The 52320-nt window shown below is 39.9% G+C and overlaps 2 protein-coding genes across 2 annotated transcripts; one reads left to right on the top strand and one right to left on the bottom strand.

Annotated features, from left to right (window-relative positions):
* The first annotated feature begins 14923 nt into the window (after nucleotides 1–14923).
* Nucleotides 14924–26820, top strand: zbtb34 (zinc finger and BTB domain containing 34). The gene is made up of 2 exons (XM_061037674.1): nucleotides 14924–15083; nucleotides 20135–26820. The coding sequence occupies exons 1-2, from the start codon at nucleotides 15066–15068 to the stop codon at nucleotides 21695–21697; spliced, it is 1581 nt and encodes a 526-aa protein (XP_060893657.1). The 5' UTR covers nucleotides 14924–15065; the 3' UTR covers nucleotides 21698–26820.
* A 14209-nt stretch (nucleotides 26821–41029) lies between these two features.
* angptl2b (angiopoietin-like 2b) lies at nucleotides 41030–51611 on the bottom strand. Its single transcript, XM_061037673.1, has 5 exons — nucleotides 51081–51611; nucleotides 45886–46800; nucleotides 43550–43743; nucleotides 42343–42613; nucleotides 41030–42230 (listed from the first exon to the last, which is right to left on the bottom strand). Exons 2-5 carry the CDS (start codon nucleotides 46763–46765, stop codon nucleotides 42031–42033), a joined length of 1545 nt encoding a protein of 514 aa, XP_060893656.1. The 5' UTR covers nucleotides 46766–46800; nucleotides 51081–51611; the 3' UTR covers nucleotides 41030–42030.
* Between the last annotated feature and the right edge of the window lie 709 nt (nucleotides 51612–52320).

Genomic DNA, 52320 nt, shown 5'->3' with positions numbered 1-52320 from the left:
TTCTCCTCCCAGCTGTAGACCTTGTCGGATCTCTATCCCGAATTCCTGAGCTGTCTGGAGGAGCCCTCGGGGCTGGCAGAATGGCAGGGTGCGTAGTGGGAGTCTGTCCTGTTTCTGTAAGCCCAGGCAGGGGGTCGGAGGAGGGGACGGGTGGTGGACTGTTTGATAACGCTGCATTTTTGACCCCCTCATGCTCCTGCTGTCTCTGCTGCAGCGTCTGATTCACGTGGAGGCATCGGCAGCCCTTTAGACCTGTCTCCTAGATTCATGCCAGGACTAATTCACAGGCTTGTTGTGGGCGACAGGGTTTGACACCCTGCATCAGCTTCCAAGGTGGACTAATGGGAGAGTTCACAGAAGGTTAAAGGGTTAGTGTGCTTTACTACTGCGCTAACCTTGATCACTAAAGTAATTATAGGAGAGGGAGGGACGGAGAACATGCTCGAGGCTATGGTTGAGGCAGAGTAGACAAGCACAATATGTGTGCCCAAATATTTAAAAGTGTGGATTTGCTGGGTGTGTGCACATATTTGCAGTTGGAACACAAGTGACACCTGAACACACAACTTACAACTCTTTTTTTACACAGTAACACATAGACCTTGTATCTATATTATTCATAGTCGTCCATTTCCTCTGAAGTCGTGCTCATTTTGAAAGCTCTAACACTGGTTTATTGTTGTGCTGCTGTTTTAAGTTTGTTTGTTTTACCTCACATTTGTTTTCATTCACTGTTTCTCGATTGCAACAACGATGAGAAACTTCAAATGCAATTGGTACAAAAAATCAGAAGGGATACAGAGCAAGTTTTACCAAATCCAACCCCTTATCTTGAGACAACAGTTAACAGAAACATTCAACCGCTCCCTTGCTAACGTTAGTTGTGGGTTCCCCATTTTTTTGTGGTATTGTCTCACTACAAAATATTGGCCTCTAAATACTTCCTAGCTAACAAAACATTGGTTTGAACATAAACTTCTAGCTTACATTACATTACATTACTTGGAATTTATACCTTTTCTTATGGTCTTGTGTAACAAGGTTTTATTAGCTTTCATCAACTTCCCAATACTGTATATAAGGTAGAAAGTAAGTTCCTATCTAAAAATATATTAGCCATAAGTATTCCTAGCTTACATTACTTTGGCTTAGAATTAACACCAAGTACTGTTTAATACTAGAAATTGGTCATATTAGCTTTTTAGCAACTTCTAAGCAAATAGTGAGGTGCTGCTTGCTAACATTAGCTATTAGTCGGACTATAGTTTGCTATCATACCGTATACTAGAAGCCTATGCTGTTTTTCCTTGAAATATAGTGGTATTTTCATCATGATGTTCACTATCAGGTTTTGTTAGTTGCTGATCAATCAGGAAGCTGTGAAATGATAATGATTTGTCAGACACTTTGAGGGTGCCCCCAGATGAGATGGCCGCTGTGTGACTATGGTCAATAAGTTCTATAAGCCATTATATATCCAGGTGCAACCAGGACTAGTTAGATGAAAAAAATACTGTGAGACTACTTTTTGCTTTGGAAGTAACTAAATGAAATCAAGCACTGAGCAGGCACAGATGTGTGGAGATTTTCTTGCAAGTGAAAGAAAAAGCTCAGATGGAAACTAAATCCTGTGCATTGCTGCTTCAGCAGAAATATCAAACAAGTGCAAGACACTGGCCAACACTTGGCAATCGGTCTGTACCTTTGAAGTTCCACACACTACTGTAGTACAATACATAAAGAGCAGTAAGAAAAGAGTGATCAGAATTCATCTTGAAGGTATAATACATGTAAAGAATTGAAATAACACACATGGAGGTCACACTCTTGATGGGAGACGCTGAAGTGAAAGAAAACCCTCACAGTTTGTTTGAGGCTGTCAAACTACATGAAAGTTGACATGTCATATCATGTGTGTTCATCAACATGCCAGAGCTCTGCACAGAGCGCAGACCACAGCTCCGCGTGCAGGACCAGTACGGGCTCAGAGGGGGCGGTTCTGGAGGCGATCCATTATCAGTAATGGGTCAGGGTCACACAATGGGGGCACTTTGTCAGATCTGTTGGGGATGCACTGCGGTAGGCAAAGAGCTCGCTTTGATCTCTGTGCGTATGTTCATCGGAGTGTGCCATGTCTGAAAGCCGATCCGCTCTCTGACATTTCCCTCCCATAACCATCTCAGGATCTGTATCTCGTCTCTGAAAAATCACCATGGAAAAAAAGATGAATATTGCCCAGATTTAACTCTGACTTTAAGGGAGGAATAACACCCTGTTTAACTAACAAGTGATGCAGATAATAGCTTTGTCTTTGCTATTTGTCTCTCCATTGTATCAGAGATAAATGGGCCATTAACAGTTGGTGTGTGTGTGTGCATGTGTGCATGCAAGTGTGCATCTGTGTCTCAGATAGGAGCCTGGACAGCTCAGTGTTTGTAGTTTTTGTAGTCCTCAGGGCCCCTGGTGGGTGTGCTCACTTTAAAGGGCCCAGTGAACTGTGAGGACTTGAGACATGAGACTGTGCCGCCCAACTGGCCCCAGGACACGGGTTCACCCAGAGAATGTGAGCTGGGGAGGGGAACTGGGCCGAGACGGGCTCCCACAAACCTCCGCTCCATTCCTCAAGACAGCGATCCCATTTGAAAGACTTGTTGCTGACTTGCGAGAGGGAAACTCTACCTCTCTTTGGTCACTCATTGGGATCTGATTTACATCTAAATCTGCCATCTTTGTCTCAACTGCTGTGTTTATAAGCTCTCCTCTTTACCCATTCTATTTTAACTCAAAGACATGTCATCAAAGTCAATAAACTTCCTCCTTCTGACATACAACATGTTTTTATTAATGGAGCAGAAAATCATTCCAATAAATGCAGCATTAACTCCTGTTTGGGTTCAGGTCGCTAAACTCTATCGCCAGGAGGTTTAAATGAAGCTACTGGGCATTTAGTAAAAATGGAACTTATATTGATTGTTACATTTGGCCTATATTTGACCTTTTTTGTTTTTCAAGATTTAAATATTTTAATTACCCAAAGGACTTCAGGCTTAGTGCCACAGCTGAGGTAGGGAACTTGGAAAGTTATGAGAAATCGATGATGTCCTTCTTAGTTTTGGTCCTTCAGTTTGATTTGTCAGCTATAACAAAAATGGGAAATATTCTTCAAGTCTAAAAAAAGTCAAGGGAAGTCAAATGTATTTGTTTGTTCAGCACATTTCAGCAACACAATGTGCTTCATGATGAGTGAAAAGCAAAATAAATGAACGCTATCATAAAAGTGCAAATCAGAAAATAAGAACAACACATTAGAAAAAGAGGCAAAGTGGAAAATTCCAAGTTGTAGTTACTTTAAACACGCTGGCCAAAGATATGTTGTCATTGTTATTTAATATTACCTTTTATTAACCATTAAGGATTATTCCATCTGAAGAAGTGACTGAAGTGTTTGCAAATTATAAAGTATGAAAAGATGCTTTTATGTTTAATATTTTGCTTCACAGTAGTACACATCCTTCATTCATCCAGGTTTTTATACCTTAAAAAATGTATATGCAGGGTAGAAAGACAGCTGTTTATCTTTCCTACTTAAAGCAGAATTATGACAACATTTTCACTGGATTTCTTTTTAAACTTTTGACACCAGCTGTACTGTACGGCTGATTTATTTTTAGCCGTGGAGATAGTTTGAGGAAGCCCTTATACATTGCACCCTCCTGGGAGAGAAAAACAGAGACTGCAGAAGTGGAGCGAACCCCCGCTGAGTGTTGATATCAGGTTATGATGTTTGCTGTTTTAACATGAGCCTCTTTTCTCTTTTCTCCTGTTGTTTCTTCTGCTCTTCAAGGGTAGACAGGCAGACAGAGCCCGGGGGCTGTACCTCCCCAGCTGGGATCTTAGGTTAAGCTCCAAGAGAGAAAAATACCAGTGATGTTGACTTTTTTTTTGGTGCATTTCCTTCAGTGCAACTTGATTTGACATTAGACACTTGACAATTCCCATCATATGGTTGTGTTTGTGTAACTTGCAGTGAGGCTTCTTTAATTTAAGCACTTTTTTATTTGACGTCAGTTCATCCTAAGGTCAGAGTTTATGAAAACACTGGCAATACAAGCTGCAAAGCTGTGCTATGAAAGTGTGTTATGTAAAGCTATACTTTACGTTCACTCTGTTTGAACCCCTTTCTCTTCTGTTGAATGATACCATATAAAAGCATTGCATTAAAAGAACAAAGAAACAGTGCAACAAAGCAGACACTGTTCAATTTGCAGTGATGAACTCTTGCTTCAGATATACAATCTATGTTCCTGAAACAAAAATTGAGATCTCCATAATCTAATCTGTAAAACACAAGAAGACACTGATGGCACCAACGTTTTCTTTTATGTCCACAGAGCAGCATTCAGGTAGAGCTCTGGGTGAGGTCTGACAGATGTCAATTAAAGGGCTATTTAAATATTTAAGCAACAAAGTTTGCAAGTTGTCCCTCGGGTGCAGTTACTTTGGGGGGAGGGGTGGTGGGGAGGATAATGCAACCTCAGCTCTCCGAGGAGCAGCTGAATGCCAAGCAGGCTGCATGGATAGTTGGGAGGCATCGCTGGGCCAGCTTGGGTTACAGTGTGAATTAAAGCTGACACTAAGAATCGCTCCTCACAATGACCTGCAGAAAACAGCAGACAAAAGAGCCTATTTTGAAGCGGGACAAAGGGGAGGTTAGTGGAGATACCTGAGCCTGGACGGGGCTAGTCAGCGTGTCTGTGGAAGGACGAATGGTTGGTGCCGCAAGACCACCGCAGCTAGACCTCAGCAGGAGGAGGAACATACTGAAAACACATTCCTGCACAGCCATACCACCAGAAAAGACATGACACACACACACACACACACACACACACACACACACACACACACACAGACACACACAAGGATCATCTCTGCACAAACTGTAATTTGTAAGACATCATCTTTGGAAATATTATCAATGTTGTCAGGGGTGTGACTTGTGATGTGTTGGGTTAGTGGTCACACACACACACACGTACACACACACTCACAAACACATACACACTCGCGCTTCCATGATTTCATAAGAGTTCAAAACAGAGAGAGATTGTCAGCGATCTGTTCTGCTCCCTGGAGGACTTTGTCATCTGAAAAGCATATTTAACCTTTCAGATCTTTTCAGAAATGTAATTTTCCCCGCACCAGAACTTACTCAATCATTACTATTGACATTTTGTGATGAAATTTACATTACCAAAAAATACTTCAGAGAGCGCCCCAGCTCTCTCATAGCAACCCTCACCTCCCTCCTCCTCCCCGAACACCACTCATCTTGTGAATTCCACAAGAGTTTGCGCTATCTCCCTTCATCTGCTGTCACCATGGTCCTCATTCATGCTTTCACCTCCATCCTAATCCCCCACTTCATCTGAAAGTCAGGATGACAGCTCTGGCTCTTTCCCTCTCTCTGTGGGTTTGTGTTCGCTTATTCAATTTTTAACAGCATCCACCTGTTCCTGAATTCAAGGCTGCAGGTATACAACTGATTGAAGGAGTAACTGGAATCTTCATGCTGTGTTCCTCCAATACATTTTTTGTGTGAATGAATATCAATATGACAATACTGTTATCCAACCAGTTTCATTTTGAATTTTTGGTGTACTATGGTTCAGTTTTTTTTCTTCTTCAGAAAATGGATCATTTGCTTCTGGCTGGGCAGACAGCATCCTGGTTGAAGTAATTGCTTTCTGCAGATATCTCCCAGGGTGCAAAGTGTCCGGACGACCGACGCATTCTTAGACAGGCATTCGGAGGGTCGCAGCTTAGTCTGGGACCAAACTGGACCGTTCAGAATACCAGTTGAAATTCAACCTTTGTATTATCCGTGTCACTTTCTCTCGAGAAGTATTCAGATAATCGTCTCGGTAAATTCTGAAACAAACAGGAGGAGGAGTCTGCAGGATTGATTTCACGTTGTGAAATTTAAAATCTCGCCACTATAGATGAGAAATTAGAGGAAATGGGTACAAGTTAACAGAAGCTAGAGGTGCCTCATGCTTTTATTGTGTACATGTGATATAAAACCACAAAAGGCTCACAATTTTAGGTTGGATGAATGTTGCATGAGAGAGATTACCAATGACTGGATGCCTACACACAAAATATGTAACTTGTGAATGTTGTCCAAATGGTACCAGCTTTTGTAAGAGAAAAACTGAAATAAAAACTGTTTGTCACTGCAGACAAAAAACAGGATTCATTGATTTTTATTGGCATTACTCTATGTCATACTGTACATCATTACATCATAAGATGCATGTTGCAAACTATGTTATATTGTACTCAAATGTGTGAAAATAACATTATCACAAATGCATAATGTATTTTTGAACATGGTAACATGTGATGGTTCATAATATATATTTAATCAATTGTGATGCTTATATAGGCCTATCTAGCATTATTATTTTTATTTTTTGGCTTTTGTGCCTTTAATGGAGAGTTGGACAGTCGATGGAGTTGGAAATCAGGGAGAGATAGTGGGGAATGACATGCGGGAAAGAAGCCACAGGTGGGATGTGAACCTGGGCCGCCCACTTGAGACAACAGCCTCCATACATGGGGCGCGCGCCCTAACCACTGCGCCACCAGCGCCCCATATCTAGCATTATTTGTGACTTTAGAGCAGAGATGATTAAAGGGTTGGCTGATGTATTTTGTCTGCCCTAAAAACAAATTTTCACACCTCAGATGCACATTAGCCTTTCTGACTTCAGGGACACAAAAAAATGTTATCCAGAAAAACAGGTGAATTTATCCTTTAATGATTGCTTAGAACTGTGTTGGTTTTGATATTTTTGTGTTTGCGTTTACTGTAGAGATAAGACAGTGGACAGAGTCGGAAATCAGGGGGAGAGAAAGTGTTGAATGACATGCCACCCAGGCCACCTGCCAGGAGGACCATGGCCTTCACACATCGAGCATGCACACTAACCACCATGCCAACCATGGTTTTGACATTTTTAACTCAGAACGTTTGCTTTATTAATAACAGTCCAAAAATCTATTAAAGTTACCTCATTAAAATGTAACAACATTATGTATAACATGGTCATTTCCTCTTTTTTAATACACAGTAAAGTGTATCTCCTTCCATGTAATGTACAGATTCTATATTCTAAGAAGACAATAAATAAATGAGATGTTTTAGAGATATATGCACAAAAAGTTAACTGTTTCTTTCATAGACAGATATTTGAGATGTCATAGCAGAAAAAAACAGTTTTTACTTAACATTTGCAATCTTTTCAATTCAAGTATCCCAGTTATTACTAAAGATGCACATGTATGATTTACTTACTCAAATGTACGTCTTTTATTCATTCATTAACAACAGTTACACTACTGCTAAATGTACTTAATCAATATCATAGGTTTCTAATTATAATTTGTTATTAGCATGATTTTTAAAGGTAAGTGTGTATTGACACAAGTGTTAACATATAATACATTGCCTTGTCACAGCTCACAGTCAGACGGAGAAGCAGCAGCAGGAAACCAGCAGCTTATATGTCTCCGGTCTCCACTGATTAACATGGATAACTCTGACCCTCAGAACGGGTGAGGATTCCTGTCTAATTGAATTACTGTCAGTCTCTTAGCCTCCAAATATTGTCTTGAACTTATACCCCTCTCTGTTGCCAGAAACTATTTACATTAATATATATGTTGGAGAGTTGATGTTTTTTTTTTACTTAACTGCAATTTAATTTGAAGCTCTGGTACAGAGAATGGTTTTACTTCATCAGCAACTAGACAATGTGTGTGCATCATGTCTGAAACATCAAATATTTAAAGAGATATACATGCTGATTTTTTTATTTTAGCGAAAGAAAAGCTGGATTTTTATACAGTCAATTGGAAAAGTATGTTTCCCCAATTACATATATCAGGGTTAGTCAGCCACACTGGCAATTCAGGTTATAATGAAATCAATTAAAATGGTTGTTATTTTTTTGACAGTAATGTATCACTGTTTGTGTGGGTCCTGGGGGTCGGGGGACAAATATGTTTTATAAATGCTCAATAAAGCACCTGAGGGCGTAAGGACCTCTCATCTGGAGCTGTGATCTAGTGGAGGGACGTCAAAGGTCAAAGGAAGGCTCATCTCTCCGAGTGTGAGGCTCATTCTTACATTAAGGCCAGAGTTATGTCACTTATTGCTTAACTCTGAAATGAGGTGCAAAAACATGGCTGCCAGATCTTTCCCCCCTCAGGCCCTAAAAAACCCAAAGGCAGGACTTATGTGTCGTTTAATGCATGTTATCCATTTTGCATCATTGGAGAACATATTAAATACCCCTCAGCAATACCAGTTCCCTATGCTATGCTAGTACTTGTTAGCATCCAGCAACAGCTCCCTTATATAAGCTGCATTTGACTTGGACATGCAACTCACACCGACATGAACATTTGATTAAATATGCATATCTCAAGTGTCCATGTCTGATTCCAAAGTGGACCGTCGAAGATTTATGGCGCCATTGACCCTCATTGCTTTGCTGCTTCCTCAAGAGAAACCTGCCACAGGCTGCGTGCCAAATGCTTTAAAATTTAAAGAGGTGATGAAGAAACTATCCAGAGGAGACAAAAACACATCAGTTCTGCCACAATAAGACTTTTCTCTTTTTCTTGCTTCCAGCCTTTTCTTTCCAGTTGATCTGTTTTACCCCGAACGCTCATTGGAAGCAATAGAAGCGAGTCGGCAACCAGCTATTCAAAGTTTACGTATAAAGAAAGTGTGGGAAAATCAGATAAACATTTCTCTGTAAAATCCCTACTGGACCGAACAAAATGAAGAAATCCTTGGCTTAGCTTCTTAAAGATCTTTTATACAATGATGTTGGAATGACCTGCACATGCCAACACTGAATATATTGGGACCTTCATCACTGCAAGTGCCATGTGAACATTTCTACCATGGCCATTTCACACACTTGATGATGCAATCTACTGATTGGTGAAGGAAGATTTTTTTTTTGTCTTTGTCTGTCAAGCATAACACATAAATTCTTTCCAGGCTCTTTGGAGAACTGTGATGTGACCTCGGCGTACGCGTAAAAAGGTATCCAACACCCTGAAGTGTCAGAATGCCACATAAATCTATCGTTCATGACATGTTCTCTCCACTGAGGTTCAGACAAAAAAACACATCTCTGAAAAGTGGCAAGGCTGACATACTTTTCAAAGAGTAATGGAGGAAAAAAGAATTCCCATATTCTCAGTGCAGCTTTGTGATTTGTCCACGCTTACTGGTAAACTGATAAAGTACTGTGACAATACCTCTGGAGTGTCTCATAAATGCTTTGTATTGACCTTAAAGCATTTGCTGACCACAAACAGAACAACGAACAGGGGGAGCATTTCTCCTGTGGGGAGGAGATGATTTACTCCGGCAGGCACACAGGATCACTGTCTTGGTTTCCCTAAGCTGACCTTCCACAGACAGCAGCACCTTCCATTGCTCCAGGCCTTCAGCCTGGAAATCTCTCCTCTCTCTCCTGCAGAATGGATTGGGTTCCAGGACCCTCTCCTCTCCTGGGACTGACCCAACCCGGGGGAACAGGGGGCTTTCATAGGAGATCACAGGTGCTTATATACAAAATGGCAATTTTCTTCTTCCATAATTCCATGTTACTGCATTACCAGATCTTATCGTGAGGCCAGTATCTCATTCCTGAGGTTTTAGACGTTAATGAAAGATGCTTTGCCTCTGGCCACTGGGGGCTAAATCAACAAGCCTAGGATTCCTGTTGGCCTTTGTAGGGGGATACCAAAGGCAGAGAGCGGACCGAGCCGAGGTCAGAGACAAAGCACCGAGCTGAAGATGGGAATGCTGCACACAACAAGCTTGTATGCAATCTTGGCTCTAAGACTTTTTTTGAACTCCAATTCCCTGTCGAATGACCTCGAGCAGCCCCTTTAGTGACAAAAAGCTCTCTTGTTTCAAAATGTATCTGTTTGAATTGGTTTTAAACTGTATGATGAAACTCTTTTGTTCTTCATGATTGCTCTCACGAGAAATTTGCATTTATACTGCCACAAATTTAAAACGCTTTAGTGCAATCATTCATGCTTTTAGGCCAACTATTGCTTAAAGTTTACCAAAAAGCTAACACCTTCATCAGTTAAAGCAGTAAAATGTAACTTTTATGAAAGCTCTCTATTCTTACCGTCCACTTAGTTAGTACTTTAAAGCTTTTATGAATGACTTTGAGCTAACTGCTTTAACCATGTATCATTTAGCCTACTCCAGGCTAGCTATCTTTAAACATTCATCCATTTATATTTGATCTGTTGTATTGTAACTTTTGTGCTTTAAATTTCCGATCATTTGATACTTCAAGCTATTTATTACGAACTGTTATCCATTACTTTAACCTGTTTTCGTCAGTTGTCCATTAGTCTATTTTAAATGATCTATTTATCCCTCAAAATGTTTTTCTGACCTTTTAGCACTTTCTATTAGCCAGATTTTTTTTTTTAGCTTATCAGTTAACTGTTAACACTTATGAGCGTACCCCAGCCTATATTTTCACCATCTAAATGTCGACTCATTACTTTGGACGCTCTATTTTTCATCTTCATCTTTTTGCTCAGTATTTTCACATTTCATTTCATATCTCCTGAGCGTCTAACATTTTATCCATCACATTAGCTGTTATGCCTCTCTGTTCACTTGCAAAATATTTTCAATCAAATTGAATTGATTTCTTGTTTCCCCGCACATTAGCTGAGCTTTTCCACAATCTTCACATGTAATCCTTTGCACCTGTTGAAGAACACCCCCCTGGACTTCCAGTACCCCTGGCCGGGAATTACTGATCTACAAACTAACACGCCAACTTACATAAAACCCATCATCCGAGGTCATGCACGGTTATTGCCATAAGCCTTTATACTTGACGTTTATATACACAGCTAAATACTGAAACTGCAGGATCTATGTACACTGTTGTAGCCTATAATTGTACAGACTGATTGCCATATTTTATTTTAATTGGAGAGCTAAAACATTGTGATGAGTACTCTTTATGCCCATGTGTGCCCTGCATTTACACTGAAACTACCTCAACAATATGTGTTGAGGATATGTAATTTCAGCCACTTAGGATCATTAAAAGGAGATCATACTGACTATCCCGCCGAAAGAGGGAAAGAGAAAGCGAGAAAGAAATAAAGAAGAGATTTGTTTGTCAGTCAATTCCGTCCCTCTCAATCTCCTTAGCCTCGTGAAAGAGGGGGAGAGAAAGGGTCGGGGTCAGCTTTCTGTAAATCTTCTGATGAAATGTTGACAAAACAGCCAATTTTCTGTAATTTCGCTGCGGCCGTCTTTCAGCAGCTTACTCACTCATAACCCCTTCATTTCAAACAGCAGCACACTGCAACCTCTGACATGTATCTCGTCCCCGGCTCCTTTGGCCGCGCAGAAAGACAGTAACAGTTGTGCCTTTTAGGTCAGGTGGATGCCGTTTAAGAAGCCGGCTTCATAAAGGACTCCTTTGTCTCTCAAACAGGCTCTCTTGGGCCCCAGTAAAAGGATAAGAAATGTAGTTAATAGCTCAGGAGTGGCCTAATCATCGGCTGCCATTACTGCTCCAATATCAGCAGAGATGACAGACTTATCAATAACAAAGGCCCAGCTGAAGCCTCCACCGCTCTGTCATTTTGATCTTTGCTCCACTAATCAGAGCTTTCATTTGAGCTAAGCACCAGGCAGCACACCTCTCATTCTCTTCATGCTGTGCCAGATATCACTCATCTTTACAAGCCACTCTGTATTCCCCCAACCCCAGGCCACCATTTCCACAAATTGGCTTAATTTTTCAGGCAAATATATGACACATCTGAGAGCTCATTATCCCTGCAATGCAACTGATTATTGTACTTACTGCTAAAACTCTCTCTGCTTTCATGGTCTGAGATGTCTTCGGTTGGAGTCCAGCTGATTCTTAAATTGAAATAAAGATATGTCAAACTGACTTACATTAAGGCATATAAATATTCCATAAGCTTATGCTGTGTTCACTTTAGTATAGTACATTTTTAAAGAATTCAGAGTCATGTTGCTTCTACTCTTGGTCTGATACAGAGCATGGACAAGTACAAATAAATATCTTATGTGGTGTAAAACAAGAACACGCATTTTAATAAAAGTCTGTCAGTCAGTTATATAAATTAGAAAGCTGTTGGTGGCATTAGTCTCAGAGAAAAAAGAAGTCTGATGTATATATATGTAGATATATACTTAAAGGGTTGATATGATTCTGAGTAGTAATAAACACTTTAATGTCAATATTTCTCTTGTTCATTCTTCCAGAAAAGCTTCTCCATCAAGGAGAAACCTGAGAGGGCCAAAGAGGTGCTCCCGCACCTGCACGAGCTGGCCCTTTCATTTACAGTCCTGCTGAGGATCAGGCACTGACTGACTCAGACACCTGCTATTGGGAAATATGTTCTCCATCAGTGAGCTATAGACTATTTCTGGACAGGAGCACTGGGGGACCATTGTTCCCCACCACACTGACAGCCAAGGTATTCTGGGACTCTTGGCACACATAAAAACAATGTGGTATTCATGTTAAGCTTAAAATTTAGGCTACTTATTTAACATTACAGAAGAAAAAAAAACTGTGATTAGAGTGGTATTTGTTGATTACGGCAGATTTTAATCATAGCTTTTGAAACTGAAACAAATGGGGAACATGAGATATTCCAGAAGAAGCTAAGAAATTAGAGTTTTTAAATGATTGTAACTAACACAGTAACTGATAGATCAAAATGATTTAACAAAATCAAACATGTATTGCTATTCACCAGATAATACATCCAGAATCACACAAACCTTCCTTTCAAGACAGAAATCTTATCTTTCATATTTAACATAATCTATGGTCCCGGGCTTAACATACAACAGTGGAGCTCCTTATTCCCTCGGTTTGATACATGATATGAGCTCTTTAAACAAATCATCTGGTCTCTGCTCCTATACAGTCTTATACAGGGGCACAGGGTTTGGGGATTTTGCAATGTCATCTGGGATTAAAAAGGAGCAGCACATCAGAGCCCCAGGCCACACCACCTGGAGCCCCCTATACGATCCCTGGCTCTGCACCAATCAGAAGCAGCCCCCATTAGCCCACCACCAAATAATTCCTGGTCAACCAAATGACACTGAGCTAACAAAGCCTCATTTCAGAAAAGATTACAACTCCAACAGGAAACCCTTTGATTATGACTTTGTTTGAAATGTTATCAATACCATGATCATTCCTGCAGGCCAACAAAACCATCTCTAATCACCATACCTTGGCTGCACCTTCAGTTGTGCATCACCCCCCCCCCCCCCCCCCCCAACCCTCCAAAAAAGGTTGAGAATAGAGGAGTGATTTGTTAAACAAGAAGCACGTGCAATGACAAAGCGATTCCTTTCTCCCTGCTGATCACCCACCTGCACACAGATTAGGTCAGAAATTCACCTGAGCTGCCAACCTGTCACTCACACCCTGTTAAAAAAAAAAAAAAAGAAACACACACAGCACACATTCATTCCTAGCAGACAGCAGACAAGAGTTTACCTGTCTACTTTTTTATCAACTGAAAAACAAACACTCTATAACGTTATTAATCAAATACATCATAAACAGTAAAGTGTTTGCAAGCAGCTTTTATAATCCAAAGTAAACAAACCTTGTTGTCTGCATTGGGTGACTGCCAAACATTAGAAAGCTAAATTCAAGTTCTGTTGTCTTAACATACTTTATGGCGTTACACTTACAACAATATCTGTGGTTAGTTTTTTGTATTTTTATTGGATGCAGATAACCAGAGATAATAATTGAGTCCGGAAACTGACATAAGCAAGTAAGCCTATTCATGTGATGAATAAATAAATAAACTTATTTTAAAGGTTTAATGTTTTTCTACCCTTTCATAATGTCATTTAATTGGTTTAACAACTAGTTGGCCTTGCCAGTTGTGTATTTCACTGGTAGGGAGGAATAAGATGTTCCCATCTCATCATCAATTTAGTCTGTGGCGCCCCCTTGTGGTATCTCTACAGAATTGTCTGGAATCATTAGAATACATCAAAAAGATAATGCGACTCAAAGCAAACACTGTTAAAAGAAACTAGTAATAGGTCCTGAATATCTTAACAAAAAATGTTCCATACAAATCTTTGTTCAGAGTTGACAAATGCCTCAGAAGTTGTTGTACTGACTACTCAGTCTAACCCCAGTGGGGTTACACAGGCTATTTATGGCGTGCAGACTGCAGCAGCTCGTTTCTGCTGTTCTGTTGGTGATAACCTAATGACTTAGTTAGTAGGCTGATTAAGTTAAAGAAATAAGAAACACAATCGGTATCTATAACGCTAGCCATGTTAATGTTGCCAATTTTCCGATTTTTACAACACATATAAAACGTTTAATAGGCTATTTATTTTATGTAGCCTATTTATGTTGTGCTGGTGGTGTGCTGGGTTTTTGTTAGGGGGGTGGAAGTTGCATAGTTGGAAAGTTATAAACCAGTATCATCAAACATTTATTTTAAGGAACTATAGTGTTACAATTTTTTTCCTCAAACATTTTAACATCCGAATAAATAACCTTTACTAAAATGTGCAATCACAATTTTTCCGCAGTGATAAAAAGTTAAAGCAAAACCAGACTGATCACAAGTTACTGTCAGGATGTCTGTGGCTAGATAAGAGCTTGAGTAAAGCTTTTCTTTTTTAAAACAACCGCAGGACACTTTACATTTGTGTTCATCTATATGTTCTCCATTATGTCTTATAATAAGAACATGATGTCTCAGTACACATCTGACATGAGCAAGGGAGGGGCTGCTGCAAAACACACTGATAGAATGAATGCAAAGAGCCAAAAGAACACTTCCTGTTGATGCAAAATTGCAGCAGCAACTGTCTGACACATCTGGACTGGAGAGGGGGGGAGGCCTGGCTGTAGTGTTAGCGAAGTACTGAGGGGAATGGACAAGGTTCAATGTTAATCTGCAAGACGGTGAGTTTGGAGGAGTCAGTTTTTTCGTGTTGTGATTGAGACAATAATGTGTTTGCAATTTGGGAGCGTCGTTTCTCTTACCTTGGTAGTAATGGAGGATAATTGCCTGCGAACGTAGCAACTACATGCTAGCGAGTTGCTAGCCGCCACTTAGCACTGGTTTTCATCGAGCTAGTGCTAAATGTTAGCATAATGAAGCTAACATTGTAGCCACTTGAACTGACAGCCGACATAGTTTACACCCGCTGTCGACGTTCAAACTTATCTCCCAGGACATACAGCGTTGTCATGCGTTTATTCAGCTGAACAAAGCGTGGCCAAAGCGTGAAACAATCCATTATGTGTGAAAGAAGCAAGTCAGTGGGATGTTAACACATTTTTTTTTCTCTAAGAAATGACCGGGCTCTTGGATAGCTAATAGGGCTAGCTAGCTAGTGGTTGTATGCTGCTGGGTGGTTCGGCCCCATGAATAGATTCATTTCTGACTGAGGTTGGTAACTTTAGAAATGAGAGTTGGAGGAGACATCACACTTAAATGCTGGTGACAGCAAAGTCAGCGTTAACGATAGCTTCCCCACTTACTAGTGCTTCACATCGGGAGCTAACTTCACTAAAGGAAGGGTTAGGAGTAAAGTTTGTGACACCTTCGGTCTCTAATGTACCTGCACTGTATGTATGTAGCGACAGCACACAGCCTACATCCATACACGGGACTCCTCATGAGTACCAAGTGTGTATCAAGATTAACACTATTTCACAGCTATTGTGTTTAATAGCGTCAAGCCTGTTTGTACTCCATGTGTCAGAAACAAACCTATGAAACAATATTTAATTCTCTAAACTAAAAGAAAAAAAGTAGTCACTAATGTTCCTGGTTGCAACTAATGTAGCTGTAAAATAATGTTATGACAGGTGAGGATAAAGTGCAGACATGGTAAGTTATTCTGTACAGCTGGGTTCACCTAGGTCAACAGGGACTGTGTTTACTTCTATTTCTGTTGCATCCAATTCTTCTGAAATTTCCAATATGCTGCGTTCAAAGCCCAGTGTGAAACCAATACCATGCCCTATTCCTAGACAATTGCACCAGAGACGGTATAAACGGTACAACTACAAGGCATGCCAAGAACAGAGTGGAGCCAAACAAATTACGACTTTTGCATGAGCGGGCATTATGGCTTTGCACCCATTCCACCCTATTTCTTTTAGCCCCAGTCCTGTTTGGGATAAGCAGTAAAACTGAATTGGTTTAAACTGCCAGCTGGAATTAGGGATTGTGCAACGCAAGGCATAGAGATGTTTGGCACATACAGTAACGACTGGTGAAAACAGGACTCTGTGAGGTTTGTCCTGACAATCTGGAAATTCAGAAATGAATTGTCATAGGTAATTGTTTTTTTTTCTCTCAGTTGAAACAGTTACCAAGCCCTACTCAATTAGCAAATAGCATTACATGTTCTGATCACCCAACTGACTTACTGCGATATTAAGTATTTGCATAGGATGACTGTTGTTTGTGCTCTGGGAAAGTGTTTTTTTTTATTTTTATAAATGTCAGCTACATACAATGGCTGCCTCAGTTATACTTTTTTTTTACTTGACTATTAGGCAGTCAAAATTAATTATAATCAGCGCTGGTCATTTAAAGAATGTCATAGTTGGATGTGAGATTTGGTGAATTTGCCATGGTTGATGTTGGACAACGTTTCCTTGAGTTGACTCTCCTCTGATTGCCTTTGTCCTTGCTAGCAGTATAGTTGTTGGTTATAGGAAGCTCTTTTTTTCTGCATTAAAATTCTGAATCATACCCCCACGATTTAGTTGTGCAGTCTTCTAGCCTTGAGCGGCTCCAGGAAGAAATTCACTGTGTGATCATAGCAAGCGTACGTCACTACACAAGACTGTGTAATTGTATTCCTTTTATTTTACAAATGGAATTTTTGAGAATTAATATGTTCTTTGAATAGTTAAAGATAGAAGGGAGGGGCTCAAATCGTTGTAGTCTGCCATTGCTGTTCATCTGATAATCACATGAGTAGGCAGAGATAAAATATGAGCATTTTCTAGTTTCCAGTTATCCACTCCAAGAACACACCCAAGGGCTAAGCATACAATATTTAGCCTTGCATACTGAGATCCCAATAAGCCTCGTTTTTACAAAAAATTTTATTCTCTCATTCCTAAAGGTCCTCACATAAAACCTTTCAATGTTAGAAATAGTCTGTTGGTCTTATTTTTATTATATGTGTTAAATTGCTCTCCAGACCTTCGCTTGTGAAGCATTTTCGCTCTGAGTCCAGTCTGCCCCATGAGCTGTTTTTTCACTGGAAGTGAAATGCTGCTGATGTTGAAAAAAACATTCGATGCTCGCTTGCTGACTTAGATTTTCCTTGTTTTTTTCCTTTTATTTGATTGACATGGCAAAGGTTTGGAGGCATAAGGTGATGTCTTTACAACAGAGTTATGCTGACATTATAGTCTGCAAGGATATCACAATGTACTCGGCATCCTTTTTACCTACATGAAGCGGCTGTGTCAAAAAAGGTTTATTGCTAGGCAGAGAACATAAGCTGCAGATGGAATTTTTGAGCTGAGTTAAAACATTTTTGGTTTTTCCCACGTGAGCTGAGCATGTGACCCTCGCCCAGCATGTGCATCTCAACAGCTAAGAATGCATTCTTTGGCTTCCCTTCAACTTGGCTCCATTTAGTATGCATGCTGTTGGCAGCCATCTCTAATATGGTTTAGTGTATGAACATGTTGCATTTGAGGGCTGGTAATGGTCGATTGGATATAATGTACACCTTCTTATAGCTGCTGTGTATTGCAACATCTTCCCCCCTCCTGCGCCAGGAGGACAGCATATGTTTTGTCGGACAGGTGTCTTGGCAAGCTTTGGCAACTGGAGAAAGTGTTTACGTTCCCAAAGTGCTGACGGGGACTCAATGCGCAGAACATCTCGCTGAATCGCTAGCAAGGGGCAGGGGGGAGAAGGAGGTGCATTGGGAGAAATGAGAGTAGGGCAGATGAGGTGAGGAGAGAGGAGGGTTAAGCTAGAGGATGGACACACAGATTTTTCAACATGGAATTATTTGCCTTTACTTAAAGTATCATACAGTAGGAATGGATTTGACAGTTTTCACAAATGTCTTATAACTGATTCTGCTGAGAAGGCAGGATCTATGTCTGTTAATATTTTATCAACCAGCTCAAGTCAGTGCATTATGGTGCAAGGGTTGTGCACCATTACTTGTGCAGCAGCGCCTTCCATCGGGGGAACTGATCTGTCATTTTGCCAAAAAGTGTTGCAGCCAAGTCTTGAATGTTCTGGCTTGTAATTCTATAAACTATCCTAAAGCAGGGAGAGGCAGTTACCAGTTGTGCTCATGAGTAGGAATGAAAATATGAACTGCGTTCAGGCAGTTACAATTGTGTTTGCTTCACTCTTTGCCGATTCATATTTATTCAAAGAAGACTTTCAGGTTTTGTAACAGACTATCAAAGCAACTCGGTGCATCCTCACCTTCCAAGGAGAACCAGATTTTCTTCTTTCCCTGCCAAACGCAGGATGTACACCTTTATGGTTACCCCTTTTTAAATGTTATGCCTCACGATAGACAGCATTGCTACAGACTGAACACATTGTGTTCAGTCTGTAGCAATCCTTTCACCTACGTTTACTCTCCAATTCCTGTTTAGCAGGGACTGTAATGAAGGAATAATATATCATTATAATTTAATAAATAGAAAATGATAATTGACTTATGAACCATATGGAATTGAATCTTTAGAATATATTGTTGTCCTTATTAGCCACTCCCTCTAATGTTTGCAGTGGATCTGGTTTATGTTGTGCATCTCCAACTTACAAGAGCTGTTACAGTAAACACGAGTCTGAGAAACTCTTGGTGTGAACTGGTGCGGTACAGATAAAGATTGATTGATTTCTGAGAAAAAAAGACTTCATTTTGAACCATTTGATGCTGTAAAAAAAAAACGAAGTGTTAGAATGCTTATTGGACAGAAATGAGAACAGGGCCATTCCTGTATGGTTCCCAAATGTCACTCATGCGAGCCAGATCTCATTTATTTTTCTTTCATCTTTGGTATAGTCAGAAGGTTGGACGCTTTAATGTTTACTATGTGTGCCAACACAATTTTTTGAAGACATTACCATGGACAGTCATGTAAGCAAACTGCTATGAAATTGCTCTGCTGCCAGATTTTGCTTCAGACCCCGTCCCCCATGCTAGAATCCTTTTGGTTTTGGTACTGTATTGTACGACTTGAGAGAGATTGTAAATGTTTTGAATTCGTTCACTGCATTTTCTTCTGTATTGTTTCTCTGCCTTCCTGAATAATAGAGCCTGACCTTTAGATTATTTAGGCTGTGGCCCATATAAACATATTTAAAATATTTTTTTAATGAACAAGCATCAATAAACACTTTTGTTTAAGAAAATTAAATTTAGTTAGAATCACTCAAATTTAGTTTAAAAAGATTAGCAAAAATATGGAGGGAGGCATTTGTAAAATACTCTGTTCTCAAATACATGAGTGACAGACACTGTATTTATTAATTTCCTTTTATATATCTTATTCATTCATATTGGTTTGTAAATTATTTTGAGTTTTTAAGCACCAGTGATAAAGAAGTTATAGGTGTTATGGATAAAATCCTCTGCGTTCAGTAAGTTAAAATCTTACATGGTAACTGAATATGTATTCAGGGCATGCGTCCTATTGTCATCTTCTGCTTAAATACCAATTCATTTACAAAACTTGAGTGACTGGAAATGCAGCTTATAGCCATTTTAAAATGTAGCTTCAAATGCTGTGATGCTGTAAGACATTCAATATGGTATCTTGAGGCATAGTAATGGTTTTTAACTGTACTGCGTGAGTTAAATACTCATCTTAAGAAGGCTATTGTATCGTTTGTCTCACAAAGAAGGTAAAATAATTTTAGAACGGTGTAATAAGAAACTTCTGTGTTTGAATGCAATGTTTCAAATCTTCATTTTTTCGTCTTTTTTATCTTTTCACTTCAGGCCGCCGACAAACTGGAGAAACATATCCAAGAAATGGACGACGGCAGCTACATCGAGTTCGATGTGCCGGAGTTCAGCAACACTGTTCTGACTCAGCTCAATGAGCTACGGCTGCAAGGAAAGCTGTGTGACATCATTGTTCACATACAGGGCCAGCCTTTCCGAGCCCACAAGGCCGTGCTGGCAGCTAGTTCACCCTACTTTCGTGACCACACAGCCCTCAGCACCATGAGTGGCCTTTCCATCTCGGTCATCAAAAGCCCTGAGGTGTTCGAGCAGCTTCTTGCTTTCTGCTACACAGGTCACATGTCCTTGCGATTTAAGGATATCATCAGTTTTCTCACGGCTGCCAGCTTTCTGCAGATGCAGGCCATCATTGACAAGTGTACCCAAATCCTGGAGAGCATCCACTCAAAAATCAGCATCCCAGTTACTGTCTGCAGCCCAGAGAAGGACGACTTGCAGACCAGTCACAATGGGGTCAATGACAGCAACCTCTTTGTGAACCCTACCCAGATCTCCCCCCCTTACTACTCCCGTCAGAGTCAGGCAGCACACGAAGCACGCTTTGAGCTGGCAGGGAAAAGCCTGGGCCGGCGGCGACGGCAGCTGGAGGAAGGCCAGTCAGACAGAGGCAGCAGTGATAGTGTTTCCGAGCACGATACCCCCATGGAGGGAGAAACGGAGCAGGTGGAACTGATTGGCAAAGATGGGCAAGTAACAGATGTGCAAGTGAAGATAGAGAAGACGGACAGGCCCACCTACTCAGATAGCTCCTCAGCCGGCGATGATGGCTACCATACAGAGCTGGTGGATGGAGAACAGGTATTGGCTGTTAGTGTGGGTTCTTACGGCCCCGTCATCCAGTCTGCTACCTATTCTTACTCAGGGCTGACCTCCCCTTGCTTTGTCAACCTAAGCAACTCCAGTCCTTCCCGCTCCATCCTCAGTGGATTTAGAGGTGGGAGAGCCAGGGCAAAGCGCCCCCTGGCCATCCCAGCAGCAGTGCTGAGTCATATCAAACCAGGCTCTGATGACAGCGAATCAGCAGTGGGAGCTGCAGGGTTGGAGAATGATGTGCGAGAGCGAAGCCTGCGGAGCCAGTGGTACCCCTACAATGAGAGACTCATTTGCATCTACTGTGGAAAGACCTTCAACCAGAAGGGGAGTCTGGATCGACACATGCGCCTGCACATGGGAATCACCCCGTTCGTTTGTAAGTTCTGCGGCAAGAAGTACACAAGGAAAGACCAGCTTGAGTACCACATCCGTGGCCACACGGACAACAAGCCCTTCCACTGTCAGATCTGTGGCAAATGCTTCCCATTTCAGGGCACCCTTAACCAGCACCTGAGGAAGAAGCACATGGGAGTGTCAGAGGGCAGTAATCACGTGGACTCTCCAGAGAGGACGGAGGGAAGCTCAGTTCAGAAGGACCAAGAAGATACGTCTGAGGGGATGGCCTTTGAGGCACAATATGCAGAAGAGGCACCAGCCGATGATATGGAGGAGAATTCAAAATGCAGTCCAGAGGAGGCGCAAGCATCAAGATGTGATTTTTAGGTCCTGCTTCAGGTTAAGGAAGCTTTAAGAAATGTTTATTTTAACTCAACTTCAAGGACTTTTTTGCTTTTCGAATCAGCTCCCTCCACTATAGACATTTCTTCAAGGGTTTCTGTCAGTTTTGTGAAAGTTAGATGTTAAATGCAGAGAGCAAATGGGTGCTTTTTAGAAATTTGATTCTTTCAAGCAAAGGGAGTAACACCTTACTATTTTATCGGAGGTCCCAATAATCAAGACCCCCTGATTGATTTCTCTTTTTATCTTTCCATGTTTTTAAAAAACATATTTACAGAGTTATATAGGCATGTTGCAATAATTGATAATGTGAAAGCTCTGGTAAGATGCTAGTCATATCACCTTTTTACCTAACCTGTTTTTGCACATGTGGCCACAGAAGGTCACTTACTCACAAGGAATGATTTTTCTGCCAGTGCAAAGCTTCGTGTGACATATCCGTTCAATACCTCATGATACAACTACATACTCATAACAGACAGTATTTTAACTTAAATGAAACTCACCAGGTTCTACCTCATATCCAAGAACCTACCAGGCACAGAAGTGTTCACAGTTTGAAATCATTTTTTGGTTGTTTGTACATTATCTTATTGCCAAACAATGTAAAGTTTATTCTCTCAACACAAAGCCTTGATACTTAGGGGAAATATTCCTTGCTGATTGTATGGATTAGGGACAAAGTCCTTGTCAAATGTTTCATGGTCAGCCAGGTTAAAATGTAAATTAAGAAGGTGCTAAGTTAGGAGTGCATTAAATTTGCTAGCTTTCTTCTATGTTTTTTTCCACAGAGAATAGAGTGAGAAAATGACCCTGTATACTCACAAGAAAGGATTTTGCCGTCAAAGAACATTTGGTTTTAGAGAACACTTTTCTCATCACTACTGGATATCTCACGCTGTTGGCCAAGCTGTGGTTTTAGATGCTTTCATCCATAAGATGGATGAGTAACGTCCATACAGTGAAGTCATTTGTACTCCTCTATACTCTGACTTTTACTGAATAACTGTGTGTGTAAACCGTTTTTGTCCTGAGGTAGTATTCTAGGTTAATACTCAGCATCTGACAGAGTCAAGAGAACTCATTGAAAACTCAGCACAGTAGGAACAGCTTAAGATCTGTTCACACAAATCTATTTAGGATACGTCTGAATAATATGCAAACAGAAAGAACAAAGGAATCTCAGCCATTCTGACATGGTTTTTCTTCCATCATTTGAAGAGCTTATGGTTTGTTTCCTTTTCTTTCATTCTGCCCTGCCCTTTATGGTGGGACATTTGATCTGTGATCTTTAATCTCTATCGGTTTGGGGTCAAAAGCAGACTGGGAACATGTTTTCCTCATTTGTCAGTCCTACTCTATGGTGTTGACAAAGACATGTTTTAGCTGGATTAAGGCTAAGAGGTAAATTTAATTTGTTGTAGCTGGTGATCCAAAGTATTGATACACTTAGCAGAGTTTGTTGGTGGGATCTTGGGTGCTGACCCATTGAATGAAATGTGCAGATTTTTGTCTTAATTCTGGTGCAGCAGCGGAAGTATCAGCGTCAGTACTTTATCACAACAGTTTTCTTTCTCTGAGTACAAAACGTTATGAACTTTGATGAGACTCTGCAACCACATGAATGCTCATGGCTTCAAGTCATGCTTACGGCAACATAATTTTTTTATCTATACTGTTTGAACCATGGGGATCAGGGATGGGGTGTTTTTAGTATATATATAGAGACTTGGTTTTATTTCCATTGTGATTTCAAATAATCTACTTTCACCATAAATACATAAAAGGCACTTAGAAGGCCTGATGGGTTATCCTGTCATGTTAAGCTATTTTCAAGCTTTGCTGGATGGGCCCTTTCTTATTTACCAGTCGGCTGCCTTTTTAAGTAGAGCACCTGCAATAAGACTTTATTTTGCCCCATCTGGTCCGTGCTGAATTGAAGTAAAACACATAGTTTGATTATTTCAGTTTTCACATTATTTTCTACTTTGTGTGCATTTGCTGGGAGAATATTATTTCTTGTTGCTTATTTCTAAGGTTACGTCATGATTGCAGTCCTTATATACCACTGAATGTGCGGTCAACATCTTCACTCATTGGCGGTTAAGATAGCAAACCAAACTTTGGGGGATTTTGCAAAGATCAGTATAGCTAGCTCTTTGTTATCTTTTTTTATGCAAGAATTCATCACACAACACTTTTGTTGCCACAACCACACAGTCCGTTGACCTCCACAGTAACCTTTTAATGAATGTTTACTTAGTCATGTTGATTTCTGTCAGCCAGCGATGTGATGTACAGGTGTGACAGCCGATCTGACCTCAACAAACTCAGTTGCGAGCTCATCTGAATCTTACTATGATAGTGGTTGCCCTAGAGAACGACAGAGAAGGAGTATGAAATACATACCACCTTTTTGCATTATTATCAGTGATGTTTGTGAGTAATAGGTACAATCTGCTACAACAATTTTGTGCCAAGAGTTCACACCAAAGACTCATCGGTGGTTTTTAATTATTGACTGTATGAAATGCTCATTAAGAAGATTAGGTTCTTGATTTAATGTAGGACTAATCCATTACTATTTCAAAGGAATGTATGCTTCCTAGCTAATAACAATCACTTGTATACAATTTGAACAACTTGCTACGAAGACATTAAGCAGTAAAGTCATTAATAGCATCATATATTAAGCCATAAAAAGCAATTCAAAGTTGTGCAATAGGTATTATAATTGTCTAAAGCCAATGTAATCAAAAGAGAGAAACTTCACAAAAAGTGGCATCTTTAACTTAGTGCCTTGCCACAAGCTTTACATTTAGAATCGGGCACTTAGATTCCTGTGCCTCTCTTTTTTTTTAACGGATTGAATATAAACCGTTTAGTGAAAAATGGCAACATGATTTGTTGTAAAGTGATGCCAAGAATGATTAGAAATTAAATCATACTGTATCTGTCCATTTGTAGTTTTTTTTAAGCTCAAGTGCTGCCCCTCATTGTGCTTCTGAACATTTGATTAGTTGTTTGTTATCAGATGATGACTGGTTTTGAGGTTTAACTGCTTTTGTAGCAATCAATTACAATCAAATGAGGCAGACTTGTTCCCTAAAAAGCCATTGCCCCTTGTTCAGAGACTATACTGTATCCCTCCTCTCTATCGACTGAGGACAATCTAAGCAATGCACTGTAGTTTGGGGCATTTCAATGAAGGAAGGAGATGCATACGACACATCTACTTCATCTCTGTTCTCTGACCGTATCTGGCAAGGGAACAGCTGCCTGGGTATTTAGCAGAGAAGGAAACTGAACATTTGTGGAAAAATAAGCTTATCCTCATATACTGTAGCTTAATTGCACGTTGCTCAACCACAAAATTGTATTAACTTGGCAATTGATAATTTCTGAACTTGAGTTTTCATGTTTTTGTGTCATCGATTGTGCACTTACAGTTTTTCATTGATAGTTAATACAAATTCCATCCGGGAAGTCTTGTTTATATCATTTTGTTTACCCTTAAGGGACTCAGCTATAATGGCCTCAATCACTTTGGTCGGGACCTTTTCCCCTTAAATGGTGCTTTTAGACTAGTCAGATTATTATTTTGTATCAAATGAGTAAACAAGTCCATGTAATCATCATAGGTGAATGGAGGGGTAATTGTTTAATGCTTTTCATGTACTATAGTTACATATGAGATAGTACACACTTGCAGAACCAACTGAACTTGACACACACACACACACACACACACAAACACTCGAATTGACTCTTTGTCAACTCTTTGTTCCACACCTCAGAGAGGAACAGGAGATGCATTATGGGCCACAAGTAATCAAAATGAAGTGTTTACAGGGAAGGCTGTCGGACTACTTTTTGAATTGCAGCTCGTCCTATTCTTTTTTTATAATAAACTCACTTCAGGTAGTTTACAAACACTGATACAGGCTTAGAAAAAAATCTTAAGTCTTCCATAGCTTTTCTGTCAGTTTCTGTCCACTGTGTATGATTAAAAAAAAAAAAAAGCAATAACCTTTTTAAAAGCGGTCTATTGGGATCATCATGCCTATTGAAATATTGGCCTGTCGTTTATCAAACAAACTGAATGTCAGGGAGCTGTTGAATTGAAGTAAGACCAAGACAATTTAATATAGGTTTTTTTTTAAAAATATTTTGGACAGGTTGACTTCCTCTCCAGAAAATTACACTCAAAAGAACAACAGCGTTAATGCTCACTGGTGTATTTAAAGCTCAATTAAAAAAAAAAACAGTGGTTTCAGTACACTGCAACATAAGAACTGAGCGTATGGTTCAGTCATCCAACTCAGTGGCACTGTTCAGAGTTGCACCTCCAGCTGTGTCAAAGAATGAAAGGGATTTTGGGCTGCTTAGCCAATGTTTGGGGGAAGGTTGTCATGTTTAAGGTTTAGGGTTCCCTTCGGCTCCTTGTGCAGTGAGACTGTAGTTGTAGTTGTTCATGATCAAAGGGGAAGTTTTCAGTCTTACTGTTGTTGCTTCTCCTTTTACAACTCTAAACTCTGCACTATAACGTCTCTGGCTCATATGTATTTGGTGACAAGGCAAAAAAAAAAAACTTAGAACTCAGGGTATATAGTGTTAAAAGTGGTCTCATTGGACATACAAGTTCATGTCCGTAGTATAATTGTGCACTTCTCTTCAGGTGGGGAAACAATCCTCAGTCAGTGGTTCCCAAACATTCTGCCTCAAGGTGTCAATGAGCCCATATTTTCCACGGAGCTGAAGCTCGAGGAGTACCGGAGAACCCGAACCGAAAACATGACAGCAGAAATGCCCCAACTCCTGTTTTGTCCACTCTACACACAACCTCACAACCCAACTGTGAACCTCAGAACTCTACTGTTTTGTACAACTATGAAGTAAATGAAGCTAGCTAGAGCTGATGTTGTATCTATTGCCATTTATGAATTTATTTTATAGCATGAAATAAAATATATTTATTCAAATTATATATTTTACTCATAATCATTCTGTGCTGCTTCATTTTGGTTCTTAAGCTTGTAAATTGCTTTTTTATTATGAAAAAATGTCAATAGAAAAATGCGTTTGTAAAATAAAGACGCTGATTTGGCTCTGATTTGTCATTTGTGTCTCAAAAACCTTTTTGTTTTGAGTGTGTATTTTGTCTGAAATGATCCAGCTCTAAGCATTTGAATGTGAAAAAGGGAAACTCAAACATACTTTAATCCTCAGTTGTATTTACTGTGTGTTGAACCACTTGTTATTCAATTGGTGTTCATTGAATGTGCTGCTGGCATGCATGGAATCCATGGTGTAACATAACATCATCTGGGGAAGTGTCCGATGTATGTGCAGCTCTGACCCTCCAGAGGGAGCTAGGGAATAAGAAATGCAGCACAAAATGTCTCTCTGTTAAAGCCAGGAATACCCCTTTTCTCTCTAAGATTATACCCCATTATGAAAAAGCCATCGTGGCCTTAAACACAAGATTGTTTAACTGGACTATTAAATAGTAACTAATGCATAAAACCTTTATGAAATAATAAGCTGTAAGTGTGCAAACTAAGTACATTTTTGTTTTGACATTAATTAGTAAACCAGATGTCTGAAGAGAGCTTTTCCTCAGATTTTTTTAACGATTAAAAATTGTCTTTTTGTTTGTTTTAAGTGTATTCACTTAATAATAAGCCATTTACAAAAGTCACTGAGGCAACATGATATAATATAAAACGATAAATTGCTTTAATCCCAGATGGCTGGCAATAAAACAAATTTATCACCAAACAAGCTTCTTTTCCTGCTGGTCAAGTTCTTTGCCTAATCCTCAGCAGTGTAGTTTCTCTTTTTCCTTCCATGTAAAAAAATGCACCCGGAGAGAGAAATCCACTCACAGCTGTACAACAGTCTCCCACAGTGTTACGTACCACTGTATGTGGGTTTTTACAAAAAGTAAGAACATGAGGCAGCCAAATGACCAATAAAACCACCAAATTGGCCTGCTTTGTGCTTTCTCAACATTTTCTTACATAACTTTCAGGCTGCATGGGGCGATCATCATCACCCTCAATGAGAACAATTCCAGGGTTTGGAACATCTCTTAATCATTTGTTAATATATTGCAGTAATTGATTATCTCAGTAAATAATATAAGACTTGGCAGCACCACTCTTTGCTGAAAGTTCTAATAAAGTGGGTGATTGCTTAAATGACAGCATTATAGGGCTGCACAGACATCTGATCCTGAAATAATAGGCTAAATTGCACTGTTCAGTGGAATATGAGCATTAAAACAACCACAAGATACAAGGCCAGGAAACCGAGGTAGCTGTGTTTCCACATGGAGTCTTAAACTGCATTCTACGGGAATGATGTATTGCGGCTCCGAAACACAAACTCCACCAGTTGGATTCATGTAAATAATTGATAGGTATACTTGTTTCACACATTTGTTAATGTACCTTCAGGATTACCATAATTCCTGTTAAAGCAGTTTTTCCTGGTGCACTTAATTTCCAACATATTTAAGTTATATTTTGATTCAGTTTGTCTCATGTATCCTACAGTAGCAACACACCCATACAATCCTGAAAATGCAGCCCTCTCATCTTCTCCTGTCATCTTTTAAGTCACCATGTAGTTGTTGTAGGTGGCTCCCGAGACACAGCATTTAAAATGTTCTTTTATACCACTATGTTATTGTGCATTGTGTAATGGGGCTGACTCAAACTATTCCTTCATCACTTTTGAGTCAGGCTGAGAAACTTCTATATTGAGCTCTCTGACCACATAAGAATATAGTATAATAATGTTATTGTGTACACAGAGCCAAACAGCCCTGTGAATAAGATGCCACTGCCACGTTACAGGGGATCTGTGAGGAAGAAGTAGGCCTATAGCTGGTGGGATTGAAGAGGACAACAGTGACTAGGATATATAACAAAGAAAATACCGTTAAGTAATAAAGAAAAACATACACAGGGCACATAGCTTCAATACCACCATTAAATTAATGATTGTTTATTGGCCTAAAGTGATGCCGGTGCCTTTTTTCAGCTGAGGAAACCAAGGAGGGATATCAAAAGTGTTTGCTAATGTAGCTGCCTGTAAGCTAGCTGGTGTTTTAGTAGGCTATTGCTAGCTTAAATTATACTAATGATAAACGGTAATTACTAGTTCAGCTAACTGGTTAACTTATGTCGAGTTATAAAAGTAGCTCTGCCTCTTATAGACATTTTAAAAGTGCTACAAACTCAACACTTTAACCATATTTCAATTTTGACATTTTGCAACTTGTTAACACTTGTTGGAATTTAACAAGTGTATACAAAATATTTCAAGCTTGTTATACTTTGGTAAAGTGCGCATTATATTGTGTACATACCCTAGTTGTCATAGGTTTATTCATAGAAAGCTTTTCTTTAACTGTTTGGCCTTTAAATATTGACTTTGCACTTTAGTAACACACAGTTTTAGTTACAATATCGATGATTTAGTTGCAAAACTTTGAATGCCATTGCTGCTATCATGCCTTCCTGGGGCAGTTGAATTTAACAAAGTAACTGTTTATATAATTCACACCTGTGCTTTTTCTACACTGAAATCTCAAAAGGTCCACTGTTAAAAAAAGTTGTCTACAACTGAAACGATTGGGACACTGCAAGCAGTCCTGTTTGCCCTTGTTAGGCCCAAGATATACTAGCTTTTAACTTCATCTATGTGTGCAATGTGCACATAATGGCTCCTTTTTTTTGTTGAATTAGCTGTACACGTCCTCTAAAATAAATGCAACATGGATATTAGATGCAGAATGTACAGTAGTAAGCAAAAAAAAAACACGGCAATCACAGAATAAACATGCATTCAGAGATCCACAAATATGTTTTTTTAAAACCTTTGGACAAACTTCACGGTGTGTTAACATAAGGTGCCTGACTTGACTACTTGTCATCATGTATTTCATAACATTTGGGGCAAAAGATGTTTTGGTAATTTAAGATAGGCTACTTTTTATGAATTCATTTAGCCTATTGCACATCAACTTTTTGCTCAAATATAACTTGTAACAGTGACTTCCACACATCAGCTTGTAGCATCCATGCTGTTTGTTGTTGTTAAACCATTCTGACTTTTCAAATTGAAACACGTCGTGAACACACTGAAGTTGGAAGAACAACTTCATAACTTTGAAATGGGCCGAAACAATAATTAAAGCATATGTCAAATACAACCTTTTCCACCTTGTCCCTCTCATTATTTAAAACTTTTTCAATCAGGAGCAACTTCTTTGGAGTTCTACTCAGGAATAGCAAAGAAGAGGATGATCAGCGAGAAGAGACTTGACTACCACATACACTACAGACATTCAATTGTCCACAATCATCAACGTCAATCCAGGAAAATGAGCTCTTCAACTGCTGTCAGTGAGTTAAATCTCTGTTTTCAAACATTATCAGTTGCTAAGTTAATGGTATTATATAGCTAAAACAAGACACAGTTTATTATGTGGCAATCAAGCAGGTGATCAGTGAATAGTTAAGAAAATATTTAGGTTTGAATCTGCATTGACTTACTCTGTCTTTAAAATACTCTATTACAACTAAAGTATTCTTAGCCTCCTGTGCTTGAACTTAAAATTAGAGAAGCCCAGGAAACATTAATGCTATTAGTTCTTTATTTCTTGTTATAAAAAATGAACTTACACAAGCAAAGAAAATTATTTTTGCCTGCCCCAGCAGTAACATTACCGCTAACATTATACTAGTCTGGTTAATTGGTGTTATATTGTAAGAGTCGAGGCCTCAGCTTACCTTCAGCTCCTAGTGCAGGGCTGAAATGCTCATTGAATATCTAAAAGAAAACAATAATGTTAATGATTTAATTAATGAACAAAAGTAGTGTCATTAATATAGTTTCCAAATGAATATGTGCAGTGTAACAAAATGAATATGTGCAGTATATCTAAAGTTTATAGCTAAATCCATATGGTGGTTTGCTGTTTTAAAACATGCAAACAAACATGAGCAACTGACGGGAGAATGCAGTATTGAACCAATATAACCAGCTGAGAGGACTCTAAACTTGCTAACAGTATAATGCCGGACAAAGAGAACATCAGACAACACAATTAATTGCTTTTGCGTTTTAATTGTTTTTTATTCATGTAATTTAACCAAATCTATCCTAATGGCCCTCTGATTGAGAATTTGCTGACACATGAAAAAAAAAATGGCAGCAGGAAGTGTAGCAGGTGAGAGATTTCCTCTTATACAAAATGATTACACTGTGGTTTAACAGGATTTTTATTTGTGGAGGGGATGTCTTTCACACTTCAGAAGCAAAAGGAAAATGTAAAGGGACAATTTAGTGAAGATAACTTATTACCTCTTGGCCTGACCCAAACCGCACCAGTGTGCACCAGTGTGCACCAGTGTGCAATGGTTTCAGAGTACAGGTGTGCTTAGCTGTCAAGTCCATGGCCAGAGTGGAAAAAAGTAAAAAAAAAAGGCCTCAAAGTATGACAACTAGAAGGTAAGGCACTTGCCTGGATGAGGACAGAGCTTGAGTTCTGGAAGAGTGTCTGACATAATAACATAAAATCCGTGTAAAGAGGAACATCTGTCGGATTCTGAGAAACCCCTCCATTTCCAGAAAAAGACTATTTTTTCATTGGTCATATTTTCCTTTATTAAAACTGATTCAGTCTGTTGTACGGTAGGTCATCCATGCGCCAATAACTTTGACTCACAGTCGAGTAATGGTTTAGAGTCAATTGGGTTGCTGCCATGAGATCAAAACTGGTTTCTCACTCAGCTTCCTGGAATTTGTTTTAAATGAATTCATCAAACCAAAACCAGATAGAAATGGAGTTCATTTGTTTGTGTTCTGAGTCGGTCAGAAAATAGTGATAACCGAGTTGAGTTAAACTCTGAAAGGACACAGGCTATATATTAAAACAATGTCACAAGCACCAAATTAAAACCTAAGTATTGTTGTCCAGTACCCATGATAACATGTATAACATTTACTGTGAAAGATTTTAGTCTGCAGTCTTACAGTAAAGATACTTAACCAAATAAAGTTTTGTTGAACGTTGAAATACAGCAACACTGGTCACAGTAATATCTTGCAAAATACAATTTCCATTATGTAAAGGAAAATTCCCCTCTTCCATCCTTAAGAGATTTCCTGTAAGCTCCCTGCAGAGGTCTCACGGACGTTTTGGAAAGACATGAAATGGTGGTCGTGGCATATGGCTGTAAAGTATAAGAAAGTCTGCACAGCTCAACAGTTGGAAATCAGTTCAAGAGCTGAGCTTTTGGAAAAAATAACTGAAAAACCAAATGCAATAGGTCCACTCTGGTACAAACAATCAGTTGATTATTCCTTCCAAAGAGAGGCATAACCACTCTATTATGGTTCTATTTTGAAGCACATTTAACAACTCCCAAAGGCATTAAAATAATTTCACAGCATTTAATTGCTGTTGTTTGATGAAATTGCTCGGAAAAAAGTTGGGTTTTGTTGGCTTTGGTGTTCAGAGTTTTTGCTGACTTGCAGTGTGACAATAACAATGATAGGCTGTCACCTCAGGAAAAGTTTGCATTTCATATCCTGTGACAGAGACAGAAAAGTAATCCAGACTGAAAAAGCAGCATAATTGTGGTACCTCAATATGTTTATAGTCTGCGGCTAGCTATCACTGAAGGATGACGTAACATTGATGAAGAGAAGAAAAACAAAGAAAAGTTGACAGAAGATGATTTGTTTCACTGTCCTGACACTTTGTGGAGAATATCTAATCTTGTCATGCAAGTATTACAGTTTCTTCTACATGGGATTCTCTTAAATTGTAAGTCTGCTGGTGTATCACAATACCCCACAGCTGGTAATTGAATAATTAACCTCTGTTTCACAGCTGTACTGAGTTCTTACATGAAAAGATTTTACCATGACCCTTGCTCACATTTACTGGAAAAAAGGAGAAAGACGCAGTGGAAAAGCCTCCTCCCCTATGCAGCCCTTAATAGTGCTTCACATCCTGAGCACATGTGCTGACACATTAAATTCTAAATGTTAATACACAGTAACATCTGAATAATCTTTTAGTACTTACACTAGGATCACACAAAAGGTTTAAAGCATAAAACATAATCTCTTTTATTTATTTTAGAGACGATACACTATGTTGGGTTCACAGGATGGAGAAAAGACACTTTAAGTCTCTGTGTGAAACTTACATAAAAATTGAATTGTCTTCCTATTTTGTACAGAGCAACTCACTGGTGCATGGTCACACTCATTAAACTCTGTACATAGACTGCACAGGGATTTAGCAGTATTACATTAGCTTTCCACCATGATGATACATTTTCTGTTGATCCGCAGATAACTTGCGGCCCGAACCATAAGGGGTGATCTGAACAGATCACGGATCAGCAGTGATCTGTTTCTCATCTAGCTGCCACACAAAGGATTCAAAAGTGGCGTAGGTATCTTCTATGGTAATTTCCAGTTCAACATCAGACTCAGCCATGATGGCTGCTGCTCTGCGTGTATGTACCGATATCGCGGAACAGTTTTCACCCTGATGAGAAAGATTGTCACTTTTTCTGGTCGTTGTTTAACTCAGCATAGCATCATTGAAGAATCAGCCTTAGCTGGAGCTCCTCTCTAATGAATTTTCCCAAGGGCTTCTTTGCCTGGGATGTGTCAGCAACTTTTAGTCTACTTCAGCACTGCGTCTTGGTGTCTCCTGGCATTCCATCAGCCCTGAGGTTACTCTTCCCTTAACATTTGGCTTGTTTTCTGCACTGATGAAGACCATCTTGAAGCTAGTTACCAAACCGAAAACCCTATCTTGCAGCTTTTGAGTAGCTTCATCTTTGTGTTTCTCATTCATGTAGTTCAACATCTCTCTTTTTAATGGTCTTAGGAAGTGTTCTTTTAAATGCACAATACTGCTAAGGCAACAGGAATACAACAAAGTGAAGTACTGGTTTCTAACAGGAGACACTGAAGTGGTCTGCTATTTAAAGTTTATTTTTACATTCCAGCAGTGGACCCAATGATTTGCTGACAAATTCTGTGACGTCAGCATCTTCAAAGGTAGGAATTAGATGCTGCTCTTTTTTTTTCCTAAGACACCACCTTGGTGCAGCAGGCTATCAACCTGGGAATGTCCTTCATCCTTCTCCAGCCCTATCTTTACATCATGCATGCCATTTTAAAGTTGTTGTGCCTTTAACCACGCTTAAAAAACTAGCAATAACTAAGTAAGATAAGTCACTTTTAGCTTGTTTCATGACAAGTTGTTTATTATTTTAGTTATATTGCACATAAGTAAAGAAGTGACAAAACAATCAACTCTTAGATACAATCTGCGTCCAAAGCATTACAGTTTGCTCATCTCTTTCAGTACGGCAGCCTACTCCATGTTCGCTGCATGTTAAGTTTCCACACAGACTTGACATTTCTCATCCAGGCCCCAATAAGCACACACTTTTATCCCCACTGAGATGTTTTTTACTTGTATAATCCTCAAGGAATCTTTGTTTTTTTGCAGAAAGCAACTGTTCAGTTGGATGTTAAAGTGGACAGTCAGACTAGCGTGAGGCTCCATAGAGTGGCAGGACCTTAAGTCTATTGTTGGTGCGTAATATTGCACTAATGACCGCTCTTTTCACTTCAGGTCTGAGATAGCTTGGAGAAAAAATAGGTGTGTTGTACCTGTGATAATTTGCAAGATAGAAAGTTTTGGCGTCACTGATTTCGGTCTGCTGTTTGATACCTCTCCACTATGGCTTAACACTGGAGTTTTGTTAGTTTTAGTCACTATTGACCCAATGATCAAAGCAAGGTAAACAAATATCAATCGATATTATCGTTTCAAGGTACAGAAACTAAAGACTTTCAAAGTATTGTTGTTGCAGACTTACAATTAGAATATTTTATTTTTGTTCTTTTAATAATGGACATAATAAAATGATGAAACTTGTGATTTATACCCCTTATTTAAATCACAACCCTGAGATGGTTGTCACATACTAGCAATGCTCAATGTCCTTGTCAATCATCCCAATGCTTCACAATTATTCTCTTTGCCTACATGTGGCATTAAAGGCATAACAAAAGTAATTACAGTCCCACGTGAAAGCTGTGCTGTGGTGTGTCCTGCTAAGAGTACATTTATGCAAAAGGTGGAGTGAAAAGTATTCCTGGGAGCACTAGAAAACAAAAAAGTGGCTCTGAAAGTTCACGGACATGGACTTTACAGATGTGAAACAACAATACAGGACGGTTTGAAGGTTCAGGTTTGAAGGCTCAGGAAATGCGGTTCTCTTTATGCTGAGTGAGCATTCTGTCAGCTCGTGATTTTCCGTGTTGGTTGAGGATCGGGGGCTTCACAGGCCACCCTTACTGAAGGTTTTCCATCGTGGTGAGTCCTCAGACGTACACGGCATCCAAAGAGTCTGTCCTCTGTTTATGGAGACGTTGAAACAGCATCCTCTGTTTAACCACTGTTAGGTTGATTAAGAAAGCAGACTCAAACTGGTTTTAGATGTAAATGTTATAAAAACAGTGTTTACCAATCTGGGAAGACAGAAGGACTTTGTGCAAAGTTTATTTTACTGTCCCATCCATCTTTAGAAGAAACACAGCTGACAAGAGTGACAGTAGCAGTGATGAATGTCTTCCTTTGTCCCATCCCAAGCCTCTTTGTCATTGTGAAGAAAGATTTTTTAGCTTCGACTTATGAGCCAGGTTTAGCAGCCAGTGTTTGTCTGTTTAATGTAAGACAAGTGTTTTGGCTGCCATCACATAAGCATCCATCTTTATTTTGGCAGTGAAAAGTGCTAGCATATGAAGTTAGTTTTTATTCAGAGTAGGGATATGAATACATGTGTCACGTTTTGCTCTGTTAATGACTGGTCTCTTTGGACATCAGGTTGTCAGTCTCAGGGATTCATTTTAAATTGATGCTCTCTAGACTCTCAACAAAACTCTGTGCTGCTCCCAAAGTATGACATTAATGGGGCTTGGTTCATTGCAGTGTAAAGTCATTTTTGCTTCATTTTGCAGCTGTCTTTGGAAATCTCATTCACACATAGTAAAGTGAAGGTGGTTTCTGCTGTCAGTGGAAGGGTCTGCTAGATGCATTAGTTTTACAAGCCTGTCACATTTCATTTGTCATTTTCTGGCGTGCAGACTCTATGCAAATGCTGTTCATGATAGTGTTTGAGACAACATGATTTTATGTAAGAAGTTCTCAATACTAAATCATTTGATTAAGTTTTTCATAAAGCAGTTATCTACGACTATACTTTAATATGTAACTTTTTATTCTAATTTTTTATGAATAGATGGATTTTGAAAATTAAAGCAAACTGAAGCAGGTATCGCATAAAAGTACATCATGAAAAGCAGAGGAGATGAAAAGTCATTGTGCATGCACTCTTCCTTTTTGCAAATTTCTATCATCACTCATCAAATGAGTTTCCTTTTCTAAGCTCACACTACTCTTGCTCCACAGAGCGCTAGCTGTATCAATTCAATCTATCTGCCAATGCTTTTTAAAGGCCCTTATTTGTCATTATAGATCCAATTTTTACAGCAGTAATTACATTCATATGTTGTGCAATCATATCAGAAAAGCAATGCATAAATTGCATGCTTATTATTATATTCAATAGATAGAATACAAACTGTAATAAACAGAACAAACAAGGTAGGTAGCACAATTATAATAACAGTAATACTCCACACATTACAATAAAGAAATAATTTAAATATAAATAAATGAATGGCCTTATAAATAATAAAACAAATGATAAATAAAACAACGTAGGTAGCGCAGTTATAATAACATAATATAAAGCTGAGCCTACCTACACTCTCTTCATGTTGTGTGCCAGGAAGATGAGTTTGTCCACATTTTCCGGTAAAAGGGAACTTCTGGTCTTATCTACGATGTAGCCAGCCTTGGAGAAAATGCGCTCTGACGGGGTTGAAGTGGCCGGAACGCCAAGGCAGTGTTTGGCTGCTTTAGGGTAGCGGTCACTGTTTTGCTTCCACCATGAAAGTGGGCCAGAAGAATGGACGTTAGTCGTGTCTCTCAAGTATTGCTCCATCTCTTTCTTTGCGCTGTCTCTGTTGTATTCTTCTTCCTCTTCATCATCAGAGTCAGACAGCAACAGCTCCTGCTGTTGCTTTTTTTTTGATGGTGGCACGGCAGTCTCCTCTTCTTCATGGCTTGCTGTTGGTTCTTCTTCCACCTCCTGAACGGTATGTCGCTGGTGCAGATGTTCAGCCAGGTGGACAACCTTAAAATCTAATAACATTTATGCTAAATTAAAGGAAGAATATGCGATTTTTTGATCCTGCAGATGTTGCCCTTGAGCACCAGCATGAAACCATAACAACTAGCGCTGCATTGTTGTGTTAGCATGCTAATGCTATCTTTATTATGCTCGTATCTTCACACTGCATGTAAATTTACACGAAATAACCATGATCTATAAACGATTACCGTAACATCCGGTGTATAAGACGCACTTTTAATACCTATTTTTTCATCTTAAAAGTTGGCTGCTACCAATATACCAGTACAAAATACTGAAACACGCGCCGTCATTACCGCGGGTGCAGCAGCTCCTATCACTGCGACCTGGGGTGATTAAAAACCTTACAGTCTATAAACCCATCCCCATTCATTGTGTATTGAAAGAGTGCACGGTGTGCTGGGAAAGACGGCGACACATACCAGTCTGGCTGCGCAACTTTTTCCACATCTTTTCTCCCTAACGAGGTGATAATCATGCATTTACAGTGGTAAATTGTTCCGTAAATAAACCTTGTGGAGCGCTCTTTTGATTGAAAGAGTCCCATATTAAAGTTAAAAGAGTGACCAGCGGAGTCGGGCAGTGCGACTCTCAACGTCACAAGCTAGGAGTCTGTGCCTCACAACTTTCCCTGCAGCAGGCTGAGAGCTCAACTACCGTACTGTAGCTAGTAGTAGTGCAAACTCCTGAACGTGAAAACAAACGGAACTAAAGAATGACACAGCTGCACACAAACTGCACGTTGTAGACATCGCTGAAAACAATATAAATCGTCACGCAGGAAGACAGTTCAAACTTTTTTTTTCTCTCTAAGAGACCTTCAAAACAGGGTGCGTCTTATATACCGGTGCGACTTATATTCCGGATTTTACGGTAAGTGACATTCAAATAATCAGTGAGTACAGTATGTTATTCTTCTTTTCTCTAGTCCCTCAATTAATAAAATTTTATAGGCGAGGGGATGAGCTGGCCGGCGGTCCTGGCGATGTAAACAAAGTGTAGCGGTCACTGACCATTATTGTTCCACCAGTCTGTCAAGCATTTCACACGTAGAGTTCCATTGAGTAGCGACGTCTTGTCGGAGTTTGTGCTCTACAACATTTTGCTGGTCTTTTAAGGCAGCTGTTGCCTTTGCACTTTTTTTTTAAGTGTCCCACGAGATTCCTGGCAGCCGAAACTGTGCAACGTATTCTGTTTTAGGGCTGTATTTATGCACAGCTATAGCGTGTGTCCTGAGAAGAAGACCCCTTGAACGTCGCCTCATTTCTCCGGTTCTTTCCTCAGCGTCTCGGCACAGCACAGCTTCATATTGCTGGCATTGTCATGGACAGGGCATTTGAAATACTGGAGAATACTGGAGTTTGGGGACAGTGTAGTCAGGCTCCATCTTCTTCATTAATTTTCTGAAGCCTTCCCCCTTCGACTATGTTTATTGGTCTCATCCATAGCGACAAACTCTACTATGGCATCCGTTATCCCCTCTTTCATTTCTCCGTTATTGGTTTTTGGAACTGTGGGGTCTGCTGTATAGTTTTAGGTGTGGTAGAGGATGTTGATGGCTACGATGCCTGGGGAATCACCTATGGACATGGACAAGTTATTATCAGGCATACCCTTAGTTTTTATGCCCCAGATGTTCCAACATTATTCCTTATGTTTTATTTTAACTATTTTCCAAACAAAGGTAATGGCTAAGCTAAGTTTGCTAGCTAGTATGGTCTCAGTTTTTTACAGCATTCAGGTGACTTTTCATGCTTGTTGTGCCACCATGGTAGGCCAGTTTCAAATTGCATATTTGGCACACTGCCTTTGTCTTGTCTTCACTTAATTTAAAGTGTTCCCACACAGATGAAGTCTTCGGCATTTTGTCTTCCTTTTGATGGCCAAGGTGAACTGAAGTGTGACGTTCACGACCGCTGTGAGAATAGGAATATCAGGTACCCAAAAAAAAACAAAAACAAAAAACCCCTGAATATTCAAATCCTAAAATTAGTAATCGATTGCCTACCCGACGAGCGAACATTCGATTAGCCCAATATTCGGGTCCTGCCCTAGAGATATAATTTTTTGCCAATATCGCACAACCTTAGTCTATACTGTGTTGGTAAAAAATGTGAATGGGAAAATCTACTGCAGACACCGCAAGGGCATGCTTTTCATGGGTTTATGAGTTACTGTAAAATGTAAATAATGATTTAATTTGATATTCTAGTAAATATTTGTGATAGCCAGGGTAAAGTAGATGGAAACAGGTAAGGTACTATGTTAATACTGTTTTGAATTAAATAAGCAAATTGTTCAGTGCGTGCTGGTTGTTCAACTACAATCAAAATCTTTAATTTCTATTTTAAAAGCTTATTTTCCATAACTTCTACTCTATATTTTTTTATCAAGTTATTTATAACTTTAGTTTTTAGACCTCAAGTCAAACCAAATCATTATCTCATAAAATATATATTTAGTGTCTTTACTCATGTTTGTAAAATAGCAATGCAGAACTAATTGTTCCTTTGTAATGTTTCAAATACGCTACAAGTCTGTTTTCGATGGAGCCCACTGCAAGCACGCGTCAAGCTGGACAGAATGGAACGACCTAGCGTGCACCTTCCAATGGAGCAAAACTATGGCGCTAACGGAACACATCACACACAGACTATGTGGAAATTGGCAGTAAGTGTGCACGAGGCAAAGTTGCTCTGTACCGTGCTGAAGCACGACTGTCTCCTCTTCCCATTCCCCCGCTGGCCTGCGCTCATACTGCTCCAGGACAAGCCGGGCCTGAGCACGATTACCTCTTGTGCTTCGTCGTACTACAACATATGCATGGCTTTACGTAATTATGAAGCGTGCTTAGTTTACAAGACAAGCGTACTCAAAAAAAAAAGAAAAAAAAGGGGTGCGCAGTGGACAACGCAGCTGCAATACTGACTTTGGGGCCTATCATTTTATTTGGAAACAGCCATAACACTCCAGGAATTCTCGATAATGAAGGCTGGGATTGATTATACTTCATGTCCACTTTGTGTGCTGGTGCTTGTGCACATGAACTACTGTACCTTGCCGAAGCAAACCGTGCCAGTGTCGAGGAAATTTACGGGAGTCAATCAACAAAAAATAGTCCAGAGAGACTGAGGGTTGTTATGCAATAGAACATGGAAGCGGAAAAAGTTTGCATGAAACAGCTGATGGCTACAAAAACAAAATCATCGGACATAGTCAAGCTCGATGGTTTCCTGAAGAAGGCTCTTTTCAGTTACTTATTTGTTGAGAGGAAAAGTAAGCTGTACTCGCTTGACCTCACTTTGCCAGATGGTACCTTGAAAGTTGGAGGGTGGCAAGAAGATCTTCGTTGCCAGAGCGTGCAAAACATCCAGCAATTCTCTCAAAACCCACAGCTGCTACTTTCTCTCTCTATTCTATACTTGTATGATGTTCATGAAAATATGTGATGTAAGCATAAAGTCAAAGTAGTTACAACACAAGTACATTTCCAAGCATTTGTAGGGGGCTGCTGGACTGAGTAAAAAAAAAAAATGCAAATACAAAATTGATCTTTGACAAGATAAGTCACTTGACCGATTTAGTCATCTTTATCTTAAAACTTTCTGATGTTGAATTAGGCTAAGCAACTGTAAAAACACAGGGCCATGTTTTCATGCTTTACCATCAGGGCAGTGCGTATAAGAGGCGATAGTGTCAACCCTAGTTTGTTTTGGTTGCACTAAACTTGTTTTGGTTTAGTGCTGGTGCTCAAGGGCGACATCTACTGGATCAAAACGTTGCACATTCTTCTTTTAATCACTTCATGCTGGATTCATGTTCACTATAGTGATAGTAACAATAACTGTGTTATGCCAAACCTGAGTACCTAGATAAAGTGGTCTTTCTTTTAATTTGGAAAATGGATAAAGGCTATTTTGTTCTCTGAAGATATAATCTGTTCTCAGTGTGCTTTAAACCAAGAGACACAAAAAAGACAAAGTCAAGCTGTACATTTTTTTTATTGCAAATTAATTGAGAAATAACACGTTTAATACATTATATTACAAATACCTTTTATGTACAAATGCAATGTGTTGGATCTATTAACATCAACAAACTGCTTAATTTATACAGTAAATACAGTGCTTGATTTATACAAGCAAATTGATGGATACCTCCTCAAGCAATTCCAAGATTTCTGTAACAGTATTATGATGGAAAAGAAGCAGGACTTTGAAGAGAGTGTATCTCCAAAAAAGTTTGGTGCCGAGTTTATTTTCTCTTTTAGATCCATTAAATGTACATAGATCTATCAAAACATCATTAACTTAATGTTTTAAAATAAACAGCATTCATTTTTGCAAGAAAATAAAATGGCACTATTTATAAAGTATATTAAGTATGTAAATAGCAAAACTGGCCATAATATTAACCCTGTATTACAAGTTAGTAAATGTTACTGTACTCATCAATACACATTTCCAAAAAAATGTTTTAGGATGAAATAAAAAGTCACTGGAATTGTTTCCTGTGTCAATCTTATTTGCTTGTTCAAAGAAAATGTTCATACAAACTAAATACATACGGTAGGGTTCCTATCTCAAAGCAAAGTAATGAATTATTATGATCTTTCCTTTTAACTAAAAAAGCACTAATTGTTTTTTTTCACTCTGTTAACATTGGACCACTGTCAGATTAACAGATCTTTGTTTTATTAAAGACAGTGTATTAAAAAAAAACTCCTGAGCAATTTGCACATGTCCCAGCTGACCCGAAAGGAAAACGGAAGCTGGGTTATGATGCACAAGGTGCACACAATCTTTGACTGCGGCACCAGTATATCTGCCTGATGTTATGATATTGCACTTTCAACATTTATATTCTCTTTGTCATCTGTCTTGACCTGGTGCCACCCCATTAAACAAAAAAGACCATGCTTGCTTGGAATTCAGGAGTCAAAAAGTTTGTCTTTAAACAGTACAGTATGTGTTCCTTGGATGCTTAGTGGAAGGTGTTTGGGTTTGGACGAATCATCATAACCACTTTCTTTAGTGAGTAGGCTCCTCCTCTGAACTCAGCCCAGTAAACTCCATCTTGGTAGCGACTGCGATAATGTCCTCCTCTGTACCAAACTCCATTCAAATTTGAATGGGCACAAGAGTTGTACCACCACCCTCCCTTCTGGTAGTGGGCACAGTTGCCTAGAAATACCAAAAAGATAATTATACTGTTATAAACATTACATTTACATTGGAACCATGATAATCCATTACTGATTTTGAAGTTTAATACTATCTAGAATTAAAGTGTTACCTGTATATGCATCATGATCTCTGTCCAGTGTTGTGAACTGCTTGCCATTATGCCAAGTTAGGGAGTCTCCTGCATTGCCATGGTAACGGCCCACCCTTAGCTTGTAGAAGTCTGCCTCAGGCTCCACTCTGAAGCTGGCATACTCAGCAAACACCTTTCGGCCAGACCAGTCCTCCAGCGTGACCAGTAGTTTGTAGTTTCCCTGGTTAGTCAGCCAGTAGATGTTCTCCAGACCCAGCCAGTACTCACCATCTATATTGCCAAAACCTTGCTGTGAAGACAATGATAAGAGAACACCTTAGTAAGCTTAGGAAATGTTGCTAAATGCTCTTTGAACAGTTTTGCATAGTTACTTTGAATGTCTGGGGGATAATTTAGGGTCATTGCCCATGATCTGGAGGTAATTGAGAGTTCAGCCCATCTATGGGGTTGTTTATCGTCTTGGAACATTAATTTAAATGGACCCTTTGATTCAAGTTTATAGCTAGCATCGGGTGTCCAGATTGCCACTATTTTTTGTTATTGAAAACACAGCAGGATAAAACTGCATGGTATAAAATCTGACTCAGTGGATACTGCCCTGCTGCTGTTTTCTGGCTCCAGTCACACTGTAAGTTGGTTTGTGGTATCCCCTAGCCCACATATGTTTTGAATCATGGAAACATCCCTTAGGTTAAGTGTACAAATGAAATTTCGAATATATTGTGGTTCAAAGGTTTCCATAAAAGTCTAGGAAATATCTCTATGGTCCCCCTAAGATGAGATTTCAGAACTTTTTGGCCTGCAATCAAATGTTTACTAGAGAACTGTTTCTCTCTTTGTGAGATGTTTCCCTCTAAATGATAAAGAAAACTAGTTGCTCGGAATACCCTGTTTTTGGAGTACACCAGATTCATAGAATTAATAGAAAAATACATTTATTTTGGCAGAATTTCAGGGATTGCTAACACAAGCAACCAATGTGGCTTCTAAGTCATGTTCCTAAATTTTTATTTGAGTGTGAAGTCATTCACAAAGACCAATTGATGTTGCTGGAACTAATGAGTCATATGGCTTATGCAGTGACTGAGGCTGGTGCTCCATCAGAAGTTTTGAAACCTTAACAATTACCTATTCATTACTGGTTCACATCTGGTTGGTGTCAAACAACCTACATAAGCTTCCCCCTAGACTATGAGGTCCTTGATTTGGTGTGTGGTTGTCGCACCTTGTACGTCTCCCAGTTCCTAAAGAAGTTGACAGAGCCATCCACCCTTCTTTGGATCACAGTCCAGCCACCTGGGTCATGTCTCTGGTCGCACCACACCTGCATAAGCCGGTTGGCATTTTCAGGCTTCACCAGATACATACCACTGGTAGTGTGGCCATCTTCCAGAGCCTGCAGACAATCTCTAAATGGACCTGAAAAGAAAGATGACGGCATCAAATGATTTAAAGCATGTCAAATCCAGGCAGTTACAACAGTTTTTTTTTTAAGTTAAGAAAGGGGAATAAAGAATAAGTCACAGTTGCACAAAGGGTTTTTATTCTCTGCCATAGGGAATCCCATTTTTCAGCAGAGGCTCTCATTTTAACAGCAGAATTGACTTTGGCGGCTTCTCTCACAGGGGAAATGGCTGCCGATAGTGCAGCCAAAAGAAACACTGGCATGAGGGCAAAGGGAAATCTGACTGCTGAATGAGGAAACAGTAGCAAAAATGTTCAAGCATCTGTGAGGCTTTACAGTGCAGGATTATTTTACTTACTTTCACTAAGATTTTTTTGTTAATATTATACAGACACATAGTAAGTGGAGGCTTACCTAACAGGTTTCACATCATGTTTTTAAGAGAGGATTTCCAGGACTGAGTGAATCTAAGGACGACATGTAAATCCCTGTCTTCACTTGCACTTTTCTTCCAGTAAGTCAGCTAGGTCATTATTACATTACTTATTCTTGTGATGTAACAGGACAGTCACTGCAGCGTGCTATATAGATGTTTTACAAATGAAAAACAAAACTGGCTCAGCTTCTTGTCTAACAAGTATAATGTTTATTATTTGGAAACATGATCTCTACAATGTTTTCAACAATAGAATGTATAACAAATGGTTGTAGCTTTTTGTATGTGTGTATGTTTTGTTTAATTTTTACGTCAGAAATGACCTCGTTTCTGTTCTACCATGATGATTTTTGCTCAAATTCCAAACCCAGTAGATTTGTAAACCCTAATGGGGCAACTGGCTCCCCTGATTAAATTGGCTGTGAAAGTGTTTAAGTTCTCAAGATTTCACACTTGTGTGGTTCGCCAACTGGCCCGGATTACAAAGTGTTCAAATACAATGGAGACAAATGAAAAGAGAATAGAGGTCACGCAAAGAGGTAGATGTGAGGGAAGGAGAGCATAAACAGTTTGCAAGAGAGATAAAGAAAGAGAAGGTTTATGAACGTAGAAGAAAAATGTCATTAGATCCTGCTCTGTTATTATGTGCACCATAAACAGATACAAGTGTTCCCATTATGTGAACAGCCAAAAGGTTGTTGTTGTTTTTATAAAATTACTCAAGGTAATATCTGTCTCTCGCCCCCGTCTCTGCCACCCGTTTAATCTCAGGAATTTCTCTGTTGAGTAAAGCCAGAAAGCTGCACTGCCCTGCCTTACTCTGTTCTGCTTGATAAAGTCTACAGCTTGGTGGAACATATGACTGATTCTTGCATGGTTCAAGTGGAACAAATGACATCACTGACTGCTGGTATCTCTATCTGTTTGTACTTTCCCCCCCTCCCATTTTTCTTAGACACCATCCCTCTTTAAGTTGCTCTGTCAGGTTGCGTTTTCCTCTCCCTTTCTTGCTTTGTGTGAAAATCTGTTCGTGTTAAGACTTATGTAACAATTTGGGGTGTTAGTTGCATGGCTGTGGGCAGGAAATTACTTGCCTCCATTCAAACATTGCATACAAAGACTACTGTTCACGCACGCAGCCTGGTGAAAATGGCAAGCAGTGTCACAAAAGGTCAATGGAAAAAAGCTCCAAGTCAGGTTGGGAATAGTTTGTTCTTTTTCCCAACATTTAAAATCTACTAATGAAAGGGAACGGCAATGGAGTAGTCCCTAAAGTTGATTGAATACAACCTTAGCATATATTTCAAAGCCTTATCATTCATTAATGTGTTTAAGAGCCCCTTCTTTTAGGATCCATCTATCCATTAAAGCACATGCATTTACCCTGCTAATGTGCTTAATGTTTTGTGGGGGTTGAATAATGGCAATTGGATGATATGCATCTCAAAGGCTGTAGACAAACATGTTTCTGTTCCCACTGAAAGACCTTTGCCATGGGAATGTGTGGGTCGTATTTAAAATTGCTATGGCTGGAACAATGGGATGTCTGGTATTGTCTTGTGATTAATGATCAAGAGGTTCACAATATACTTAGAAACACTATTCTCTGTCGGGCTGCTGTTTGTGAGGGTCACTGTGAGTTTGGTAACATTCATCAAAAATTCAACTTACAATAAAGGGCTTTTGTATAAAAGTTGATATCAAACAATGCTAGACTCACCAGATGGCTTGTCGGTAGTGGAGGGGCTGTGTGTGCCAGTGGGCATTGTGGGAAGAAGAGGCGGCTGGGATTTTTGGTCACTCTGGATCTCGTTGCTGATTGGGTTGTTAATTCGTGGGAGTACAGGTGGTTGGTAAGGCTTGTTGAGAGGTGGTGATTGTGGAGGTGGCTGAGGCCTTGGCTGGGGGACTGGCACATGACGAGGGGGAGGGCGACTCTGGCACTGCTCCTCCAAGAGGGCAATAAGAGCTGATTGGTTTGTGGCCAAAGATGCCAAATGTTGGTACTTGTGCTCAAGATCTTTGTATCGACTGGTGAGCTGTTGCATCTCAGATGTTTGGTTTAGTATCTTGTTCTCCATCTGAGCCAATTCCAAGGCATTGTCTCTCTTCCTGATAATCTCATGGAGCAGCTGCATGTACAGCTGAGTGACTCTGGAGTTCATGTTTCGGCTCTCCTTCCTCAGCAGTTTGACCTCATTGACAATCCCTCCGTCCACCTCTACCAGTTGCTGCAGGGTCTCAATCTGCCTCTTCTGTTTCTGTAGCTCCACATTAAGCAGCTCTAACTCTTGTTTGTTGACCCGATTCTCCAGCATGGCCTCCGGCTCCTTGGAGTTGACACAAATGGCTCCGCTCACTTTTTGTTGTGGCACAATGAAAGTGTAAGAGCACTTATCCTGCTGCTGGTCAGCAGGAGCACGCTTGCTCCTTCCAGCGTAGAGAAACTCTCTCTCTAGACCATCCTCACTACTCTCAAATTCTTGGGCCCTGTCTTTGCCATGTGTGCTGTCTGATGCACTCCCCAGAGTCTGTTGGACACCACAGGATAGTCCATAAACAAGAAGGAGCCTCAGCAGGACCATTGAAGGAGGATCCATGAGTTAGAGTCCAACTCACCAAAGCCTGCCAAGACCTGGATAAAAAAATGGATAACATGACTGTTTTAGTGAAAAAGCTGTTATAACTGACCAAATTTTGTTGTCTCAAGAATGGAGACCAAATGAGTGTACCTACTGTGAACCATCTTTCCTTACAACTTGAACTGAAAGCCCTCACGAGTGGGCTACATATACCCCTTTTTTTAAAGAACATTAGTGGAGTCCTTCTCAGATGTTCTGATTGAGACCTGAAGAAAGCGACCAATCAGAATACACTGCTGCTATCCTCTGTTAACTGCTGGAAGTTGACCAGTTCAGAAGCCCATCTATACATTTCTAAGGGTGCTTGGCTGGAGGTCGTTACATTTTAGAAAAACTGGTCTACCAAAACACATTAGATCTGAAAGGAAATCTCCCGCTCTCCCAGCTAGAAGCTCCAGTGGCTGCTATGACAGAAAACACATTACACATGGCATTTATCACGATTTGTTTAAAACAGGTTTCTACCATCAAAGTCTTTGCAGAACATCTGGTTTGAAAGTAACTTACTGTATCTTTTCACTGACTCAAGTATTTTATTTTGTCTAATAAGGACTTTCTCAGGTTTTTTGGCAATTGCCACTGCTGGTTGATGAAACACGGACACAGCTATTTGCCCCCCTCTGCAAGCCTGGACAGGTTTGCTTATGGAAAATTTGAGACATTACCAGATGATGCTATTCAATGAACTTTTTTTTCTAATTTTGAGCATTCTTTATTAAATCCTTTCCAAAGCCCTTCCTAAAAAGCAAATAAGTTGCATTCAGACAGTGAAACGCATTAATAACAGCTTTACTTTGAACATGTAAAATGCTTTCTCTTAGCATCTAGTGTGCTGAATCTAATTAAGGATGTTACATGACATAATCCTGATCTGGAATATTTCCCTGTTAAGATCACAGTCTCTTTAGAATTTTTCCTCGTGTCAAAACCCATAATTATCCCTCAAACTTAATGAAAATGAGATGCCTAACTGTTGGACCTACAATTCAAAATGTATTAATTCTGATTACAAGAATAAGTGGAGGCCCTGTTTGTAGACGATACATTATTAGGAGATGCCACTAAGGGCTGCAAAGAAAGTAACTTCTGTGTAAGGATATCAAGGCCTTGAACTCCTGGGGCACCCTAATTGAAAGCTGCTGCATATTGGATTACAGAGGGGTCCTGTGTGACATTTCCCCAGAGTATGAAGGGGCCAGTCTAATCAAAAAAACATCATAGAGAGGCTGAAATTGGCCTGGTTTTGCAGAATCGCGTCAGGAGAGGCAATCTTACATGTGATTCCCTCAAGCATTTATTATACTTTTTTCTTGGTGTAGAAGATAATGTACCACATTAACGTCAGAACAGAATTGGGAAGAGAGCAGAAATGTTTTTGTCTTGTTATTCCGGGCATGCTGCCAGCACATTAGGTTGGAGACATGGAGAAGAAAAATGTAGCGCTCTCCAAGAACATGACCCCTGGCACATTCGACCCTTCTGGCTTTATCTGTCTAGAATAGACTGTGAAAACACGTCTTTTTAGTGGATTTTTTTCACATGGCTCTCTTGTGTAACCTGTCAGTCTTTTTGATTCATCCATGTTTATACCTAGCAGTTACAAGTCCTCATCTGACATTACTGCTATGATTAAAAAACTATCTAACAAATAGAGTGCTTTCTGTTTCAAATTCACCATGAAATTGTCTTTTTGCATAGTTCTAGTACAAAGCCTGGTTGTATGACATCACCTCTACAGATGCTGATTGATGAAGTAATTCCAGTGTTTTCAGAAATATTTTTCACACTACGCAAAGAAACACTTATCAGTTGTCAATGAAATGATCTCGTACTGTAAGTCCTAAAGTGCTCACTAATTACGGCTTTTAAGTAAGCCCACACTGACATAATAGAGCAGCCTCAGGCCTGTCCCCTGTAATGTGCTGATGACTGTGTTTGGCCGGTGGCTCCTGCGGTTTCTCTGGAACATGAGCTCTGTGTCTCTGCGAAATCCAGTTATTTACCCCTGCTGCTGAGGAGTCCCATGTTGGACATCGTTAGCCCGGAATCTCCTTTTCCAGGCTTCACTACACTTCAAACCTGAAGGGAAAATGCTTGCAGCTTGTGATGAAATGTGGGCTGTTGTTTTTTTTTGTTTTGTTGCATGAGCATGTGTAGTATGTGCGTGTCTGAGATTTTTTTCTCTGTGAACGTGTGTTTTAAAAGACAACAACACTTGCTTGACTCTGTCTCCCAGGAACCTTACAGAGAGTCCCATCTGCCCTGACTGAGACAGCCTGTTATTAACCCATCTGCAGTCTGCCAGAGGGAACAACAGAAAGGCTCCTCCTCCTACGTCTTTGCTGTTAACAGCCACCACAGATCATTATTGTGCCTACATTATTTCACTTTAACAAGCTGCTATTGACTGGCCAATGGCTGTAATGATTAACTGGTGTTGAGAAGTGTCTTAAACGACTACGTCTCAGGGTTTATAGACAAACAGCTTGAGTGCACTGACTGGAAAAAAACATTGTAATTTGATTGGTGGAACTCCTCTTAGGTAATTTCTCTGTCTGCTTCACACCAAAATGTTTTGGTTTAACTGTCTACAGGTGGTAAGTCTGTGTTTATGTGACTCCTCGTTCATGATTTTACTCAATGTGAAATCAAGTGTGATATGTGGGCAGGTCAGTGTGTCTCTGACCAGCGCTGTTCTCCAGTCTTTTTGGTCATGCTCAGCACTTATTAATTAGAAGGTGGGCAGCCTAAGACTGGCTGATGTCTCACCCCAGCCCCTCTCATTTCAGCATGAGCATGGCATTCCTCACATTCTTCGTCACCTCATTAGAGTGGTCTGCCATACACACATGCAGAGTCAGTGGCAGTGGCAGACGGAGAGAGTTAGACCATCGAGGCGCAGGACCACTACTCCCTTTATCCCTGCGTACCTGGTTAAGACATACTGTATCTACTGACCCATTTCACTCCCAGTGTCCTACTTTCTGTGTGAATGCTTCATAATCACATCATCATCATCCACAACAGGAGATCACAACATGAGTACACTGCACCTAATTTGTCGGTAGCTGAAAAGAAGCGGGCGCTTTGCGGGACGGCTTTGTGCTGCATGTTCAAATTAGGGCCGACTCAGGGGAGAACTGGCAGTCTCTGGCATGACACCCAATATGTGTTGGATCAGAGTCAAATTCAATTTGCTCATGGTAATCTGCACTATTACATTACCTGTAGGGTGTCCTCATTCTTTCCGCAAGCATGTAATCCATGTAAGCGTGTAACATGACATTCTGGACAAGATTAACCTCAAGTACCTGCTCAGTTAGTTGGTAAAGGCAGTATTTGTTTTTTTTCTTTTCATGAAGCAGGAGAATTCAAGTTTTTGTTTGAATTAAGGTTTGTGAGTCTCATGCTGCCTGGTGCGTTCTTCCACTTGTGATCTGAGTCAGACGCGGCAGCAGGGGGTCAACTGAATTGTTTCGATAAGTTCCAGCATGCTACCTCAAAGCCCCCTTATCCAAACACTAACCCGGCAACAGAAACAAAGACTGGATTCAACTGCCTGCTTCCCTGTCCCCTTGAGCCCAGGGGAACATCCTGAGCTGCAGGCTGTTTACATACATTATCCTTTTTTTCAGTAGTAAATTGTACTTTTTAGATATCAGGAAAAAAAAAATCAACATAACTTCAGTATGTATCCTACAAGGCTCTTGCTGTACAGAATATCATCTCCTAAACATCCTACTCAGCGCCCATGTGCTGTTGTTTTACTCTTTAAGGGTCCTGTGTTTTATCAGTAGCAAAGAAGCACTTAGCCTAAGGAGCCCGCTCTCCAGCATCCCCCTGCGCTGATTTAACCCCCGTCAGCCAAGTCAATCAGTCTCATCTGTCCAGTTAGTCATCAGAAAGAAGAATTACTCTTTTGCAACAAACGGTGAGTCACACAGCAGATGTTGCATGACAACTGATGAATTCAAGATTAAACAAAATCTCTGTTATGTAAAATGCAGCAACTTAAGAGGGCAGAGCCAGAGTCTAACTTCATTCAGTTTGACAAAAAAAACTTTGATTGCGTCACTATTATTTTTAAAATACCCTGACTGATTCTGATTTTACTAACAACTTCAATCATCATTTGATCTGTTACGGTTCTTCTAACAGATGTGGATGTCTTATGATTGAAGAGAAATTAGGCAATATTTTAATGTAATGTAAGCCCTGGACCTTTTCAATAAGATGAATGTTTTAAAAAATAATCAAAGGTTACAATGCTTACGTGATAACTGTAGGGTATTGATGAGTCTCCCTCAGTTGCCTTGCCCTCCTGGCAAAGCTGAATGAAGTTTCTCCTGGTAGAAAGTCATCCCAAGTGTGAAAGCTGCACCCTTGTGTCCTCCTCTTACTCGTTTAGTTTCTCACTTTTTGTCACCTTAGTCCAGTCCAGGGAAGACAAGCAGAGGTGTTTTTAAAGCCTATTATTAAAAGACCGTCATAAGCTGAACAGATGCTTAAACTTCCAGCAACAGTTCAGGAAATAAATAGATTGTTCCAAAATGCACTTGAGGAAAGTTGCAACAATTTCAAGAGACAACTAGTAAACTACTAAAGTTAATCTGGATACTAGAGGTAGTTTCCTGATAAATGTTGAAACTCCAGGGCAAGTTTGAGTACTGCCTGTGGCCCGTTAGGAGAAGACTGTCACTTTTCTGTGGGCTGAATCCATCACTTCTGCCTCACAGCTCTAAGAGGCTGTCTCTCTCAAATGCACCTCTCTCCCTCCCTCTTTCTCTCTCTCTCTCTCTCTCTCTCTCCCGCTCTCTCTCCCTCCTTGGTGCTTTTAAATGATGAAAAATCCGCTTGCAGTGTTTCAGTAGGCAGACAAATTAAGTTCAGATCCTCCCCCTCTCCTTTAAAAATGAACACATTCTTGTTTAAAGCAACAGCCTTGTTTCTCCACCCCTCCTCCCTATGGCACAAAAGAGATCCACAAGCATGCACAACACCAGGCACACACACTCACTCACTCTCACACACACTCACACACACTACTCAAATTTCCAACCCCCTGCCCCCTTGCCACTGGTTTACCACCACCACTAACTATTTCTGGCTTAGACTGCATGGTTCCTCTAGAGTTGGCAGCACTGATGTTACACTGATCAGATTATAATTGACCGTGAATGATCAGTGTCCCCCAGAGAAACTGGGAAGAGGCTGACATATAGGAAGCATAGCCAGGTGTTTGACTTAGAACCGGTCTGGGTGAGGGATGACTGACTATGCTTTTTAGCCTGGAGGTGTTATGTCTGAAAGTGGCTGTCTGTGCATACACAGCAGCACACTTGGACTACATCTTCCAAGGGGATAATTACATAACGGCTTCAAGAGCTGTGGGTACTTGTGTCCTTGTGTGTCAGAGGACGAAAGGATATGAAACACTTTGTCGTGTCAAAGTGGAGACAGTCTTGCCAATTGCTCATAAATTTCTCAAGGAAACTCTTGGCTTTAGTTACTGT

This window comes from Labrus mixtus, chromosome 5 (assembly GCF_963584025.1).
Source record: "Labrus mixtus chromosome 5, fLabMix1.1, whole genome shotgun sequence".
In the NCBI taxonomy this organism is placed as follows: domain Eukaryota; kingdom Metazoa; phylum Chordata; class Actinopteri; order Labriformes; family Labridae; genus Labrus; species Labrus mixtus.
Note: the sequence above shows the minus strand (reverse complement) of the source record. Positions and strands in the feature narration are given on the sequence as shown.

Excerpts from the sequence above, each read along its gene's own strand:
- angptl2b (XM_061037673.1), bottom strand. The coding sequence starts at position 46,765 with ATGGATCCTCCTTCAATGGTCCTGCTGAGGCTCCTTCTTGTTTATGGA. Across the intron at positions 43,744-45,885 it reads CACTACCGACAAGCCATCTG|GTCCATTTAGAGATTGTCTG; the intron begins GTGAGTCTAGCA and ends CTTTCTTTTCAG. Across the intron at positions 42,614-43,549 it reads GGAACTGGGAGACGTACAAG|CAAGGTTTTGGCAATATAGA; the intron begins GTGCGACAACCA and ends TTGTCTTCACAG.